Source organism: Mytilus edulis, chromosome 1, assembly GCF_963676685.1.
Source record: "Mytilus edulis chromosome 1, xbMytEdul2.2, whole genome shotgun sequence".
NCBI classification, from domain to species: Eukaryota; Metazoa; Mollusca; class Bivalvia; order Mytilida; family Mytilidae; genus Mytilus; species Mytilus edulis.
This window is the reverse complement of record NC_092344.1, coordinates 100,595,188-100,667,276: the sequence shown is the minus strand read 5'-3', so window position 1 is coordinate 100,667,276 and position 72,089 is coordinate 100,595,188. Positions and strand designations below refer to the sequence as shown.

General features: G+C 33.6%; 2 protein-coding genes across 2 annotated transcripts in view; one reads left to right on the top strand and one right to left on the bottom strand.

The window, feature by feature from the left end:
• Positions 1 to 5,335, top strand: part of LOC139498176 (GRB2-associated and regulator of MAPK protein-like) — a 7,402-nt gene extending 2,067 nt beyond the window's left edge. The window contains exon 2 of the mRNA XM_071286516.1: positions 1,426 to 5,335. Coding sequence (XP_071142617.1) covers positions 1,426 to 3,635 — 2,210 coding nt within the window. The 3' untranslated portion in view covers positions 3,636 to 5,335. The remainder of the gene's footprint in view (positions 1 to 1,425) is intronic.
• A 31,918-nt stretch (positions 5,336 to 37,253) lies between these two features.
• Positions 37,254 to 39,081, bottom strand: LOC139498168 (uncharacterized). Its single transcript, XM_071286504.1, has one exon. The coding sequence runs from the start codon at positions 38,727 to 38,729 to the stop codon at positions 37,578 to 37,580; it is 1,152 nt and encodes a 383-aa protein (XP_071142605.1). The 5' UTR covers positions 38,730 to 39,081; the 3' UTR covers positions 37,254 to 37,577.
• Between the last annotated feature and the right edge of the window lie 33,008 nt (positions 39,082 to 72,089).

Here is a 72,089-nt window from a genome sequence, read left to right as displayed (position 1 = left end):
TGACTAAGTGGTTGTGTGTGCAGTTCAGTAAATGTTATCCAAGTTGTTGGTAATATAGATATTATTACAAAATGTAAAACTGTCCTTTCCATTCTCTATTTGGACCAAGGACGCTTCAATATAATGTATACACATTTAGAAATAACGTAGTAAATCCTTCAGTAAGTATTAATTTATGGAAGCAATGATTTCATTTCTCGCTTTAATATCATTATCATGTTTTACATGCATGTATCACGAGTTAAGACATTACAATTACAATTCTTTATTAACCAAATGTTTTACAACATATAGGTACATGTATAATCAATATATACTAAATATATATTACAAAAATATACGATCATGACAAAACAGACAGAAGTTTTAAATACACAAAAAATAAATACATATAGATATAATTCCAAATAGCAAATATTTGTAACAAATGAATACATGATACATTAACTGTTTAAACACAGAACTGTTACCTACATGTATGTATGTATGTATGTATGTATAGTAAAGCGTAGGTATGTATGTGTAGTAAAGCAGAACACTAACAAGTTCAATAAATTATACAAAACGGTATTTGAACATATAATTAACCATGTAATTAACTTCATTTTGTCACTACTTATTTAAGTTTGTTTTACTCCATTGAAAAACGTAGTCTATTAGTATAAAGAACACAATTGTACATGTTGTAAGGTATCTAATGAAAACAAGTTTAGTTTCCTTTAAAATACTTCAGTACGCCATTAAGTTTTATTACATGATTTGCAACGCAGTTAAAAAGTACAAATGTACGTGTAAAAGATTGGTATATGTGATTAAAATCTTAGTTTTATCTCGTGATCATGTGGCATAAAATGTCATGTCAGATTTTGTCATCACATGACATTCGTCGTCGTCATTATAAACTTTTACAATCATTTTTTTCTGAACCAGACTTTTGTGGAATGATTCTTAAGGTATCTGAAGTTAAGTGTGTTTTTTCTACCTGTCTGTCCACACTCATGATCTCAATGGTTAAAAAAATGTTTGGTGCATCTAATAAGAAGGAGCTCACATTGCACAAATAAACTGTATGGGTTCGCCTTTATAGCCTGTCTTACATACGTGGCGAAGTACTGTGCTTTATTGTTCAATATTTTATTCTTTTATCATACTCGCGCTACATCGGGATATAACAAAATTGGGCCTTTCGTGACGCTCTGCATTTATTGTGTCGTAATGGTTCCTTAAGTCAAATGATTTTTTTCTCGAATTGAAGGCGAATGCATTGTTGATTGTTATCAAATCAAAATTGTAAATTTAGGTATTAGATTGTGCCGAATGATTCCATCCAATCATGTTGAAGATGTCAGATAATAACAATCTTTCCACCCAAAAGCTATTACGAATCTTAATATAAATCTGATTGTCTTTGGTGTTTACTTGTAGGCTGGTTTGAAGTGCTTCCAGAAGACGGAAGGGCGGTTGAATATTTCGATTCCATACAATCAATAGCAAACGTAAAACCCAAAAAGTTTTTGGTACGGACATCCATAGTTGGATATCACTTAACTAATGAAAATGGTCCAAGTAGCTGGCAGCCTTTAGAAGTGAAACCAGGAGATGTTTTAATCACTGGCATTGTCTACATGGACCAAAAGAAAGGAAAATCTTCAATGCGAACGTTTTTTAAACGAATTCTGAAATCTAGTAAACATCACAAAAAAGACCAAGAACTGAAATATCTGCAATGTTTTGATGATCAGGGTAAAGAAATTATGGTTCCGTTAATAATGACAGGTCTTTTTAGTCCAGTCGGTGATGTGTCGTCATGTAACTATGATGCAGTCTATGAACTTCACGATCTAGTCATGGCATTCAAATTACCAGTCAAAGCACAACTTGTACAGGATATCGAACAAGAAAATCAAACTATTGTACCAAATGGTATGATAATTCTTAAGGGGGTTCAAGATGAAGAAGTGGTTGGTGTTGCTAAATTTTCTACAACGGGCGACAGAAATGCAATGTATGAAATCCCAGCTGATGCTGACATCCGGTTAGTAAAGGGTATGACTAAGAGCAGGAAATCACAGCGATATCGCGAACGCATTGAACAGGATGATGTAGACTCACCGAACACCGAAATGATACCAGATCCATTATATATGAATGAGACCTCAGATCCTATGTTACCAATGCGAGTAAAAGTGAACAAAAAATCAAAAGGTAGTGGTATATTAGATAAACTGAGTGTCAGAGCAAAAAGTAAAAAAGAACGTGCTAGTTTAAAAGCTTTACAGACTGCGGGTGTATTTTCCTCTAGACTAAGTAAAAGTGATATGAATTTGGAAGATTTTTTTCAGGTAGGGGATGAAGATGAAAACAACGGTGGAACAACTGCAAAAACTGATTCCGCATCAAATAACCCTAAATTTATTTCTGAATTTGATTCCATAGATCAGTGTTCAAATAATTTTCAAGACAACTCAAAATCAGCATCATACGGCATGATGCGGCAATATCCTGTGCAAAATCGTGATCTTCCGCCTGTTCCAAATAGCACGTCTTCACCAAGAACGGGTCATTATAGCGATGCTGTTTACGAAGAACTACCTCCAGCACCTCAACCTCCGTCATCACAACATCATAATAAACTATATGGATCACACGGAGATGAAGAAGATGGTTATATGTGTCCAGCTCAGGTCAAACAAAAAATGCGGTCAGAAAATCCATATGGGACAAGTGGTGTTGTAAGAACAAAACCACCAGTTGCACCTAAAGAAAACGCCAAACAAATTCGTGCTCGTAAAGTACGTAGTGCAATTCCCGGTAACATACCAGATTATGATGAATTCGATAGTTATTCAAATAATGCAAACAGAAATCAAATATATTCGTCGCCATATAGAGCTACTGCACTAGCAGAAACAAAACGAAAAAGTTCATTTGACGAAAGAATATTTAACGATGATCAAAATTTAGAAACGCGATCAATGTCTGATTGGAACCGAACGAAATCGAGATCTCAGAAAAATTTAAATTTCCCAGCTAATGCAACTGTTCGAAGTCACAACTCTCGTCGTATTCGTAATGTGATGGATGTATTTAATTATCATGACTCGATCAATGATCTAAGACAAAGCAAGGAAGCACTCAATTCGGTAGTTCCAAACAATGTTGATGACTATACTGAAAATGAAGGACTTCGAGAGTCTCGTTCTTTTCCAACAGAATATGTTAGGTCTGCTTCATATGTGCTGTCAAGTGATCAGGATAATCGTCGGTATCCACGAGCGGCGTCCAATTCTGGTTTTAGTGATATCTATAGAGGAAACGACTCGGCAATATCTGGGGACTATGGATTTCATGGTGACAGTGAGTTTAGTTATAGTGAATACTCGGAATATATTGATGATGGATGGTTACCTCCGAATGATCTAGTTGGCTTAACTGTCAACGAAGTATCCAAATCAATGAGGTATATCGGAATGAAGGACCGTGTTGTTATCAGACTCGCAAACGAACAAATAGACGGAAACTTGCTTTGCTCATTGGACAAAAAATTATTAAGAGAAGGATTCCCTGAACTGAATGCTTTAGAAATCAAAAAAATAGTTGATTTTATCAATGGTTGGCGACCGAAGAAGAAGTAAATACCTGGTGCAAACGGGAAATGTCTCTGAAGAGTAAAGTGCGACCTGCTTAGTCATTTTTCGTATGACTAAGATAGACAAAGTTTCGGTTAAAGACATTTTTTGGATACTTAAGTGTTGAGATTGACATGTTAAAACTGACGGGTAATTTATAGCCTTCACGAAAAACTCATGATTTAGTTGTAAAGGCAGCAAAAATACAGGCAGCCTCAAGAAGTTTGACGTACGAAATTGCAAATTTACACAGGAGAGTGCGAGTCTAAACCAAAGGGTACATGTATCATCATTAATATATTGTCGTTTTTTTAATTTGATTAGTTCGAGGGTAAAGTATTACTAAGTAATGTATTCTGGAAACATGACTGCAATTTTTGTAAGACTTACTTTTTAAGTACAGATAAATTATGCACATATAACGCAATAACACAAATTTTATAATAGAAAATATATTTAATGATAGTTCTAGTCAGCTTTGTAATATGTGTAGATTTTCAAATTTTTAAGTCATAAGGCCAGTATGACATATTGCCACCATTTTTCCACAGTCACTTGCCTCAGAAATCTTTTCCCGTATATACCTTAATTGTATTAAGGTGAGTATATAGGAATTTTTTTCTGAGACAAGTGCCTGTGCATTTTTCGTCGGTTAAAATGGTTCTCATTGTTTTAATATTCACACTTTGCTTTATCAGTCTTGGTGATTATTTCGGAAAAGTCTACTAATAAGCCAACATAACTCCTGTTACTTATTTAAAAATGGAAATGAAATTTGCTGATTATATAAATTTTTTTTCGGTTTAACCGTCACTGGGAATAAACGTTCTGAGCCAATATTTTACATGGTCGCAGATGTACTACTTTAAAACACGGAGACACATGTGAAAAAGCGCGTTACAGAATGGCCAAAAACAATTCGGAGCAACTGTCTGAAGAGCAAAGATCTCTAGTATTCTATAACTAACCATACTAGTGTACGTGGTAAATATTTACAATGGTCTAAGCACCCTTCAAATAAAACTTACTGGAACTAAAAGTCCAGCATTGGCATCTACTTAGTGGAAGTAAATTTTAAAGGAATTTTGAAGAATTTTCTTCTTTTAATGATTAACAAGACTAATTCGTCAATTGTTTTCTTAGATTTCAGAATTTAAAATATAGCTGTATAAATCTGGTAAATGTTAATCACATAGCTCGGGTTGCTTCAGAATTACGGTTTTATCATAAAATGAAAACTACGAAAGGTTAGAAAAAAAATGCATAAACGATTCAATATAAAGTCGACTTCATTGAAAACTTTGATTTCGATCAACAAGATTTCGAATAAAGTATTTTCAAAGTTTACAATGATTTCGTAATCACAACCCGCATTTCTTCAACTATTTGAGCAATTGTTTGTATATGTTTGCATTTAGTTGTTATAAAATTTTGACTTATGTAAGAATCTTTTCTGCCATGAACGCGGGCATTCGTGTTATACTGATATATTTTGGTCTACTGTTAGTTTTAATGAATGTATCATTATTTATACTATTATGAATATGATTTATCACTTGTTAGATCATGCATACATGTATTGTTATATATTTTTTATAACTGTTATGTAACAAACCATGACATTTTTATGTTTTATTTTAAGTTATTATTAACACTGATTTTTTTTAAATATGAAATTAGTTGATTAAATTCTGACGTAATCTCGACTTTTCTATAGATGATATTCAATTGTACGTAAACCAGAGACACTCGAGTAAACTTCTTCAAGTTTTTGTGCTTTTACTCGTATATACCGTTTTTTTTTTAAGAAGCAGCTTGCTTGGAATGAAACTAAATGACTTACGAATGCACTTCACAACCCTATCCCGCAATACAAATAACAAAACGCCTCTGTAATTTTATAAAGTCAAGAACGGATTACTAGTATCATTGATCAAATATAAAAATTAATTCGGTAAAGATATTTCTCGGGGCAAATATCTATATAGTTTACTACAGGCGGCGGAATGGGGAGCAATTACCCCGATCTTATTGCAAAGATACGAGGGGAAACGGGTTCTACCTCACATTCAACCGAATTATATCCCTACTCATATGGACTTATTGCATCCACTGTTTCCATCTTTCTATAAGTCAAAATATTTTCGCCATACTTTTTTTCAAGTACTACAAAAATAAAGTGACTTCATATTTTGGCAGAAGCTTGAAAGTGATGGAATGTAACATCCTGTTTTCCAATGCATTGAATTTTCGTTACACCTTTATTGTATTACTGAATGAAATGATGTCATATTTGGTCGCAGTTTGATGGTGGTGAGTTGTAACATGTAAATTCTTTTGGATCCGTCTGACTTACTTTTAGCTGTATAGATGATGTTCTCTCACAAAACAATTCAAAATTGGTTGACTATGATCTATCCCATTAAACTTGGAATACATGATACAGATAAAGTTAAGGCTGCCTCATAGTATGAAATTCAAAACAGTGTAGCTGTGGCCATTGATTGACCCATCAAAATCATCCATTGACTGGGACAATTTACGTGAACGTTTGTCTGTAACAACCACTGTTCATGACGTACCTACGATAGACATTTAAACTGTGGAGTCAACAAAGGTTTCTTAACGCCTTTAATTATAAAATAATTCGAAAAATTAATCAGGAATAACCTTTGTGTTTTGATTTATATAATTGATATAAATCAAAATATCGTGTTATTTCTGATTAATTTTTCGAATTACTTTATTTAGGTGTTGAGAACCTTTGGTGACCCCATAGTTTAAGTGTCTTTAAAAAGTACATAGTGAGCATTGGTCGTTACATACAAACGTTCACCTAAATTGTCCCAGTCAATGAATGATTTTAATGTGTCAATCAATGGCCACAGCTACACTGTTTTGAATTTCATACTATCTTGACTTACATCTAGAAACTTTACGAACTAAGAGATGATTTCAGACATTTCGTCTTCTTTTCAATCTTATGTAGCAACATTCCAGCAATGTCGATTATTCGGAGTATATATCGCCCAGTTGATACGATATTTAAGAGCTTGCAATTTCTAACATGGATCCTTGATAGAGAGTTGCTGCTCATATTGAAGCTATCAAACCAAGAGTTTTAAGTGGTGAAGTTGAAATCATCCCTTAGTACAATTGACGGATGTCATCACGAGTTGGTTGATCGTTATGAAATATCCGTTTCACAGATGATAGCGGATATGTTCATAATGTCGTAAAATTAAATACAATGCAGTCTTCATTTCTCCAAATGTGACATAACGAATTATACTTTTTACCGGGTTTATTCTAAAACGAACAACACGACGGATGCCACATTGGAGCAGGGTCTTCTTACCCTTCCGGAGCACATGACATCGCCCTAGTCTTTTGTGGGGTTCGTGTTGCTCATTCTTTATTTTTGTCGTGCTTTCGACTTTTGTCGAAAAAGCGAGACATAGCGATCCTACATTCCGTCGTCGGCGGCGTGCACCAATATTCACTCTGTGGTTAAAGTTTTTGAAATTTTAATAACTTTCTTAAGCTATCCTGGATTTCTACCAAACTTGGACAGAAGCTCGTTTATGATCATAAGATAGAGTCTACATGTAGAAGAAAATTTTGTAAAAGGATATTTCCTGTTTTTCCGTATGTTACTTAAGTATTGACGTAGTTTTTCTTCCAGTTAACATTATATACAATCTACAGTTAAAGTTCCTAACACATTTATTAGCTTCATAAAGTAGGCGAGACACTGGGTTCCGCGGAAACCTTACAATATTTTCTTAAACCCTGCTGTTGTTTTGCTCTTATCTACACGTGGCTAAATATCAATCAGCGGGTGGCCAGTTCGGAAAAGTCGCAGGAATTGTAGTTACGACACATAAGATTCAGGTATTTCATACACTCACTAATTATTTCATGCGTTTTTATACGACCGCAAAAATTAAAAAAAATTTGGTCGTATATTGGTATCACGTCGTCGTCGTCAGCGTCGTCCGAAGACTGATTGTTTACGGATAATAATAACTTTTGAATAAGTAAAAAGAAATCAATATAATTTTAACACAATGTTTATAACCACTAAAGGGAGCTTGGGATTGATTATGGGGTTTTGGTCCCAAAGGTTTAGGAATTAGGGGCCCAAAGGGGCAAAAATCAGCATTTATATAGTTTCAGGACAAAAAGTTGTGTATTAGTATTTCAATTTTTCTGATACTGTACCACAATGTTTAATACCATAAATAGAAGGTTGGGATTTACTTTAAGGGGTTATTGGGCAAACAGTCTAGTTCAAATTGCCTTGCAAAATTGAATGGCATATACAAAATGCATTTTACAAAATGCCTGAAATTCATTTTATTGAATGAACTATTTACAAGTACTTAACAATTGAAAGTGTTGAACAACAGAACAGTATTACCTATCACAAGTACTGAATTTTAAGGCTTGCATTCGTTAAAGTTTCTACTGAATTATCCAAAATTTCCCACAAGGACCGAACAAGTCAATTATTTATTACTTCACATCATGTTTTGGTGGCAGGATCTGTTACACTTGTCCTGATTTTTTTCAAATTCATCGTTTAATGTAAAATCTGGTCTAAGCACAACAACCACGTTTTGTGAAACCTGAACTAGCACACTTTCAGCTTTGTCAATGTGTTTTGCAGAATGCACATCCACGGATATCTTGTTTTGCATGTGTTTCCCATGGATTCAAAGTCTTATAAGCACGATGACTGCGGCATCGGATTGGCTGATATCGTTTTTCTTAGCAGAGAAATTATCAAGCTGAAGCAGATATACACATGTCGGGTGATGCATGAATAGCAGGAGACGCTTACAATGTTGATGTACCATTATTGTCTCTTCTTGTTAGTTTTCAAGATTTCACAACGGTCAACTTCTGTTGATGTGCAATAAGACAACACTATTTGGTATTTAGAATTATTGTAAGGCGCATTATGTCTGTCTGGTTGGGGGTTATCTGACATTGGTCTCATTGTCATGGATCTTTGATAAGTTTTAGTTTATGTGATACTTTTGGTAAAATAATACCACTAAAAATTTATGCTTAAAATCAATCAGTTAAAAAGCAGGCGCGACATTTCAGCGTATGCACTCTTGTAATTACATAAGAATTCATATTTACCTTTTATGGACTGATGAAGATGTATCTTTGTCAATAATTTGGTAGTTTTGATTTCGTGGATTCCAATGAACCTTTTATTAATCATTTATTGTTCACCAATTGAATTATCGAGCCTGCGTCGCTCACATTTATTAATGTGCATTTACTTTTCTACATTGGCTAGAGGTATAGGGGGAGGGTTGAGATCTCAACATGTTTAACCCCGCCGCATTTTTGCGCCTGTCCCAAGTCAGGAGCCTCTGGACTTTGTTAGTCTTGTATTATTTTAATTTTAGTTTCTTGTGTACAATTTGGAAATTAGTATGGCGTTCATTATCACTGAACTAGTATATATTTGTTTAAAGGCCAGTTGAAGGACGCCTCCGGGTGCGGGAATTTCTCGCTACATTGAAGACCTGTTGGTGACCCTCTGCTGTTGTTTTTTTCTATGGTCGGGTTGTTGTCTCTTTGGCACATTCCCCATTTGCATTCTCAATTTTATCTTCTACAATGGTAACCTCATACATTTATACATTTCTAAATTAGGGTCCCATTTTAGAGCATTGACTTTCCGTCTCTTTTACGTATATGTGTGTTTCCTTATTTTTATATTAGACTAGAATATAGTTCATGACTAGAATCCATTTTTTTGGTGATCTTTTTTTCTGTTTATTATTTTATTTCTTTATCTTCTGTATACCGTTTGCCAAAATTACGAAGCAAAGTAAAACATTTAATAAGGGCAAACATTCCCACAAGGGCTATAATGGTAGAATTAGATATATATGATGGCTCGTTTCCACGTTGAGACATTTTCAAATAAGTGGTAAAATTTCGGGGTACGAAGTGAGATTCCTTTTTCCAAAACTTTTCATATACCAAGAAACCTTCTTGGTGGTGTGACCTTTCGAGGTAAAAACATGCCTTTTTCAGACAAATATTTTCTGGTAATTCAGTAATTTGTAAGTTTTATTAGGTATGGTTCAAATCAGCGGGGATCAGTCACGTGTTAAAAGAACCAACACGTCTTATTTCACTGCTTAGAGATTTTTTTTTACATAAAGATATATATTCACCTTAAAATTTCCAATCAATAAAATTTTATTTTCTTCTTTGTTATATATTTTCTTCCTCAATATACAAATGTTTCCGAATTGTTATGGTTTCAATCTCTCTCATTTATGTGTATGCAATAAAAAAATATTATCAATGTTTATATGCACTATGCGAAATAATCGACATTTTCTTATACACATTTTATTGCTACAAAGTCTTTCTTCTCAGCTTAATGTATAATTGTTAAAATTAGCCTATTTTCTATTTAATTATTGAATTTGAAATATGACATTTAGAAATTAGTTATTGCAGCACATGAAAACTTGCATTTAAAGCATTTTCATACAATCTGCAGTATAATGTTAAAATTTTAATGAGAAGTTTTTCTTCTTGTCGACTGGTTGATTTTATTCATTTGAGATTGACTTCATACATGCATTTTTTAGGAAACTATGATAATTCTTTTATCTATTTATTCCGTATTAAATATGACGTCCTCTCACTAATAAATAATTCATATTTGGTGAAGTTGAACGCATCTGTCCCTTTCAACAACAAATTCAGCTAAATATGCTTCATATTTTGACATTAATCCTGAAACTGACAATGAAGATCGGCTAAGAAATAAACTTGACAATAAAAAGGGAAGATTTCAGTATTCCTATATTGTAAGACTTTCCATTTCTAAGCAGCATCACTACTACAGTGCCTCCATACACTATATATATCTCCAATATGATACGATAATTTAGAGGGTACTTGTCTTAATATTATGTTATAGAGTATTACGTCTCACAGAGAACTTACAGTTGAGTCTGCCTGATATCTTGACTTACAAATAGAAATTGCCAATGAGGGTCGGTTGAAAACAAAACTTTACGACAAAAGAGATGATTTCGGCTTCCCAATTGTGAACTTTCCATTTCTATGTAGCAACATTCCAGCCGCGCCTGCATACGGAGTATAGAATTAATTGTATAACAGTGTGGTCGACAGTAAAACGTTTGTAGGTTGTAACTTGTTTGTCAACGGCTATGATTTTATGCTCACCCAGTCTGTCAGAGGCCTTCCAGTGGGGATTGAAATATTCACTTGTTACACATTCCGATACATAAAATGAAACTTTCTTTTTACAAAGCTTGAAAGGAATTTGTTTTAAATATTTATTATAATCATTACATACAACCGTGTCATTTATAAGAATAATAATGTTCAGAGATGATATTATTTAATAATAATAATAAAAAAAAAAATAGGTTTAACTATTAAGTTGATGGGGTTAATTCACAAAATATCTCATTGATTAAGAGCACAACTACTTCTACGGTGTGATCATTTAAGAATGGCCTACTATTTATTCAATGCGTATACATGTGGTTTTTGTTTGTGAAGAGTTCTGGATAATTAAAAAATCATTTGATTTCTTTGTTTAATACCATAAAACGATTCATTCTTTCAGATATTTGTCACTTTGCCTTATCTTCAAGTCCAACACAATTTCTCACGTTTCTTACAAAACTTATATTCTTGTGATGTATTCTTTTGTTGAAAAAAAATGTATAGATATAGATAGATATAGGAAGATGTGGTATGAGTGCCAATGAGACAACTCTCCTCCCAAGTAATAATTCATAAAAATAAACCATTATAGGTCAAGGTACGACCTGCAACACGGAGCCTTGGCTCACACCGAACAGCAAGTTATAGAGGGCCCCAAAACTACTAGTGTAAAACCATTCAAACGGGAAAACCAACGAGAAACGAAAAACACATATGAACTACATAAGCAGACGACATCATGCATTGTAACTTTTAAAGCCAATTAAGTAAAAAAAATAATCTGAAAGAACGTGCGATATCATATTAGGAAAATTGATGGTCAAACCATAACAAAAAATCAAGTAAAGAATTTTAAGTATTCAACCTTTATAGCTTGCTGTTCGGTGTGAGCCAAGACTCCATGTTGAAGGCCATTTTAATTTATTTTCAAATTACAAAGGTTATTCCTGATTAGTATTTTTAATTATTTTATTTAGGCGTTTAGAACCTTTGGTGACCTCACAGTTTAAATTTCTATGATATGTACGTCATGAGCAGTGGGCATTACAGACGAACGTTCACCTAATTTTCCCCAGTCAATGAATGGCCATAGCTACACTGTTATGAATTTCATTCTATATCTCCCAATTGATAGGATATTCTCGGCCTTGTATTTCCTATCACGAGTTTCTAAATAGAGTGTTGCTGCTCACAAGGAAGCATATTAAACCAAGAGATCCAAATGGTGAAGTTGAAATCATCCCTTCTTTTTTACGGACGCCATCACGATTTGGTTGACCGTTTTGGAATAACCGTTTTAAAGATGATATCGGATATGTTCATTATGTCGTAACTACAATTCTGTTCTTCACTTTTCATGAATGTGACCTACCGAATTAGACTATTTGCCGGGTTTGTAATAACATGAGCAACACGATGGGTTCAACATGTGGAGCAGGATCTGCTTACTATTCAAGAGCGCATGAGATCACCCCCAGTTTTTGTTGGGATTCATGTTGTTTAGTCTTTAGTTTTCTATGTTGTGTCTTGTGTACTATTATTTGTTTGTTTGTTTGTTTGTTTGTCTATCTTTTTCCTTTTTAACCATGGCGTTGTCAGTTTCTTTTCGATCTATGAGTTTGAATGTCCCTCTGGTATCTTTCGCCCCTCTTTTACAACGAAGCTATGCAACTAAGCCCCTCTTTTACAAGGAAGCTATGCAACTAAGGGTTCCTATTAGTTTAAAAGTTTTATGAACGCTATAACATGTATGTTTGGTTGACTATAACCGAGTTTCTGAATCACATATGACCACGGAAATGTTCAAATTGTCGTAGCCTAGCGCTCAATATCGTCATCAATCCTCGATTACAATTTCATCAAAGTTTTAATTGTCATGAGCAACACGGTTAGTATCACTCTAGTGGAGCAAGATCTGCTTTACCTTCCGGAGCATCTCAGATCATCCCCGGTTTTTGGCGGGGTTCATGTTGCTCAGTCCTTTGATTTCTGCGAAGTTTTTTTCTAGTTGCTTGCATATTATATGTGGTTTACGTTTGTAACGTATAAAATGCTTTGTCAAATCTTCGTAGATTTTTATAAAACATTTTCATGATTAAGAGATAATATCTAAAGCACACTTTTGAAAATATATTTTAATTTTCTTTTTCTGAAAAATGGACTTTTTTGACAATTATGATCATTTACTGACAGATCGTGACATTAACAGTACCTTCCTGGATTGTCATGAAACTTGGACAGAAGCTAATCTTCAAGTCCAAGAAATAGCATCTAAAAAGACCCCCCTACTTAGCGATGGCATTGTTGGTATTTCTTCACCCTACGATTTTAAACTATCCCCATGGTATACTAGGCCTTTTTATTCTTTTGAATATTTTTAATTGCAAAACTCTTTTTGTATCTTTTTACATATCGCTTCTTGGCTTCAGTCCAAAGTAGTGCGTACACTGTTTTCATTCTGTCTGTTCTTCCGGACAATAAAAACATGAGGAATGAAAAGAGCCATTAGTTGGTCCCTGAAGTTGCAATAATAGCTGTGTGTATCACCATAAATATTTCAAGTAGGCTTTAACCGGCGCATTAAAAAAAAAGAGAAATATAACAAACTCGAAGAAATGTGAGAACCGGATTCAATAACTGAATATATTAGGTCCCACGAAAACTTTGCGCAGTGTCTGACAACCATAAAGTTTTCTCTTGGCTATTTACATTTAAAACGTTCTCTATATATATCCAATTAATACTATGTACAGGATGCTACTGTCTAGGTTTTAGCAGAGCATGTCTTCAGGGCAGCTCTGAATCCTTCGACTGCGTCTGTTGCTTTTGCTGATCTTGGCAGTTGGTTCCTTTCTTGGTAGAAGCGGTTCTTACCTCTGGTCCGGCTATCGTTTGGCGTCAGATACTCGTGCTGATATATGTCTATTATATCATGTATTTTAAACAGCATGCATAGCCTATTATTTTTCCTGCAGATTTCAAGGCTTTCACATTTTGATGATTTTGCCATGTTTGTTACACAGCCAGGTGTGCGTTCTGTATAGCTGTTGTTTACAAATCTGGCTGCTCTGTTCTGCATGTGTTCAATTGCTTTTATTTTAGTCTGTTATGTTGTGTCCCATGCACCATATTCAACCGAAGGTCTTACTATTGTTGAATATGCTGCTGCTTTAACCGTTTTAGTGCAGTCTTTTAGGTTCCTTCTTATGAAGTCTAGCGTTTTGTTGCCTTTAACCACTGTGTTGCTAATATATCTGTCCCAGGTTAGGTTATAGCTGATTTTGATGGGTGCATTTTACATAGACAAATAAAATCGTATAATATAATCAAAATGAGGATGTTAATTTGATGTATGCCTTTTTGTGCTTCTTCGTTGCATTTGTTGTTTTTACAGTGATTAAGATGATAACACAATGTTGACTGCTGTACCCCTATTTTTGACATTTTTAACTATTGTGTCTGTTTGTTTTGTTCACGGATCGGTGATAATATAATGGAATGTGATACGACTGTCATACAAGTGAGAGGTTTAGCTAGCTATAAAACCAGGTTCAATCCACCATTTTCTACATTTGAAAATGCCTGTACCAAGTCAGGAATATGACAGTTCTTGTCCATTTGTTTTTGTTATTTGATTTTGCCATGTGATTATGGACTTTCCGAATTGATTTTCCTCTGAGTTCAGTATTTTTGTGATTTAACTTTTTGTTACTCCTAGGTATTTGCTGGCTTCAATGGTGTAATAAATAAATAATAAATACAATATTTATAGAGCGCATTATATAATAACAAAAATTACTCTAAGCGCTTAACATTTAAAAATATATAAAATACAAAAATACATAAAACATAGATTACAAAGCACTATCTTAAAAGAATCAAATAAGCATATAAAAATGTATAAGATACTTAAAAAAGAAAAAAGAAAGAAAAGAAATGAAAAATGCATGTACCCTAAAATATACAAAACTGTCTAGTGTGTGTCCATGTAGCTTGTAATTAGTTGGTATGAATGGCTGGTTCTTGTATTAGGATTACAATGCATTTTTGGCATTGTAGCTCATTTGCCATTTTTTCTCAGTCCCATAATGACGTTATGTAACTTTATTCTTGGTTGTTTATGGTTCTATAGAGGAGTCTGTCGACCGCAAATAGTTTGGTGATATTGGTATATCATCTGGTCCAGTTGCCTTATGTGGTTTTAAGTTCTTCAATAATTTGTGAACTCCTTTTAAAATAATTTGTATATCCGCCATGGTTTTATATGGACTTTTCCCTTTATTGGGGAAATTATTTAGGTTTTCTTTTGTGAATACGGACTGGTCTTTAAAGATGTGACTTTAATTTGCTTTTTTTTATTGCTTTGGAAGGAATACCATTTTGTTCTTTAATGGTGCTACTCCTGTCCGTTCCTGTCCTTTGCTTTTAATATCGGACCAGATTTTTTTAGAATTGTCCTTGTAATTGGAACTGACTTCTTCCATGTATTTCTTTTTGGCTTGTCTGACTTTCTGTTGTACTAATTGTCTTAGTCTCTTGTATCTGACTTGGTTTGTTTTCTATTTATAGTTTTCCTAGCTTTCTTGTGTGCCTTTTATTTTTTGTTGATCTTACGTCTTATTGTTTTGTTCATCCATGGGTGAGTGTGTCTACCTTGAATCGTTTTTTTTTTGTACTCACTTATCTAATTTTTTTTAATGTCTCATTAGAAGGTTTGCCACATGGATTCTATAGTTTTGCCGCTGATGTTTTTAAATGATGTCTTGAAGGTTGCCTGGTCTTCTTTTATGTTATATACTTCTTTTTTCCATAAGTATATCTTCCTTCTTACTGGTTTTGGTTTAAGCGGTTTACATGCCATATCAAGTAGGACGATGTCATGGTCGCTGTTTCCTATTGATGGTAAAGGTTTACATCTTAGTTTGAATGATAGATGGGAGGTAAGCATTAAATTCAATGTGTTTCCTTTGCGTGTTGGGAAGTCTACAATTTGTTCTTATCCATTATCAGCTACAGTGTCCTAAAAGCTTGACTGGTTCTTGTGGTGTACTGTCCATGTATGATGGTCTGTTCTTGTTAATTAACATTCTGTAGGTTGAAGTCGACTCCAATTAGGAAGATCTTTTGTATATGTTTATCTTTGATGGTAATTTTCGTCCTTCACTTTATGTAGGTAGGTGTCATCTGTGTTATCTAGAGGGCGATAAAATGCATCAATAAGCATTTCCTTTTTTCCTTCTAAGTTGATAGAACCAGTTAATAGATCTATCTCTGTGTTTCTTGGTATGCTCCCTAATTGTAATTATTGTTTGGCTGCTATCAGTACTCCTCCATGTGGGTCTTTGGAACGGTATCTTCAGTCGATGTCATATTCTAAGTAATCCTTTTTAAGAAAAATTTCACTTGACTTTAGGGTTGAATCTTACCTTGTGTCACTGCCTATTATTATGTCTGGATCAGTTGAATCTATAATTGCTTAGAGAAGGTTACCTTTTTTTCTTAGACATATATATAATTTTTTACTGTTCTTTATCCGATGGTAAGTTTGAGCTGTTCCTGTAATCGAGTTACTTCGACTTTAAGTTCAGTATATATTTACTCAATCGATGGTATTGTGCGAGTAAATAGAGTCCTGATGAGTATGTTGGTATTTATGGCTATGATTTAATTTTATCTGAAGGACAATGCAAGCCTGTTTTGTCCAGATAAAAAGTGTAAGAAGAAAGATAGTATTGTAGAACTGTTGTTATGAAATTTTATACTACTGGTACTTACTAGATGAAGGAAGCTTCCGACTGAGTCTTCGACTTCCAGATCAATCAATTATTATCCTCTCCTGGAAGAGAAAACACTAGTTTGAGTGTTGATGCTTGGTAGTGGTCCAATAGAAAAGGTAAGTAGTAAAACCTGATAAAATAAACTCACCTATATTTTACTACGCGTCTTATCTGTTCACTGGCACCCCTGTTCTCCAAAGCGGATGATGGTGTTGATTAGAATTTTGTGATCAGTTCTTATTTCACTCTGATTTGTAATAATTCAGATTTCTGATCTTTGAACATTCAATGTATGTGTCTAGTAGAATGATTTTGGTGTTAGCTAGACTTAGCAGGCGTCCTGGATGTAAACCGCACTTTTATTAATTGAAATGTTTACCGACTTGCGTATTTGTCTTTTCATTCTCTTTCGTCCTCTAAAAAAGTAATTACTGACTGTGACTGGTGTTTCATTGAGTTAACTGTTGATTTGAAGATTTTGTAAAGCAATTCATGCAATTGCTTAGTAACTAGGAAGTCTTTAACTTTATATGTCTCTGGAGTCTTGTGACATTTGTACTTGTTTCACTTGTTCCAGTTGGATATTGAGAGTAATGGGCAGTCAGTAAATTTTATTTCTGCATTTTAGTACCTTTCAATATTTGAAATTGCTCTATTGACTTTTTGCTGTGAGATTTGAGTTTGATATATCTCCCTTCTTTTATTGTGAGGTCGCATGTACCGGACCAAAGCTAAATAATAACGTGTTGATGTCTTTTGATGGATTTTTCAATTCTATTTTGGATAAGATCTACGAGAACTCCGGTGTTGACCCCCTGATTTGCACCAGGTTTCTAGGGGAATTCCTTTTCTATGCAGGCGTTCGAAATGTAAAGCCTTAACTGTCAATGACTAGGATTGGGGTTTTGTATTGCAACCCATCCAGATATTGAAGTTTTTTTGCAATGTTTTTATCAAGTTTTCTACTCATGTGTTCACTCTATAGTTGATTGTTTACATTGTGATTAACCAGACGTTGGACTGTCACATAGAGATATGTTCCAGCCGGTTGTCAAAATCATGAAATCATAATTGGATGATTATTTATCTGAAAATTTGTTTTAAATGTATGTAATGTTGTATTTTACACTTTGTGTATATATAGATATGCTCTAGAATGTGGGTCGCAAATGATGAATTTCTAGTAATTTTCAGTAGCCGTCGGAGAGATCAGATTTGTTGTCGGAGCATACACATCACTAGAAGTGTTTGATCATTAGATTTTCTTCTAAGTCACTTCCAATTTTCTCGAAGCACCCGTGCATCGCACAAAGACAGAACACACTATTCCTTACAAAAAATACTACTTACTAACAACACAACTGAAGACATGTTTTAAATTATCAGTTAATTCTAAATTTCTTAATTAGTTATTTCCTCCGTTCTTGGAGCACACGTACAGATCTGTACCACAAAGAACCAGAATTAACTTTACTCACACCTTTCGAAAATAGAAATACTTCAAACTAGCCCCTGATAAATGTTTTCATCATCAGTGTTCTAGTTAGTCTTCTCTGGGTTATTTCCTCTGTGTAACACAGAGACAGAAGCTACCAGGGGCGGATCCAGCCATTTTAAAAAGGGGAGGTTCCTAACCCAGGACAAATGGGGGGGGGGGGGGTTCCAATTACATGTCCCCATTCAAATGCATTGATCGTCCAAAAAAAGGGGGGTTCCAACTGTTGTTCTTCTAGTAGATATTGTTTTAATATTTTGTATAAATGTGTCGAGAGTATTTCGCCTTGTCCTACTCCTACCTTAATTTTGAGTATATATTGGATGTTTATTTTGATCAAGCGCCTTATCCATTAAAATGTTACATCAAGAACAGATATGAAAAACAATCAGTTTTTAATTTCATATCGTGCTTCTGATATGAGCAGACTTGACATAATTGGTGACAGTCCCTTTGTAAAACCAATTTGTAACTGTATTTTTTTATTTTAGAAGTTTTTCCCAAAAGGCATATTAAAAGGTGTTTTCCCCAACAGTAGGTGTAACTGTTATACCTAGGTAATAACTCTTAATACTTGAAGTTGATCTTTTTTTAGGACCCGAGTAAGAAAGCAATAAACTAATTGATGTTGGTACTGTTTTTTTTCGGTACATAAAATGTATTATGTTGTTAAATATTGAGCTAAGCATAGGAGCGACGGTTGATTTTGAAATTTGTAAATGTTCATCTGTTTTTTTCAGAATCATCTGCGCCTTTTTTTGTATCGATCTTTTCAATGGCTTTCATGACTTTAGTCTCTGTAAACTGTTCTGGGTCTTTGATTTTTTTTTGGTAATGGCTTATTCATAGTTGTTGCCTGATTTTGTAGAGAAAAAGATGGTCTGAGTACAAAGTTATCGTCTTTTGACGAATATAGTCCCTAGTGTGGACAGTGTGTTACTTGCCAATTTTTTATACACCTCTTCCAAATGTATTTCCTCATGTTTTATGCCTCACAAGACAAGTAGGGGGATGACAAAACATTGTAAAACAATTTAAGTCATGAATGTTAAAGTAAAGTAGTGATTTGGTCCAGCCTAAAAAGGTTAAAAATTAGCACTTCGGAAGCTGTCAAAAGATTGCAAGACCTTTTTAACATGAAACTGTCTATATTTTTAATTAGAGCCGATGAAGTTTTCTATAAAATTGATATAAAGTTGTTCAACACACTGTAAAAATATCATTGAGAACGCGCAGGTGGGATTTTTTTAATTTTCATTTATTGTCTAAAAGAAATGCACTACGAAACAACTGTGTACTCTGATCAGATAGTCATTTTCATTTATATAATCCTTTTTGGCACACTTTGGTCGTCATAATACGAGACACAACTTCTTCTTTTATCTTCTGGTACAAAATTATAAGCATCATCAATTTTCAGACGATTTGTTGAGATTTGTTGGTTGTTTCGATTCCTATTTAGTAGTCTATAGATAAAGGCAACAGTAGTATACCGCTGTTCAAAACTCATAAATCCATGGACAAAAAACAAAATCGGGATAACAAACTAAAACCGAGGGAAACGCATTAAATATAAGAGGAGAACAACGACATAACACTAAAATGTAACACACATAGACAAAATCCCACGAAAATAACAAATATAACATATATATATAACATCAAAACCAAATACATGAATTTGTGATAGACAAGTACCGTGACACGTCTTATCGCAATGTGAATTTACACTCAAAAATAAGAGAAAACAAACGACACAACGTTATAATGTAATACACACAGAAACGAACTATAATATAACAATGACCATATAGAATAACTATATATATAACTATAGAATAGTTAAAAATTTAGGTTGTCTAGTATCTTTTGGTATAGATTTTGCCGATAAATAGCTTGTTCCATTCTAATTTTTCTACGCAGTTTTCTTTTCTCGAGTCTAAGTGCAGTAGCCCGGGGTGATTTTTTCTGTTTACCTACTTCTTGCCACTGCTTGAATATATTTATGCATGATCTTAGCAGTATTTGTACCTCTGGAGATGCTTTCCATTTTGGTCCCTTCAGTAGTGTTTTTGGTATTGTATTATTCCCTGGTCTTATGAGGCTGGTTGTAATCATATTCATCTGTGTGTTGAATTATTTTCTACCATAATTGTTGTAGCATCCTTCTGAATGAGCTAGGTTATTGTATTGCTTTTTGTCTATTTGATCCCGTTGTAGTTTCTACTTTGCTTTTTTGTTCTTATTTGCAGGTTTTGTTCTTGCTAGTATATCAATTGCTATTTTTACTCTCACAGAAATATGTGCTGACTGATTGATACTTGATTTATATAATTTATGACAAAATATTTGTCATCATCCAGTACATAGTCGATCTGTGATGAAGATGGCCAAGAATGTCTTGTATCTTACTCTTTACCTGTAGATTCCCATTTCGGACACAAAGCTTTTTTAAAAGTAACTTATCATGTTTGTTGTTCCTTGTATCTAGTAGTGTTCCATTCAAATCTCCACGAAGTATAGTTTTATAGGTTTCTTGATACTTTTGTATAATATCGAAAAACATGTCTAGACATTCTCTATATTAAAATTGTGAGTCTGTTTTACATGTTGGCATGACTTTTTTGTTTACATTTATAATACAAATATCTTGTGAAGCTGTTACAAGTATTGCAATCACTCTTACATCACCATCCTTTAATTTATTAACACTATTAGTCCATGATTTTGGCCATAAAATGGAACCCCCCTTTTCCTTTAGGAAATTTAAAACTATCTCTTGGATCATTTGTATATGAACATCTCGTGTGATTTTCCATTTCTGCCAGATATTTTATTTCTCTAATTTTAAAGTCGCATAAAAAATGTTCCTGAAGACATACTATTTATTTTAAGAGATCTAATAAATGTAGGCATGCACTATTTGTTTTCAATTTTTCGATATTTCTTGTTACAATTTCTACTAGTTTATCATCATTTCGTTTCTTGTTATTTGTGTTTGATCTGGTGGGCGAAAAGTTCAAAATGTTTGTATGGTTCAGACCTCCGTGCTACACGTTTCATTCCTATGATGACTTGTACTTTCACTACAGCTACTGTGTTACTCTGGGGACTCTGTGTTTCTATAATTGTGAGATATCGGCTAGACTGACTTGTCACTTTTGGTATATTTTAAGTTAGATCATCTGTATGATTTACTTTCACATTGAGATTCCGACAATTACTATTAGAATGAGGTAGTAGCCCAGGTTTTGTATGTTGTTGGATAGCCTAGGTATTTAAAATTTGGCTTGACATATTACGTATTTTTAGGTCCTGTTGATATATATGATTTAGGGGCCAGTTAAAGGACGCCTCCGGGTGCGGGAATTTCTCGCTACATTGAAGACCTGTTAGTGACCTTCTGCTGTTGTTTTTTTTCTATGGTCGGGTTGTTGTCTCTTTGGCGCATTTCCCATTTCCATTCTCAATTTTATTATAGGCATTAGGCATGCAAGCCTTGATGACGTGTTCCTTGATAAACGTGCTGGTTTACTTTTCGTGTTGAGGAAATATTAGTTCCTGGCATCTGATGTTGATTCATATATGTTAGTGTTCCATAATGCTGATTCATTTTTGTTGGTGTTCTATAATAATGATTTATATATGTTAGTGTTCAATAATGTTGATTCATATATGTAGGTGTTCCATAATGTTGATTCATATATGTTGATGTTCCATAATACTGATTCATATATACCGGTGCTTCATTAGGTCTATGCGTTTTTGTAAGTATGTTTTGCACTGTGTTGTATGGGTTCATGTATACTGTATGTATATTACTTGGTGTTCCCTGATGCATAGTGTGTGGGTGTACTAGACCTTGTCCTGTGTAAATATATGGTAAATCAGGAGGTTTTGCGTATAGTGCAATTTGAGTTGTTAGAGCAGTTTGCATACTCATATTTTGCATCATTCAGGTTTCAATCGCTCTAAACCGATGGCCAAGAAGCATTTCTCTGATGTAGTTCTGTGCCATATTATATTGTTGGTAGTGGTATCTTCCATTTGCATTTTTATTTGTCGTCTGATTTGATTTGGTGTTTCATTTTCAGATTAAAATAGCATAAAAATGACAGTTTTCATATGCTTAATGTTATATTAGTGTCACTATTATTTTATCTTTATCAGATCTTTTTATTCCTGGATTGGATTTGGTACTTTTTCTCTTCTCAACTGATTGTAGTTATATTTTTCCTCAATTTTGAGTATTCTCATTTTGTTGCCCAGTTGTTTTATCCTCTAAGATTTTAATACTGTATTTTGTTATGTTTGGTTTCGATGCTGATTTTAGAAGCGTTTCTTATTCTGAAGTTTCTAATGGAGCTTATTGATTTGTATTTTTATTGTCCTCATTTAATGTGAAGTTTTCATCTTCACTTATCAATGTTTCAGTAATTTGTACTGTATCACCACTGTTTATGTTTGTATCTTTATTTTTCTTTATGCTCTCTGTATTTTGTGGATGGTCATTATCTGTATTTGAGTTGAAATACTCTTATGTTTGGAGTGCTGCATCATGCTTGGAGTGCTGCGTCATGCTTGGAGTGCTGCATCACTATTATTCAGCTTGGATTCATTATTAGCATCACATTCCAAATGATTTTTATTTTCATACAACATATCATCGTTGCAGAATTGGCGTATCTTTTTTCTATGTTTCATTTCCAATGGTATTTGTGATGTTTTTACAATAATAATGGTACTAAAAATCACACCTATCACAACCAATTCCATCATCTACATCTACATATTTCCTGCACCTAGGACAGATGTTTCTGTCTGATTCTCAATATTTTGTATCTAGGCTATGTTTTTTGGAGTCGTTGTTTTGGCTAATATTCAGATCATTGAAATGGACAGTCTGCTGGTATTCCAGATTAATTTCCATGTTGGTTTTAGAATTCTGTACCACTTTAGAAGTGTAATTTTTCATCTGTACAAGATAATATTGAATACTTTTGTTTAGAAAATCTATTTCGCCGTACTAATTTTTTACTTTTTCACATAATTCATCAAAGATATCATTAAAAAATCGGTCCACCCTTTAACCATTTACATTCATTACATTGCATTACATTCATTAAACAGCTGTGTGGTAGAGATTTATCGATATTGTTTCTTTTATTGTCGGCTCTGTAACAGGAATCAACGGGTAGCCCTGAAAAAGTACTAGAGTTGTATCCCATTGAATACAAATGTCATCACTTTAACACCAACATATCGACTTTTATTTAGAACGATCTTTCATCTACCTATACATTTGAATCAGGCATACATGATTCTTGTTTTCTTTAATTGATATTTTTTTTTAAGAATTAGCGCCTATAGCAAACAAATTACTCGTACTCTGTGACTATCTAATCATATTTGAAAACTATAAATGAACAAACAATTATCGTTATATTTTGAACAATATGCGAATATCAAGTTGTGAATATTCTGTTGTATTTCAAAAAAAAAATTTGGTTACCCTGCCATTTTACCACTAAAACTCTTGCCTTTTTATATTCAAACAGGAATCACTTAAAGATTGGTTAAAATGCTGTAAATAAAAATATTCTCTGCTAAATGATTCACCAAGATAAGACATAAAGGGAGTCAATATGTGTGCTATTGGCGTGGTACCGAATACTTTTAATATTTGAACTGTCTCATAGATTTGAATCCATAGATTCAGGACCACATTCCAAGGATTTTGTCATCTGAAAATTTACTTTTTTGAAAAATTTGAATTGTGATTCATTTTAAAAACATTAACAAATTTCAATTAAAAATAGCTTACTCTAACAATGCACAAATAAATTTCCAAGAAATAAGTTGAACCTAAATATTTTATACCACACCTTTGCATCGCTTTCTATTCTTAAGAAATGCTTTTGGCACAATTTTTGGGAACTTTTAGATTTATATGATCTCCATTTCGTTTTTCATTTTAAACTTTCCACTTTTTCGATCACTGATGTGTCTGATGAAGACAAAACGCACATGCTGCTAGTTGATTTCTAAAAGCGTTCAGTTTTTTGTATAGTGTTCGTTTAAGTACGCGAGTCCTATTTCCAAAATACATTGTTAAGAACCGAATAACTGTTCGCCGCATTTAAGTTTTTTTTCTTCCATCAAAATGTGATCCAAAAATAAAACTCTGATTAGGTATTGTATCACATAATAACGATTAATGACATGCATAGAGCATACATATATTTACTGTCGTCAATAATCTTAATGAATTTCTTCTACATTTATGCTATACTTGAGTTTTGACTAGTATTAAAAATTCATTTCCCGCTAATGAAAATAATGAAATAACAGAATAACGGGTTTTAGTCGTACATTTCTTTTTCAAGTTTTGTTGTAATTTGGTTAACAATATGTGTAAATATACATTACGCTTTCAACTTACTACTTGCTAACGAGTGTTAAGCCGTTTTTTTCAAAAATTCAAAATACTGTACACAAGAGGGGCGAAAGATATAAGAGGGACATTATAACTCATTGATAAAAAATAAACTGACCATGCATGGCTAAAAGACAAACCTTCAAACAATAGTACACAAGACACAACATAAACTAAAGACAACACGAACCCCACCAAAAACCTGAGAGTTATCGCAGGTGCTCCGTAAAGGTAAGCAGATCCTGCTCGACATGTAACACCCGTCGAGTTGCTCATGTTATTACAAACCCGATAAATAGTCTAATTCGGTAGATCACATTCGTAAAAAAAGAACGGGATTGTAGTTACGAAATTAGGTACATAAAACGTATATTCCATAACGGTGAACCAGCTCGTGATGATGTCCGTAAAATTTACGAAGCGAGGATTCCAATTTCACCAATTGAAACTCTTGGTTCATTAGTTTCAGCAACCCTCCACCAAAGAAATCATGATAGAAAATACAAGCCCAGTAATATCGTATCAATTTGGAGATATATACTCCGTATGCAGGCGCTGCCGGAATGTAACTACAAAGTAATGGGAAATTCATAATTGGGAAGTTATGGGATAGAAACGTCCAATATAGTAACCAAATTTAAATTGTTTAGTGATAGAACATCACTTATATAGCGGAAGGTTAGGTTAAAGGATTGCTAACTTCTTTTCTTTCTTCCTAAGAAGTTCCTGTATGAATTCAGCCTTATAACTATAAAGTAACAAGCCCGATAGACGAGGGGCACATTTAGTTCTGTGGGAACGCCGATAGTATGTTGAAAAACACGTCCTCCAATTGTGACATATATGTTGAGAAGTAATTAAGGGGTAATGAACAAAGCTTCGTGCGAATGTAATGAATACCTTCGGCTTTTTGTATAAATGGCAGCAAGTCATTGATAAAGAAATCATGGAGAGTTGGTGATGTATGATGACGATAGTGTAAATACATCATTTACAGTCATAGAAAAACATTCTCTAGTGAAATGTCAAATTACAAGTACCGACAGATTGTAGTGCCGTGAAAGTACATATGTGTATAACTATAATACTTAATATTACTTCAATTTAATGATAACGAAATCAATATTCAAATATTAAATAACAGTGTTGAATTGGTAACCTTTAAGAATAAGTTTAATTAAAGGATTGACGAGTTTAATCGGATGGTATCTATATTTCCGGGCTTAGTTAACAACCTACATCACCGTACATTGTAGGCTGTGTTTTGTCTGGCAGGTATTATCTGTTTTTGATCTCAATTTTATTTTTCCATTGTTCGATCCTCCTCTTATATACTATAATGTATAATACTGTATAATACTATAAACAATAGGTCAACTATTATATTTCGCACCCAGAATAATTGTAAGGTGTACATGTTTGACTGGCAGGGTTGAACCGTAACTTAATTTATCATATTACCGTTACCTCTGTATCATCTGACGTGACCTCATTTTCCTTTTTCCTTTGACAATGATAAGTTTAATAATTTTATGTTTCTTGAATATATAAAGAAAATAGGTCAACTATATTTGGTATAGGGAATGATTGTACGGTGTACATATTTGTCTGGCAGTGTTCAGCTGACCTTTACCTTATTATCATGGATCATTTATGATTTTAAGTTTATTTGACACTTGTAGTAAAACCGTATCTGTAAGACTTTTTACATTTGGTCTTAGATGTAGGATTTTTTCGTATTAGTTGTTATTGGTTTTGAACTAGCTGTCAGTGACTATGAGTAATCTCAAAGCTGTACTTGGTGTCTTTTTGTTGTTGGGATGTACAAATACCCGACCACGTCCACTCCGTATTTTGTTAGATGTATTTCTATTTGTATCCATCGGATGATTCAAACCTTTTTCAACTGATTTTTATAGATCGTTCTTATGTTGTACTGTTGCACCACTGATCCAGGTTAGCGGGAAGGGTTTAACATGTTTAACATGTTTAACCCCGCCACATTCTGCATGTATGTGCCTGTCCCAAGTCAGGAGCCTGCAATTCAGTGATTGTCGTTTGTTGATGTGTTACATATTTGTTTTTCGTTAATTTTATTGTACATAAATTAGGCCGTTAGTTCTCTCGTTTAAATTGATTTATATTTGTCATTTCGGGGCCTTTTGAAGCTGACTATGTGTATGGGCTTTGCTTATTGTTGAAGGCCGTGCGGTAACCTTTAGTTGTTAAAAATATAATATAAGATTTACATACTCGTATGTTGACCCCTCAACAGTATCAAATGACAAAAACCTTATAATTGAAACTCTATTTAAGTGCTACATGCATATATACACTTATGTTTGCAAGACCTGTAATTAATTGATGTATATTGTATAGGTTACTTTTCTCCAAATTAGAATCATTTTCATAATAGCGTGGACAAGACAATTTCGTGGCGCGCTCAGGTTATCAATTGACTGGCTCAGATTAGGTGAACGTTCGTCTGTAACACCCACTTGTCAAATCCTACATGTTACATTGGTTCGTGTTGCTTATTCTTTCGTTTTCTATGTTGTGTCATGTGTACTATTCTTTGTCTGTTTGTAATTTTCATTTTTAGTACTTTACTCTTTTATTCTATTTAACTCCACTTTGAAAGGACTCTATCAGCCTGAATGAGCGTAAAATCACTGTTATCGATAGCCGATGACAAATAAGTTAAAGGTAAATGATTCAGTATTATTACCAACAAAGGTATTGCGGTTGTTCACGTTGTTATAAAAATGATTACATAAGGACCAGTCTTGGTTCTACAATTGACCATATGCTGTGGTCTCATTATCTTCTTATACCTCCACTATTCAGAGTACAGATATTAAAATTTCGCCTTAGGAAAGCGGAGTACAAATTTATTTTTGCTGACGCTTGCTAATGAAATTATGAAATATTTCAAGGTATTACATTTAATTGGCCATTAAGTATATGCTGGGACTAAACAATACACACGATTTTGACTTTCACTGTTTGGCGTTACACAATAAACGGATTATTTTAAGTCACACCATGGATCTTAAAATTAAAAGCCTTTCCCGATGACGTAGATATCTAAAAGAATGACAGATGTTTTTGAATAAATTAATTCACGATTAAAACTGTTGTATATATAAATCATTTAATTTAGGACCAGTAAGTACAGGATTAAGGACAAACCGCACTGGCTAGTTATGAAAATCTCTTATTTAACTATTAGATTATGATCTACAGAAGTCCTTATAATGGTCACTCTGACGTTTGTTCGATAATACAAATACTTGTTTGGTTTAATCATTTAGTGCATTTTCTTTATAACTTTTGACACAACTTTAAAGTCTAATAAATATGCAAATACATGAAATACAAATCTTGTATAATCTTGAGGTCCAATGTGAATAAAAATGTTCAATAACGACTATAACATAGAAAAATACTTGTTCAAGTAAGAAAATAGTTGTGTACAATTTTCTCAAGATAGCAACATATTCATTTACCCAAAAAATTCAGTCGTTTTATTCAGCTGATCTACGAAGTACGAAGTAAGTCAAAATAAAATATCTACACTCGCTACGCAGCGACCAAGCATAATGCCCGCGTCACACTGTCCCGATTTTTATATACGATGGACACCCGAATGCGAAAATTGTAAGTTCGTACGAAGTTGGTCCCGATCTCGTTAAAATACCAAAAAGTGACCGAAGAAAGTACGATGAATAACGAAGTCTATACGATGGTGCCGAAATTATATATGATAGCAAAAGATGGACATACGAAGGTTAACCGAAGACGGGTATTTAAGCTTCTTATCTCAGCCGAAGCCTACACGATGGATCACGAAGGCTACACGATGGATTACGAAGGCTACATGATGGATTACGATGATGGCGCGAGGGCCATACGATGTCTAAAAGATACGAACAGAATTTCGACAACATATCGTTTCTGTACAAGTCTGCCATGCATGGCGGGAAATCGATCTTTTTGTCTAATTCTTATAAAACTTAGTTCATTATCCCCTCGCCTACTACATGTAAGTTGCGTGTATATAAAATTGTTATTGACATTCTAGACCCAAAATGCTCAAAACTTGGTATGGTGTTACTCGTTAAGAATATCTTAAGCGCTATTGACTTTAAAGTTCAAAGGTCGAGGTCACAGTGGCAGTTGTAATACAAGGCAATATCACCCTTGTGGACACTCTAAAACCAATATGCTTCAAAAGATTTTAACCACATTTGGTATATTATTCCTCCTTGTAATGATCTGACATTTTTTACGTTCAAGGCCAAAGGTCAAGGTCATGCAGATGGACTTGTTTTTTTCTCCTTGAAATAGCATAATACACAGGAATTGGTTGCTCATTTTTTTACCTGCTGGTTCTAAAGACAATATTAAAGGTATTTCCAGTTACTGAATGTTTTGGTTGATTTCTAGAAAAATAGTTTATGTATCAAATATGCATATTCAATTTACCATTTTCTGCATGTGTATATACAAATATAGTGTCCATATTTGTCCCCAATATGTTACATACGAGGGGATGCCACGCTCGGCATTGCCTTGTTTGAACTGTAAAATGTGTGCACTAGTCTGAATAATCACCCATAATTATGCCCATGTTTACTGATCTATCTTAAAGGTAAGGTAATGGATTCGTTGATCCCTTTTATTCAAAAAGAGCTCTTTCCAGGAGAATATCATAATAATATAGACAAAAGGAAGGATGTGGGGAAAGCAACAAATGCGGCAAAATATGACATATAGAAAACAAAATGGTTATGGAGTAAACATTCGTGTGGCAACAACTCAGACGATACATAAAAAAATCAGAATAATGAAGAAAAAGTTGGTTTCCTTATATACGTGTACCTGCAGTGTTGGTGTACGAGGCGCGTTTATGATTTTCATTATGTTACTTGATATGGAAAATTGACATAAAATAATATTTTATTTGTAAAAGTAAATCCTGAGCCTGTAATACCTGCTCTTCTTGTTCCATTTGAATTAATAGAAACAACGCTGTCGCCTTTCTTGTTCTCATAGAATCATATGATATGAGCTCCATGTTTTGTGAACGTCTTTCTTAACTGTCATATAAGACTGACCAGTGCATATCGCGCATGGCACTTTAAATGTATTTTAACGCGAAAATTAACTTACATTTAGCTGGATTTATTGCCGTCGTAGTTCCATCTTGTCGCCTTCGTACTCTTATTCGATGGCAACACGACGGGATTACGAGGTCTTCACGAAGTCGTGTTGCCATCGTAAGACCTTCGGGTATCTTCGTGATTCATTCGTGTAGACATCGTAATGTCAAAACTGCCAATGGAAACGATGGAAACACGAATGCAATACGATGTGCAAAGATGCATTCCCGGTGACATTACGATAGTGAGGATGGTGATACGAACTCAATACGAACCCTCAACATCGGACCCACCTTCGGGGATTTTTTAACATGTTAAAAAATTTAGAACCCTTCCCGAAGTTGTCCCCGAAGGCTAGAAAAAGTGACCGATGGTTCTACGATGGTTAAAGATGGCACTACGAATAGCCCGATCTGGATACGATCAGTCCCGATTTTGAAAATTTCCATTATCGTGTTGCCATCGGCGTAAAAATCGGGACAGTGTGACGCGGGCATAAAAAAATTACCGAGTGCGGAGATTTAATTTTAATAAGATTGGAAGTAAGAGATCGATTACGTGGGAAAAGGGAGGGGCTGATTTATTTGGGATACATATTCAAACATACACATGACAAGTGGCAACGAGTTATATTCTGAAAGACTTTTACAATAGTAACATTTTCTTTATATTTCCATATATTTAGTATATTTGAATGAAACATGACCATGATCATGCAGCACATGAACAAACACATGTATGTTGTAGTCGGTTTTGAACATTTTGATAAATATTGAACACAATGATTATCTTAAAGAGTACTTCATATACTTGCATATCTACAATACTAAAAGTTTGGAATTAAACATTATTGGTACCAGTTTTATCGAACCAGTAAACCTCAAACCTATTATTTTTTATATTTCATGATTCAACTTTCAATCAAAAATCCGTTCAAGCTGATATAAATGTACTTCTGTTCATTGTTACAGTAACTCATATAGACATTAATATGCCTCTTCAGAGAAGATAATCGACATTCATTCTCACGATTAAGGAACATCAAATCCTACGACGTCATTAGTCGAGAAAACTTTGTTATATTCTAAGTCATGTAAATCTGCTCAACATTACAGTATTTTTTTTACAATTAAGCCTATTGTCAGCGAGTTCAAATAGCCAACCAATTATTTTGAATGATTAACAAGTAACAACTATTAATCAGAAGTATTTAAATCATGAAAAATCAAAAAAAATCGCATGTAGTATACTGTACTGAAATTTCCATTCAGATATCATTTGTGCTAGTTTTTAAAAAGTTCTATTCATTAATGTATTTATGAGATTATAGTATACGTTACTGTAGTAAAATTTGAAGGACACAAATAATGAAGTCAACGGATTTAGGGCTTACATTTATTTATAAGTCGTAGAGATTAAATTTTACAATCCTTGAAAAAAAAAAGACATGCTAGAGTATATTAAAGGAAATGTTGCTTATCCCAATAGAAAGTTCAGCTACCCATTGTGTATTTAATTCTCCTTAAATATAAGCTAATCGGATTTTTTTTCTTTGTTTCTTGTGAAAGTAAAATGTTGAGTTGGATTTTTGCATAATCTAGACATAATTGGATTTGTGTATGATAGACGAATCTTGATCTAAACTGAGATAAAATTACAACAGCACCTTCATATGGAGAAAACATATATCTCGTGTAGTTGATACGATATTTAACGGCTTGCGTTTTTATTTCCTTGATAGAAGATTACAGTGGCGGATCCAGAAATTTTCATAAGTTGGGGCCCACTGACTGCCTAAGAGGTGACCCGCTCCAGTCACGTCTCAGTGATTCCATATAGAATGAAATTCAAAACAGTGTAGCTGTGGCCATTGATTGACACATTAAAATCGTCCATTGACTGGGACAATTTACGTGAACGTTTGTACCTGCGATAGACATTTAAACTGTGGGGTCACCAAAGGTTTCTTAACGCATTTAATTATAAAATAATTCGAAAAATTAATCAGGAATAACCTTTGTGTTTTGATTTATATAATTGATATAAATCAAAATATCGTGTTATTTCTGATTAATTTTTCGAATTACTTTATTTAGGTGTTGAGAACCTTTGGTGACCCCATAGTTTAAGTGTCTTTAAAAAGTACATAGTGAGCATTGGTCGTTACATACAAACGTTCACCTAAATTGTCCCAGTCAATGGATGATTTTAATGTGTCAATCAATGGCCACAGCTACACTGTTTTGAATTTCATTCTATAAGCAACCAATTTTTTTCCAAAAAAGGGGGACCCGGGCCCCCTGCCCCCGCCCCCCCCTAAATCCGCCTCTGGATTACTGTTACAAAGAAATTCGAAGTTATTGTTAAGGTCGTTATATTAGCGCCATTCTATTTTTAATATTTTACAGACGCCTCTATGAGTTGGTTGACCATTTGATATGGAATATCTGTATCAAATACGATTACGGATATCATATGTCTATTTGTCGAAGCCACAATTCCTTACCTTTTTGAAATCACACAGTGCAGTTTAATACCAGATTTTCTTGCAAAAACATAACGACGAATGACAGTTTTCACTTCGATATCTAAGTCTTCTTCATTTTGTCCAAACGTTGATAACCAAAAACACAGCTGTTTAAAGTAAACAATATTGGTAAACCGTAAACAACGGTTTTTATTAAATATTTGTTAATACTAAACTTATTCCCTTTTTAAGCTTGAAGTTTTAACATAAATGTTTTTTGATACACTCATTAATTTAAAGTAATGAACAAAATACGCAGTTACAACATAGCTCATGCAACATAGGAAAACAAACCAGAAGAGTTTAGTCAGAAATTAATACAGACAATATAAAAAAGGAAGTGTTATGATTGCCAATGAGACAACTCTCCACAAGAGACCAAAGACACAGAAATTAACAACTATAGGTCACCGTAAACATTTTTCCCGTTTTGTATTAAACATATATAATCTATAAAATGGCGAAGTATTCTAAGGACAGGTGCATTCAAGTTAAAGCAAAATCGATGTACAAAAGTTTGATGTGTTAGTTAATAGTCAGTTACTCAAGCTTTCAAATGAATCTTAAACTTTATTACATTGTTTAATTATTTACATTCGTTTAAATTCACTTAAATTATAGAAGATTTATTTCAACATCTGACTATGAAACTTTAGTAAAAATTAGAAAAGATATATTAAGCAAGGTTTTAACTTTGACATTAAGTGATAAAAAAAGTGTCTCACTTTTATCATAAGAAAATACTCAGGTTTTAATAAAATCAAGATTTTAATTGAGATTAGATATATCAAGATTATTATTTGTTTTGTGTCAGTGGGAGCCCACTTGTACATTGAAAGTATAAAACACTTATTTGACAAATAAAACGATTTTTCTGTTTCAATAGTACTTGTGATTTAAACATGTTAAAAGCTGTAATATCTCCGGAGATATTATTTTCACAAAATAGTATTGTAACTATATGTATTGTTACTGTCAACAATATCAACCGATTTCAAATTATTGCTAAGAAGTTTAAAGTGTTATATATATAGATGTTAATAATTGCCTCGTTTGGTGTATAAAAGGTGATGTATCAAAAGATTGCAAAGTTAATTTAGTGACTCACAGTCAGACAAAACTATATTAGCTTTAATAAATTGTAAAGATAGACTTCTTTCATTGGACATTTCTTTATGGCGCTGCAACATATGCATATGTTCCTCAAGTTTCTCGAGAAGTTTCTTTGTTCCTATAGTTGTATGACAGTAATGTTATAACCTGGGAGAATAACCAGGTGACTCAGTTAAGAACCATACGATTCCAACTATAGAAGGACGATACACTGTCATCCATTACTAATTTAAAAACATCATAATCCTCTGGCTGTTGGTAAGGAAAAGTGGAAATACCCATATTATTTCCTGTATAAGATCCAGGAAAAGGTATAGGATCAAGTCGTCGCAATTACAGTATTGCTATATTCATTTCAAATTATAATAATAACAGATTGGAGAAAATCGTAATACCAGAACATAATTTGCATAACTTTGAAATGTCCTTGTAGTTTGTAGCTTGTTAAAACATCCAGTGGCAAACATTACATGCATATTCAAGACGAAAAGATATTGAAAGGTATAGTCTGCCTGGGATGAAAGATGGATACATTTGGTCTGATGATAGATGGGAGTTTGTACCATTTATATAGGGACATACAATGTATTGCCTCGGGTTTGTTGTCCCCATTAACGAATGGAGAAGTCCGGCGATCATGAAACTTCATATATAAGGTTCAATTATTGGGATGATACACAGAATCAATTTATAATGTTACATAGTATTTTAATCGAGAATGGATTTATTGTGATGAATTAAACTATCTTTCAAGATGCAATAGATACAACTGGATTATTTGGTTTATTACATCGTCATTAATATGAATGAAATATTTGGCACAAACAACATCATAGCTTAATGAAATATTTACATTAGAATGGCACTTGTATATGTTTTAGTATTTAAGCTAATGATATTTTACTAGTCTCTCATAATTCTTAATAGAATGGCACTTGTATATGTTTTAGTATTTAAGCTAATGATATTTTTACTGTTAGTTTTAATATACAATATGTTTCATAAATGTTATCCAATATTTCATGTTATACGCAATGTTTTATATGTTTATTGGAATGTATAATGTTATACAAGTGGTGAGACTTTAATAAAATATTGAATCTGAATCTGAATCTGTCTTTATACCCCTACAGGTAATTATGTTAAAAGGAATGAATACTTAAAAAGCTCAATCCAAATGAAATGATACAATTCAAATAATTGTAGAGAAGACATAGCCAAGGCCAATTAGAAATTATATCCAAAGTCACTTTAAATGAAAATCCGTTTTTAAAATACTTGAGAATTTTCTCACTATCAAGGACATCGTGAGTGGTAATTACAATATATAAACACATAAACGATACATATAGGCACCATGACAACAAAACATTAAAATCGGGAAGAAACTTGTATTTTGCAGTCGAATATTTTAAGTTTTTAATTATCACGTCCTTTGACAAAGGATTATTTTCAGCGTAAGTGCACTAATCCTTGGTTTGTAATCAGGGGAAAAGTAATCTAGTATTTGACAGTACACATTTTTGGTGCCGATAGCAAATATTGTCCTGGAACTTAGTCTGTTTTACTGTAATTATAAAAACGGGAGTTTCATTTAAAAAAGCATCTTGAGATAGCGCTTATCCTGTAGATTCCCAATTTTCATGGCTTTTATTCATAAAAATTAAAATTGAAAACTTCTATACCGACTGAACATGCGTTCGAAATTGAATGAAGAATTAGTCGTTTTGTACTAAAATCCCTTTCTTTAACTAGAAAAGTCACTTGAAAACACCTATAGAGGATGTTCATAAGTCTGAAGAACATATTAAAACGCATTCTATTGACTTCGGTGTTTAACTCGTCACCCTTTTGTTAATTTCAAGCATACACATTTAAGACCTCTTGAACAGCTTGAAAATATGTCTCAAATCCAACTATGTTCATGTGCAAGTTACATCCAATGGTCACGTTATCGACTCAAATTTCCCGTGTTTCCGTGAATCATATCATAATTATTCACGATTATTTTTTTGTCTCACGCAGAAAACATTTTTTTGCTGCTGGTGTACAGAGACATTCATCCATGTATGTGTATACTTACCTATTGGAATATTATAGTAAACACTTCAGTAGGTATACATAACAGAAAATATGATTATAGATAAACTCATCTACCATAGAACAAGTAAGAAACAATTAAAAAATGAAAAAAAATAAAAATGCAAACGATGGATTTGATCAGGATTCCATTTGTATTGTCTGTATATTTCTCCTTACTCTTAAAAAAAATAAGGCTATTTTCCGACCTTGATGGATCACCGTAAATACTATTTTATTTTTTAGTATAGTAACTACCGTATATAAAAGGGCATTTATATCATGGTTGATCATTTTGATAAGGCTAAATTGGTATCCATTTCAGGAGATACGTTTTTCTATCTATATATACTATCCATGTTATTAGAAGGATGCATCATAGTAAACCATTTAAGACATAATAAAATGGCCAGGTTAGGGGGAAGGTTGGGATCCCGCTAATATGTTTAACCACGCCACATTCTGAATGTATGTGTCTGTACCAAGTCGAGAGCCTGTAATTCAATGGTTGTCGTTAGTTGGTATGTTACAAATAAGTAGTCCTATAATATAAGGCGTTGCAGGTTCATATCATTTACATTCAACTTTTTTTATCGGATATTTTTTTTTACTATCAATGTTGAACATCATTTACATTCAACGTTTTTTATCGGATATTTTTTTTTACTATCAATGCAGGTTCAACATTGATAGTAAAAAAAACATCCGATAAAAAACGTTGAATGTAAATGATATGAACCTGCAACGTCTTATATTATAGGACTAACAAATAAGGTGTTCGTTCGTTTTTTGTGTGTATATAAATTAGGCTGTTAGATTTCTAGTTTGAATTGTTTTACATTTGGCATTTCGGGACCTTTTATAGCTGACTATGTTATATATGGGTTTTTTTCATTGTTGCAGGCCGTACGGTGACCTATAGTTGTTATTTTTTGTGGCATATGGTCTCTATTGGAGATTTGTCTCATTGGCAATCATACCACATTTTCTTTTTTATATTTATACATTTATGTTGATTGTATACTTGACAATAGTCCAACGCCTCGTAAAAACACATAAGTTAGGTCTTTCGGATACAACTATTAATTAAAATAAATTTCGTCAAAATTCTAAATGCAATTTATATTGTTTAGCAAATCCTAAACACACATAAAATTAAAAATCATAGTTAAAGCTATGTAGTTCGATTTTTTGGTCCTCTTTGTTATATGTTTTTTTTGTTAATTGTTAACCATTATTTAAATAAAAAAAAAATAGTATCTGTTTTAGTATCAAAGTAATCTTTGTTTTACGGTACATTGTTTTTAACTTGTGACATAATCATTTTGATCAATATCACTAGTCGTGGTTTCTTTCAATTATCTTCAAATGTATTATGCAATTTAACTGAAGTATAATTGTTTTAAAATGTAGTTCAAGTCAACCAATCATTTGAATAGAATGATTACACAGAATGAGTTTTCATCAGAGTTAGGCGTGATTTTTATTGAAGAACGAGCGAACTCCCGTTTCGATAGTCCTATGTAGAAGTTGATATTTGGAGGTTTGTGTCGCAAAACGGATTGTAATATCGGTAGCAGAACATTAGATATATATGACAAGTCTATCGGTATATCGTACGAACCTACATAGTATTCTGTTCAAATGATAGCCAATTATCTATAATTAACTTAATTTTATAATTTATCAAGGAGATTAGGATCAAATTGGTGTTAAATTTTTGCAAGGTAATAGTCTAAATTACAGTTTGTGACGTCAACGTGCAAGCACAAATACAACTATCGTAGGATTTTGGTCTTTTTAATTGCATAACAAGGTATGACCGACTATTTGTGAAAACACAATGAACTAATAAATTAATCTTATAATATTAATAAATAAGCACTGTATAAATAGTTCATTAATAATAAATCAATGATAAAAACATTACAATTAAATTAAAAAAACTTAAATGCCTTTTTAGTTTTGCTATACATTATAGATCATTATAAGGATACTAGATGTACGTGTACATTAAAATCATGATAAATGCAGGTTAATGTGTATTGCATAAATTGTAAAAGTAAGAAATGATATACATGTAATTTTAAAATAACAAGTAAAATATATTATGATTGTGGAGGTTTCACTGATGACGGTCGCAAACGAGATCGTGTAATTTTTTCTGACATAGGTCGAATTCTAACTTTAGAAACATCTGAAATCTTACTAGAAGCTGGTCTAGAATATCCATTTGAAAAACTGCTACCGGACAAACTTCTATATCTATCTGAATTTTGATTCGTAAAAGGTCTTGCACTTTGAGCTCTTAGTTTGCCTCTTATCAAATTGTCATTCTGATTTTCCATTATTCCAGCACGTGTGCGATTTAGCCACATAACATTTTTACATACTTTCGATCCGTCCTCTTGGACAGTAGGTAAAAATCCATATCGTTGATACAAGTCTTTTCGTGCTTTGTCTAAATCTGTAATTCCAGAAACATGGTGCCTTATAGCCTCCCAATTCATTTTAACACTCGTTGTTCGATGCTCTACTGCGTTTTCTTTCACGTGAGTTTTCAAAACGCGCCAAGATCTCTTTGCACCACCTATCGACGATACTAATTCTTTTTCCCGCGTTTCTCTAGTTATTTCTTCTTGTAATTCATCTTCACTTTCACTTTCATTAGTCTTACTGTCTGTTTCGTCCTGTTCACTGTCTTGTTTTGTTGCCTGGAGTAAAGCTAATGCTGTTATAGACGAAACATTAGTTAGTCGACTGATTTTGTCTTTCAACAATGTATACCCCTTAGATACCCCGTATTCAGTATTTCCCGACATTTCTGTCATAACATCTTTGAAATCACCACTTGATTTAAAGTTAGGACGAGGTTTGAATGCAAATTTATCACTGTCATCATTAATCCGTTTTATTGAATCATCCAAACTTGACCAGTAATTGTCGGCTTTGTTTCCAAATTTGTTGTCAACATAATTGTCCTCTTCTGAATCTGAACCCGATGTATACTCATCAGAATAAATTTGAGAACAGACACTTTCACGCCGTCCGTCTTGTAATAATTTTTGCCTCTCTTTATATCCTAGTCTTGATGATGTATCTCGAGGCGATTGAAATTCAGACGAAACCCTTGAAAGCGAACGACCAACTGGTTCCTTTCTACTTCTACTACTGTTAACAGTTCCCGGTCTTGATTGTTTTGAATGTGCCGTTTTTGGACGTTCTTTAACAAAATTATTTAATAACAGAGAATTTTTCATTTTTAACTCCTAAAAAAAGATCAATTCCTAGTACAAAACTCAGTATGACCTCCTGGTATACTTTCAATAATTCTCCTCTCCAAAAAATCGCCTTATCGTATTCGTATTGATTCCATCAGTAAAGCAATCATCATGTCTTATTCAAGCACCTTGTTGTAGAAACGATTGCTGTTTGTTTTCGTTCGAATCACTTAAATTGACAATAGCATTGTTAGTATTACTATCACACAGAATTGTTCATTATATTGATTCCAAGGAACAATAAATTTCCAGATATAAATACTAATGCAATACAAACATTAGTACACAGTATATATTTTACTGTATCTGATCGTATAAATTTCTTCTACTGTTTGACGAGAATTTAAGGTTTTATGCTTTTGTCATTAAAGAACAGAAGTCCAACCCTCTGAAAAGTTTAAATGCCAATCATTATTTCGTCAATTGAAATATTTTCTACCCATTGTCGTACATCGATTACAGGAGTTTTTGATAAGGTATTACGTTACTTTTCAAAGTATGGTCAATAAAACTTTAACATTTTTTGATTGACATAGCATTGTCAAAATCTTTTAAATGGCAAGATCTATTAGTTTTAACATGTCGAATACCAATTAAAGTGGACTTGTTTGAAGGTTTTCCACACCAAGTCGTGAATAAAATAGAAATATATACATGTCAATACGGTATTAAGATACTTATTTAAAATTATGACAATGTTAAATAATTTTCTTTAAAAACCAATAAGTATATTTATTGTATTTGTATACAAAACATATAATGATGTGATAATCCTGTTTTTATCCAAATTCTGTTTTATATGGGTTTTACTGTACTTTATCTGTTATTTTTTATTCGAACTTGTTTTAGTGGAAACACAAATATCAAAACAAATGAAATTCTGTGTGAAAACCATCGAATCGATACCCGGGCTTTTGATCCTTACTTAAGTATTGAACATATAAAGGATGAAACATGTTAGACTTGTCCTCACTGTAGCTCCCGTGTGCTACTCAATGTTACATACGCGTCATATTGATATTGATATCTTCACCTTAGATTTCTTCCATCCGACAGTAAAACCCACGGTAAAAAGGGTGTCCGTTTCAGATGTGCGGAATGTTTAAATAAAATAAAAGTGCATCAAAATCCGATCAAATGGGAACGCTAATTCATTGTCATGTGCAAGAAGAGTGCCATGCTTTCTAAATGAACACCTGCACAAACCATTTGAGAAATCCGTGTATGGCCTGTTGTAAGGCAAAATAAATAAAACCTGCCCTGTCGATCCAATCGTCATTTTCGGTTACAGTCACAAATTCTAAACCTCTATCTTTTCGACCTCCATTATTTGATATATTGTTTAATAACTGTTGTTTTCGTCCTTCCTTAATATGCATGAAATATTAGTAAATGAACAGTAAACAAGCAAAAATCTATCAATATCAGGAAGAATCATTGTGTATAAACTGTTTCCTCATGATTCGTGGATCATGACGGCATTATCGTTTTTTTTTTATTATTTAAGAAATCCAAGACGACCCTCTCCTTTTATTTTTGGGTAATTGATTACAAATGACCTAATCAAGGAGGAAAAATTTATCAAAATGTAAAAGTGAAAGGATGAAAAATGTAAAGGATTACATCTTGATTAAAAGAGATGAGGGTACGCGTCTGTGAGACAATATTTGGAATGGGTCGTAGGCAGCAAACATTTGAAGTTGCATTTTGTAATATTAAGGCTATCTCAATTAGTCTCCTCCTTTTTACGAAGATAGACGCAAAGCATTCAAAGACTCTGTTAAAAGAGCCCTTATTTCACCCCAAAAATTGCAAAAAGTAGTTTTAAATTCTTTAGTCTTCCAAAATCAACGTCAGTTTTACTAACAAATGAATCCGTTTCCAGGATATAATCTAGAAACATCTGTGTAGAATATTCAGCTTATAATTAAATTGACGTATTTCATATAAAAGGAGCATCTTAGTATAAGGGCTTACAGCAAATAACTGCATGGCTGGAGGCATTGGGTTATGCAAATATAAATGACAAGATCTTATAAATACGTCTTTTTTTACATAGTCTACAATTTTGCATGAAATGCAAGAAGTTTGAAGTCCTAAAGCAAATGCGTAAGACACAGTGGGTGATCCAAGGGGTTGTTCCAGGGATTATAACTCCCCCTTTTCTATGACAACTAATGCTTTTGTATTGGGGCGTATGACTTGCATGTGTTTGGGATCACTTTTTAAAAATGACAGGATTTGCCTAAATCAATAATTATGACCTTGATTCCGTGCCATAAGATAGCCATGGAATATGTGCTATTGCATATTATAGAAACGAATAACAAATCTGTATGGGGTCGGCATTCTGGTCTTTTATAGGAGAAAAACTAGAAGTATATTCCTTAACTACACAATAATAAACAATTCAAAATTAGTTTATTCTGAAATATTGTGTTAATATTTATTTAACGAATAAGACATAATACGCATCTAGGTATAGTTGTATATAACGAAGTCTTTAGAAAATGTAAACAAATGTTTTTATAACCTCTAGTTTAAATTTTCTGTTTATGTTAATTCTTTTACTTTGGGACGAGTATACCGGATATTCTTCTTTTCATAATGAACTTCATTGTATTTTTAATGGAAAAAACTATTTTTACCAGTGCATTGCAAACTATATCCCAAAACTTGTACAACGGTTGACTTTTCAAAAAGAAATTAACTGAACTAAGAAGAAACATATTGTAGAACGAGCTTAAGATAAAGGATAGAAGGCAAAGCATTTAAATACCTGATTGGAGGGCAAAGCTTAAGCAAGTTAATTATCTTTTCAAAAGAAATTTAAATAGCAGTAATTTTGACCCTGAAAGATTATTTCAAGTTGTTAACGATCGAAAAGTAAATACGGTTTGTCAATTATGTTCAAAATATATAATACTTTCCTCGGACTTAATACTAAACGTAAATACCTGAAAAAGCTTCCAGGTGTATAACGATAAGAAAACTAGTTCATTTTGAGCTGGCGGGAAAATAGGAATGCACTAAACACGGAAGTTATTGTTTCTATACCCAGAAACCATCATTTTGAAATTTCAAGACAAATGACAATGAAAGAATAAATTAAGACGGTCAAGTATTGCGATCGGAACGAAAATTCAATTAAATACAATCTGTTAAATAAAATCCGTTGTGTTATTAATAGGCAGAACATATCAGGAAAAACAAAAGTTTGTCATAGTGATAAGTATTGCTCTATAATATAGCGAAACCAACATAACGTAAAAAAACAGTGATTTTTTTTTTATGAAAACATAAAAATGGAACGCAGATTATAATTATGGAAAAAATACATTTTAGATTAATTTAATTTGAATGTAACACTTCTTCTGATTTGCCTAAAGTTTTGTCTCATGAGCTCATAGACATAATTTAGCCTGGCATCCTGACTCAATTTTATACTTCGTCGACTGTCGAGCAGTGAGCCAGGATTTTAGACTAAAACATACTTTTGTCATGTGAACGTAACGTCATCGACGTTTATTTCATGATTTACTGTGTGAAAATGGAATTTATGATGTAATTACACCTTATGTAAGAATCCGGGGTTTTGATTGGTTAATAGCCAGTGTATTTTTCACCAATTTACTGTTATCAAATGAATATCGTTCATTTTTAACGCCGCCGGGGTATTTGCTAAAAGGATATGCCTTTTTTACCCTCTCTGCCGTGGTATTTGCGAGGGCCCTCATGGGGTTTTTGATTATGTGATTACTTGGCCGTTTTTTTAATGATTATTTGATTATTAAGCCAAATATTTCATGATTATTTGATTACCTAGGACTGTATTTTTAGTTTATGATTATTTGATTACTAAAGATAAGCAAATATTTAATGATTATGTGATTATATTGGCAAAAAAATGGTGATTATGTGATTACTAGGACCCCCCCATGAGGGGCCTCATTTGCCAAAAAATACTCTATCCGACTGGACGCTTGTAACGTCACGATCATCAATGCGTTTAAGTACATTAACATTCGGTGTAATTAATGATGAAAATGACTGCAGTATTTTTCTTCAAATTTTGAATAAGACCAGAAATCAGATTTAAAAATGATTTAAATATGTTTTCTGTCTATACAAAATAACATAAAAAATGTAGTGCTCCTCGTTTTCTTTTAGGTTGCATCACATTTCTTGTTGTTATTTCTTCATAGACAAAAAATGTTAAAGCCATTCCTTAAATTAATCTGCTTTCTTGTCATATTTCAATGCACAGATTGACAAGATGATTATATTATACACCCCATAAATTACATTCAACTCTCATCTGAAATATGCATTTACTTTTCTATGTTTGGAGTTACAATTGACCTCACTGTGTTGATCATGTTGAATTCAGACATAACCTTTTCCAAAGAACGAATTTATTCATACTTAACCCCTGAATGTTTTATTCAATCGTAGCTGTTTGCAGGCAACACACATTTCCTCGGAAGAACCTCACATAAATATACTTTTAATGTAAACTAATCTTTACTTACACAATCCCCACCAACATCGATCAATCGAACTGATACCAATTTAACCAGTCATAAATATTTAAAAAGTGTCCATATTTAAATAAGATAAAAGTGCACAACTTTTCTATTTTATCTCATAAATCGATGCATATTGACACATTCATTAATAATGGAAACCTTCAAATATTGATACAAAAGGTTACACTATCTGTTATCGATAATGACCTTGTGTCAACCAAACAACTGAAAGCAGAATGATAGGTGGAAACAATATCTTTATAATGGTAAATGTTTTACCAGCAATATCTCTTCTATACGGAAGTACGGTATTGTAAACGTAATTACATTTGTTCCGCCTTACAAAAGTTCCCCTGGAAACTTTGTTATAAACTATGCCATAATCATTATATCTGTAAAAAAAAAAAAAAAATTCTAGTAAAAGTTGAAATTCCGCTTTAAATTAGCCTTCAGTAACTGCTCATAGATCACTACTTTTTTCGTTTTTGTTGTTATTCGTTTCTGTTCTAATCTGAGATCTGATGAGCAAAGCCCTTTACACCTTATTTTTAGTTTGTTCTTATGTTGTTTTCTTCCATTCATGTCCTATATTAGAGGTAGATTTAAGTGCCCATAAACACGATAAGCCAACCATCTTCTTTACGTGTCTGTTCCAAGTAGGGAAAATGTAATTCAATGTATTATATGTTTCATATTTTGTCATCACAGGGCCTTTATACACGTACTTCTAATAAAAATAATATTATATGGATTTTGATCATCATTGTTGAAGGCCGTACGATGACATCATTGTTCTTTGGTTTTTATGTTTTTTTTGTCTCATTGGCAATCGTACCACATCTCTGCATATTTTTAAAAACGCAATAAGGATTTCAAGAAAAGCACGACATTGATTAATGCCACAATATTCTTATTGACAGGATGTAGGAGCATAAAGGGTTAAAATAATTTCCTTTATAGCAATATAAGTTTAGATATATCGATGTGATATTGAGGTTTGATTTATTATTATTCAACTTAAAAAAGAAAATGAAAACCCCCATCACCAAACCAAAAAGTTAAAGTTGACCTAAGATGGTTTATGTTATTATTTATTGTTCTTTTTGGTCATATAGGTCTTCAACTTTTCGGTATCTATACATCCTTGGCTTTGAATATTTGGCTCTGAGCGTAGCCGATAATATATATGTACATTGTCGGAAAATATAAAAAAAACATTTTATTAGATTTAGAAACAGAACGATAAGCGAGTCTTGTTTCTAAGGCGAGACAAAGACAGTTATTTGATAACATACTCCTGAAAAAGAAACAATATTTAAGCAATACCTGCAATAATGAGTAGACCCGACAGTTTCGATCATCCTGACTTGTTTGTAGTTGTTGACTTGCTTAAGATAAGTATAGGCAAAATCAAATCAAGAAAAAGCATCGCCATTTAAATGCAATATAACTCTTAAAAGAAGTCGTCTGACAGTTTTGATGTCGATTTCAATTGTGCAGAATTTATCCTTTGAATTTTTGTTTGCCCCATCAATTTGTATGGCGGTTTTCTAGATAATAGTCAAGAATTGCATTTTATCCCAATGTTTTATTTATAGCCATGTCGGCGTTCTTTATTGACGACAGGAAGGGTCATCGGATACATTTTTGAAACTAGATATGCTATTGATCCTGATGATTGGCAAAGTTTGGTAGTTTTAGAGGAGGTAATCGTTGTTTACAGACAACATACACATTAGCTAAAAATGAGCAGCAATGGATTTAAAGCATGCATTTCAACAATATGCTCTTATTTTCATCGTACACCCAAACAATAGATGTTGTTTATCTGACACGAAGGAATAAACCAGTGTATTGGTGGGCTTTTAAAACTAAACAAGTCAAGAAGGTGTACGTAGAGGTCGACGAGCCTTTAATCTCTCATAGACCTTTGGAGTTTGCATTCAATCGTTAGTCATTTCCTATCATGTATACAACTGAACTGTCAATCCAATCTATGAGGCCGTATTTGAAAAACACGTAAACATAATCCCTTTTAAGGCATTCGCTTAAAATAAAGGCAACAGTAATAAAGTACCGCGGTTCAAAAGTCATCAATCGATTAAGAGAAACAAATCTGGGTTACAAATAAAACCAAGGGAAATACATCAACTATAACAGGAAAGTAATCGAACAACAGAAACTCTAAACTGCAACAAAAACAAACGTCAAAATACATAGAAACGAACTTTTGATATTAACTTTTATATTCCTGACTTGGTATAGGACATTTTGAGGAAAATGTTTGGTTTAACCTGGAACTTAAAACCGTATCTTGATATATTTGATTTGAAATCCGTTTCACAAATAGACTTGTGAAAGCCCTCCATGGGAATTTCCTCATCCAGGAAATGATCTCCGTAAATACAAAACTACCGAAACAAACCCTTTTGTTGTTCAGCAACATTATCTGGAAATTAAATATCTAACCGTTTATACTTATGGATCGGAGAATTCCAACTCTCCGTTTACCTTCTGTTGTATCAGTTCTAACTGCTGAATACTGTTTAACTTTATTGGTGCTTCTGATAACTTGATATTTATCAAAGGTATCAGGATTATAATACACCGGACGCGCGTTTCGTCTACATAAGACTCATCAGTGACGCTCAGATAAAAATAGTTATAAAGCCAAACAAGTACAAAGCTGAGGAGCATTTATGACCACAAATTCCAAAAACTTGTACCAAATACCGCGAAGGTAATCTATTTCTGGGATAAGAAAATATTTAGTTTTTCGAAAAAAATTAAGTTTTGTCAACCAGAAATTTATTAAAATGACAAAACATTACATTTTTTACTTACTTTCTTGTCTGCAAGCTATATGAAATGACAAAATAGAAAACCCTTTGCCATTAAAATCTTTAATCGCTAACAGAAATATAAAGAAACTTGTAAAGATAAATGTTTTTCTCTGGCAGCCAAGTAATATTGGTATTCATATAAACACAGGTACGGACCAGAAGGCACCAATGATTTGCACGATCCGGTGTCCGAATGTCTTGCACCGTAAGCGGAATTAAAGCCTGTCAGTAGATAATAGTTTATAAAAACATATTGAAATATTGGTGTAAACTTTTTACAGATACATTACATGAAATAAAACCATAAATAGGAAAAACTTTAAATATTTAAAATAATAGAAAACTGTAATGATCACCATGTTATTTCCATGTGCATGAATAACAAGAATAACATGAATATGTTGAGAAATAGTTCACAACCAGAATGTATACTTTGCAATTGCTACAATACTATTTAACACTTGATATAATGTATTTATTCTATTGACATTCGAAAGAAATGTTTCAAACTTGTTTTTAAATACTCCAATTCCAAAATAAAAGGTAACTATCATTAAAAAAACCAAGTGAAACTGCAAGTATCAATATTGGCTTGTAGTTATTTATGTAACACTCTGTATAGTATGACAGCTTTGTGAAAAATTGTGCACATACTGCTACAAGCATGGAATTTGGCATAGACCTTTCTCAACTATTACTCTTTTATTTCAGATAGGAAGGCATTTGAAAAAAATATCTCACTTCCGGTAAAATCCAAAATGACGGACATCAAACTTGAATCAGCCCAATATCAGAGGCTAGTGTGTTAAAAGGTGTTTTATATCATGCTGCTATAATAATATTTGGTACAAACCTTTGTTATGTACTACTTTTGGATATATTATATAGATAAGATGTCTTGAAAAACGCTACTTCCGGTAAAATCCAACATGGCGGACATTGTACTAAAATAAGCTTATTTTTTAGGGAGGGTGATTGAAATGTGTTTTGACGTATTGCTACTAACATTAAATTGTGCAGGAACCTATCGTTGATGCTGCTAATGGATAAAGTATATAAGACATATGTCTTTAAAACCCTTACTTCCGGTAATATGCAAAAGGGCGGACATAGAATTATCATTATTTTATTTTGATATTCAACTTTTTTTCAAAATGTAAAGAAAGTTTTTTTTTATGCTGGTCATTTAACTTTTGGCTTTAAGTTATCCTCTGAACCAATTATTCTATTCTATAGTTAATGTTTAAATACAAAGTTAACACTTCCGGTAAATAAAACCAATATGGCGTAAATTTCAAAGATGAGTCCTCAGTCCATAATTCGATGTACAGTTTTGGATAGATTGATTAAACTAAAATAAAATCACTTAAGTACTAACTCATCTTTAAAATTACTGATTTATGGCCGCAAATACATGTTGATTCACAATCGGAGAGACGATTTTCCTCATTTACGAAGACCGTGGTATTGTTTCTTACATCAATAATGTACAAGCTCCTGATAAGGTGAAGAGGCCTCACAAAGAGTTGTCCAAAAGGGTTCCAATTGATCATATTTTTCCTTTCGCCATTCATTAGCTTCTAGAGTAGTAAGTATAGGAACCAATTCCAAGCTTGTTACTCATCCACACCCGCCATGGTATATTGCACTTTTTACATGCTGAAACAAATAGACCGAGTCGTTCAAATATCCTCATAAGCGTCTGGACTAGTTAGCATAGGAAAAAAATACAAGCTTGTTACCCATCCATACCCGCCATGGTATATTGCTCGTTTTACATTCTGAAAAAAACACTAGACCGAGTCGTTCAAATAGCATCAATATGTCTTTCCTCTTCCAAAAACATGTTTTTTTGCTTCGTAAACTTCATCTGATAAGTTTGTTCGATATTACTACAAAACCACGTTTCGTTTTATCAATGACATTATCAAATCCATATCTGGTGATGTTGGCTGATCAATCAGCATTCTAAATCATAAACTCACATCTTCAAACGCCATCCATGTCAACAACGAAGTTCCCTTTCAAGTAAACGTGCATTTGAAAGGTCATGGATATATATATATCTATCTAAAGCTTTTCCCACTTCCAAATGCAAGCCAAAGTTCTTCTGACGCTATGTCACGGAATAAAGAAACAGGAATGACAGCAACATCAGTATCGACTGTTCGAGTCACGACTCAGTTAGGTCTGTGTATCACTGCATCAGACACATGTATCTTGATTCTAGTATAAGCCTCTCCATGTTAAAATGGGGCTAAACTGAGGTATGTTTTGTCACATGATTTTGTAGAACTGAGCATGCCCAGTTTTACAATTGTCTGTTGAACTGGGCATGCATTGATTTACAGGTCCATCATACAATTGAAAAAATGTGCATTCGTTTATAATATGGAATGCACAGTTTTACCTAAGTTTGTTGAAATGGGCGTGCATTGTTTAACAATTTTCATACGATCTGTACATCATGCACGATTCCCCAGAAAATTGTGCAAACGAGCAGTTCATATATATGCATGTAAAACAATGAAGCCTAGATCATCAAACAATTGTAAAACTGTGCATGCTGATGCACGTTAAGGCATGCAACCAGGTCCATCATACAATTGTAACACTGTGCATTCGTTTATAATATAGAATGCACAGTTTTACCTAAGTTTGTTGAAATGGGCGTGCATTGTTTAACAATTTTCATACGATCTGTACATCATGCACGATTCCCCAGAAAATTGTACAAGTGAGCAGTTCATACATGCATATAAAACAATGACTCCTAGATCTTCAAACAATTGTTAAACTATGCGTGCGTTTATTATTATGGAATGCACGATTTTACCAAAGTTTGTTGAACTGGGCATGCATTGTTTTACAATTTTCATATGATCTATACATTTAATATGCACTATTCCCCAGGAAATTGTACAAGTGAGCAGTTCATACATGCATATAAAACAATGAAGCCTAGATCATCAAACAATTGTTAAACTGTGCATTCGTTTATTATTATGGAATGCGCAGTTTTACCTAAGTTTGTTGAAATGGGCGTGCATTGTTTTACAATTTTCATATGATCTGTACATCATGCACAATTCCCCAGGAAATTGTACAAGTGAGCAGTTCATACATGCATATAAAACAATGAAGCCTAGATCATCAGATAATTGTTAAACTGTGCATTCGTTTATTATTATGGTATGCACAGTTTTACCTAAGGTTGTTTAAGTGGGCGTGCATTGTTTTACAATTTTCATACGATCTGTACATCATGCACAATTCCCCAGGAAATTGTACAAGTGAGCAGTTCATACATGCATATAAAACAATGAAGCCTAGATCTTCAAACAATTGTAAACTGTACATTCGTTTATTATTATGGAATGCCCAGTTCATGTCAATATATTCAAATTGAGACACTATCAAAATCTTGAAAGTATATACAATTTAAGCGGACATCACAGACGCTGGTATAACTTTAAAATTTCCAAACACGGCGCAAACATTACAATGATATGCCAAATAAAAATGGTTATTTGCGATGTGAACAGGCACAACTCTAAATTGCCAAAGGTTGTGTTGTAACTGCATGGCGGGCAGTCCTCAAACAAAAACATCAAAAATGCCCTAACCAATCCAAGTTGGTATAATATCTCAAATTTGAAAACGGTAGGGCAATTGCAACAGAAACTACATATTTAAACCTACCAAACTAATAGCAGTTTAATAATGGTTAGAAAAATAAGTTTTATCTAATAAGGTAAAATAATTGAACGTGGCTACGTACTTATACATCCATCCCAAATGAATGGAGCTCTGTAATTTTGTGTTACATTTAATATTTTTTAATAAATTTTATTCCAAAGTCTTGTTTCGTTTCTTTTGTTGACTAGTATATAATATAAAATGTTGTGCTAATATATGATATGTGAATTTCATTTTTTGATTATCAACTGCATGTCTCCTGTTATTTTAGAATATGAGTAACCTAATATATAACTATTTCTACAAATTAAAAAATTTCAATCTAGGTTTAAATTGTCAATGAAGTTTTTAGCAAGATTCACTGTCAGCTTATCAATCTCAGTCTCTCTATTTTTCAAACTCAAAAATAAAGATATATGGAACATGAAATTGTCAGCATTCATGTATGTTAGTTGACTTTGCAACCGCTTGAGTCCTGCATTTGCTTGCTCGTTTATCTGTGAATTTATAGTCTGTGTATCTACACATGCTGTATATCTTTCCATGTTATATCCTTCCGAACAAGCAGTATGGCATTTCCAGTGAAACTTGTCAACGAGAAATCTTGTGTTCTTAAAATAATCCGGTTCTCTTGAAAGACAATACTTGTGCAGATTGCAAGCGTTGTCGTATATAATAACATCTGGTGTTTTGGGGAATCTCGTTTTGAATATAGCGAAAGGAACCTTTGGAGATTCGCATTCAGTCATTGCTTCGAATCCGTAACAAATTCCATGCGGGCAGTAGACTGTAAAAATGCCTGGTGTCAGTGTTGGGTGCCTATATCCTTCTTTTCGGCAATTGTCCTTGTCTTGCTGTCCATCTGCCTTATATTTGCCTTTTCCATGAACTGTCGGTAGAGTAGGGAAAAAAGATAGTTGGTTTGACTGGATGAACGCATTAAGACTTGTAATCTCAAGTTGTCTGTCTCATCATGGGTTTACACCAGAGACACATTATATTGGTGCTCCGTTCATCCCCACAAGAAGATTGAGTGAAAGTGCATCCAGTGAATCAACATCCATTCAAACCTCTCCGGAATGTAGTTTGAACAAATCAAGTTCGTTTAAGGAATCAGATTCATCTTCAGATTTTAAAGCAAAGGAAAATAATTCCGAATTATCACTGGGTTCACCAATCTTTTCGTCCTCCCCAGAGATCAACATACCAGGCTCACCAAACCACAAGGAGGACAGTTCCACAACAGACTCGTCAAGCTCCAAGGAAACCAGTTTAATTTCGCCTGAATCCCCTCCACCTTCATTATTGTTGCGGAAAAGAGTAGCCCACACCCCCGTTGGAAGAGGAAAAAGGTTGAAAAGGAGAAAAATACCTTTTACTCCAAATAAATGACTTAAAATTGACTGAAAGTTATATAATCATTCTTTAAATGCAAGATTTTTTTTCTATAAGAGCAATATACATAATACATGCACATATCACTTTATTTTTCGTTGTTCATGTTTATCTTCGTTCAGGATTCATTAACATATGGTAAAAACTTTCATTAAATTAGGAAAAGATATAACTGACAAATAAAGATTCTTTTGCCTTCTAATAGTTGTTTTTTTCTAGAAATAGACATGTATATAAAAGTCAAACATCTGTTTGTTCGTTTGTTGATGTGTTACATATTTGATTTTCATTCATCTTTTTGTACGTTAATTAGGCCGTTATTTTTCTCGTTCGAATTGTTTCATATTTGTTATTACCGGGCCTTTTATAGCTGACTATGCGGTATGGGCTTTTCTTACTGATGAAGGTCGTGAGGTGACTTGTAGTTGTTAATTTCTGTGTCATTTGGTCTCTTGTGTAGAGTTGTATAATTGGCAATCATGCCACATCTTCTTTTCTATATGTCTGGAGCTGGCATGTCAGTTAACTGCTAGTAGTCCTTTGTTAATTTATGTATTATTGTCATTTGGTTTAGTTTCTTATGTTACCGTTTTTGACATCAGACTCGACCTTCTCTTAAACTGAGTTTTACTGTGCGTATTGTTGTGTGTATGCTTTTTCTGCTTTGACTAGAGGTATGGGGAGGGCTCAGATCTAAAATAAACATGTTTAACCCAGTCGCATTTTTGCGCCTGTCCCAAGCCAGGAGCCTCTGGCCTTTGTTAGTCTTGCATGATTTTTAATTTTAGTTTCTTATGTATAATGCGGAGTTTGGTATGACGTCCATTGTCACTTAACCCGTGTACTTATTTGTTTGGGGGCCAGCTGATGGATTCCACGGGTTGCGGGAGTTTCTCGCTGCATTGAAGACCCATTGTAGGCCTTCGGCTGTTGTAAGCTCTATGGTTGGGTTGTTGTCTCGTTGACATATTCCCAATTTCAATTCTCAATTTTATTGACTACTCACTTCAAATTTTATTATACATGCAACATACAAGAAAACAAACAAACGCAACAATGGACAAAGACTACAATTAACATATAAAAAGATATGTTCATGTATATATACTTAGAATTACTAGGCTAACACATGTTTAGGTACGTTCCTCGTGAACGTAAATACAGAAAATCGCTTCAGACACCACAAGCGTATTAACATGATTAAGTTTTATCTTTCATTTTTCTATATATGCCCCGATTGACACCATGTTAAGCAATACAAAAAGAGATACATACTACTGCAATGAACAAAAACATACTATATATGGCAGACAGTCACATCTACAATCACGTAATAGCAGACATGTGACAGTCACACATATGAAGAAAGCTCTTCAGAAGTGGTGTTAGATATTTGTGTTTAAAAAAAAAAGTCTTTTTAGTATGGATATTGATGTAACAAAACGAAACAAAAAAAGTAAAAAAAAAAAACAGTTGTAAATCTATGCACTTAAATTAAAGCCATGCATAATCATGCAAGAAGTTGTAAAACTGTGCACTTGAATTAAAGCCATGCATAATCATGCAAGAAGTTGTAAAACTGTGCACTTGAATTTAAGCCTTGAATAATCGTGACCATGAATAATCATGCAAGAAGTTGTAAAACTGTGCACTTGAATTAAAGCCATGCATAATCATGCAAGAAGTTGTAAAACTGTGCACTTGAATTTAAGCCTTGAATAATCGGGACCATGAATAATCATGCAAGAAGTTGTAAAACTGTGCACTTGAATTAAAGCCATGCATAATCATGCAAGAAGTTGTAAAACTGTGCACTTGAATTTAGCCTTGAATAATCGTGACCATGAATAATCATGCAAGAAGTTGTAAAACTATTCACTTAAATTAAAGCCATGCATAATCATGCAAGAATTTGTAAAACTGTGCACTTAAATTCAAGCCATGCATAATCATGCAAGAAGTTGTAAAACTATGCACTAGAATTTAGGCCATGAGTAATCATGCAAGAAATTGTAAAACTGTACACTTGAATTAAAGCCATGCATAATCATGCAAGAAGTTGTAAAACTGTGCACTTGAATTTAAACCTTGAATTATTATGCAAGCAGTTGTAAAACTGTGCACTTGAATTAAAGCCATGCATAATCATGCAAGAAGTTGTAAAACTGTGCACTTGAAATAAAGCCATGCATAATCATGCAAGAAGTTGTAAAACTGTGCACTTGAATTTAAACCTTGAATAATTATGCAAGCAGTTGTAAAACTGTGCACTTGAATTAAAGCCATGCATAATCATGCAAGAAGTTGTTTTTTCTAAAATAAATCTTGTAATACTATGCATGCAGCATTTTTCTAATAGTGCTCGGAACATATAAAACTTCCTGAATTGTGCATGCCCGATTGTTCTGATCTTTGTCTTTTTGGGCATGCCCAGTTCTACAATTATCTGTACCCATTCATACCTGCTAAACTTGCAATTGAAACTACCTTTTCCTCAAAATCTATTGAGCAAGCTTCTGTGAATAAAAACTAAAAAGTTCCTTCTTAATGTCGTCATCTCTCAGAAAACTTTGCCAATGTTGAGAAATTTATTTTGACCCTGGATTCGTCTTTGTATTCCCTTTCCCCTAAATGTAGCTCTTGTTTCTTGTAGCAGCCTTCAAACTACCGGTATTGTTTATGTACGCATCCGAGACTACATCCACTGTTGTTACAGTGTCAAGGTGTTTCATAACAAGTATGCTGATAGGGTATCATGCCCTTACCTTAAAAAAACGTGAAACTGTTACAAGAGTGGATGAAGTCTTGGATGCATATGGTAGTTGTAGCGACACATGTTCAGGATATTCTATCTTATCCAACCGTTTTTATCCACCACGTGATGTATTTCAAGTTAAGCACCATGTTCACATTAAAAGGCTGACACTAGAATCATGGTGCATGTGTCTGATGCAGTGAAACACGAACTTAAACGAGTCATTATTCGAACAGTCGTTACTGATGATGATGTCATTACTGTTTCGTTATTCCGTGACATAGGGGTAGACGAACTACGGATTGTGTTCAGGAGGGGGAAAAGCTTTAGATAAGTATACATCAATGACCTTTCAAATGCACTAGCGATGACTGATCACACACACATATTGTGATCCATGTATTAACCGGTTGTGATACGGTACTCTGTTTGCTTGAAAAGGGGAAAAAAGACTGCGTTGGAGACATTGATGGCATTTGAAAATGTGACTTTAACATACAGAATGATAATTGATCCGCCTAAATCACCAGTGTTTACTGTAAGATCGCACAAACTTATCAGATGGGGTAAGCATGGTTAACAAACCAGAAATAACTATTTACGCAAAAGGGAAGGCTAATTGAGGTTATTCCCTCAACTTAGTATAGTCTTTTCCAGCATGCAAAACGTACAATACACTAAGACACGCGTTTAGGGAACAGCTTGAAATTGGCTCTTATGGCACCAAGTCCAGGCGCTAATGGACGACGAAGGGACAAAGAGGATCACTTTTAAAAAAACTTTTTCTGAGGCCTAATCATTTTGTCAGAAGCTTGCACGTTGTTGATGTAAGAAAGGTTGCCGCGGTTGTTGTTAATGTGGAAAATCAAGTCGCCCGTGCCCTGCATCGTGTGCAGGTTGTGGTGACTGGGAATTGGCATGTTTTTTGGGCCAAATAGTGGTATTTTTTAAAATGTTTTTAGTATTTAAGTGATTTTATTTTGTTTTAATCAATCTATCCAAAACTCTACATCGACGATATGGATTGAGGACTCATCTTTGACATTTACGCCATATGTTTTTTTTATCGGAAGTGTTAACTTTATAGATATAGGAAGATGTGGTGTGAGTGCCAATGAGACAACTCTCCATACAAATAACAATTTAAAAAGTAAACCATTATAGGTTAAAGTACGGCCTTCAACACGGAGCCTTGGCTCACACCGAACAACAAGCTTGGCTCACACCGAACAACAAGCTATAAAGGGCCCCAAAATTACTAGTGTAAAACCATTCAAACGGGAAAACCAACGGTCTAATCTATATAAACAAAACGAGAAACGAGAAACACGTATATATTACATAAACAAAATATCAACTACAGAATATGATTAGTGGTTTAGAGGATAACTTAAAGCCAAATATTTAATGACCAGCACGAAAAAACCCCACTTTTTTCACATTTTGAAAAGAAGTTGAATATCAAAATAAAAAAATGATATTTCTATGTCCGCCATTTTGAATATTACCGGAATGTCTTATACATTGTATCCCTAAAAAGCATCAAAGAAAGGTTCCTGCACAATTTAATAATAGTAGTAATACGTTAAAACACAATTTTCAAACACACTCCCTAAAAAATAAGTTTATTTTAGTAAAATGTCCGCCATGTTGGATTTTACCGGAAGTAGGGTTTTAAAGACATTTCATCTATATGATATATCCAAAAGTAGTACATAACAAAGGTTTGTACCAAATATTAATATAGCAGCATGATAATAATACCTTTTCACATACAAGCCTTCGATATTGGGCCGATTTAAGTATGATGCCCGCCATTTTTGATTTTACCTGAATTGAGACATTTTTTTCGAATGCTTCCCTATCTGAAATAAAAGAGTAATAGTTGAGGAAGGTCGATGCTAAATTTCATGCTTGTAGCAGGATGTGCACAATTCGTCTGAAGTATGCTTGTAGCCGCTGGACTAGTAATGTTATGCTTCAGCAGTCTGCAGGCCGACCATGTTTTGTCTTTATCCACTGCAAAGCTTTTACATATAATTGTTGAGGAATTGTAGCTCTTCAAGTAAAGACTGAAGTGTGATGTCTGAATCATCTGGTTTTTCATGCACTGAAGTTAAAATTGCACTGTAAATTGTTTTATTTGTTTTGTTTGTTTCTTCATTGGGGGATGGAAGACACAGGTTTCTTGTAAAGGTTGTCATTTTGTTCCAATGTCGATCACACCGAATAGATTTTTTAAAGTGTGGCTAAATCAATGTCGTATGGCAAAAAAGATAAAATAAATAATCAATAAAAGCTGAAACCTCATCTGTTACATTGTGTGATAACGATGGTGCATGTTTTAGCCATAATAACATGTGGGAATGGGGAACACCCTTTGCTATAATTCAATTCTATATTGGTAATGCTGGACACCTCCAATATGTTTTGATGTTCATAAAACAAGGGCAGCATTGAGAGCTGAAGGCGACGATCAACAGGTCGAGTCGATGTTACAGGATTTAACAGTAGCCATGTATAGTTAAGTTTACCACCTGCTCATCTATAAGTCTAACTCCGTTTTGTGCTGCAATGACTTGAAATGTGTCTTTCCAATTCATATCAGCTTCTGACAATGTTAATAATCATAAACAGCTACATAATTGTCCAATCATTCATAATAGTTCACAAAGCATTTGATTAAAGTATGCTTGTAAGCCTCTTACATTCCAAAGAAAGTGGGAACTGAGATCTCTCCATGTAAGTTTCCTCACCTCTTTCTGATCCTTAATTTCACTCGCTGTCGATATTCTCCTGTACGTTTTCTTAAAGCAATGCTGAGACAGTATGCTACTAGCGTGCCTAACAATGGTAATGGGCATAAACAGGTACAAGTACTCGGCAAATCGTGTGTAACAGTTCAGTTTATGTTGACTGAAGTATTTTTTTAGGGATGGCAGCGAGTACTCGAGTACTCGCTCGGAAGGCCGAGTACTCGAGTACAGTTTTAGTACTCGGATACTCGTTTGCCTGTTATACATCTTGAGATATTTCTCTTCACATTTCACTCACTTTTCCGTTGAAATATCCCCTTCGTAAAACTAAATAAAATCAATTAATAACATAAATATGTTTACCCTGGGGATACTATTTGTTATAGTAGTACCAGCAACCTCCTTTCCTCCCGAGGGAATGTTTTCATGTGCACTACTTGTAACAAAACATAGAAAGTCAAACAATCTTTCTTCTGAACTTGTTGACCAGCTCATATTTCTAAACAAGAACAAAATCAAAGTGACCTGCAGTGAACCCTTCGCAACTGATTAAAGACATGTTTAACGGTGTTTGTACAAGGATCAACACTTTTATGGATTAATAATTAACTCATCACAAGCCTTAAAAATTGACCTTTGTTTGTTAGTCAAGACTTCTATGTAAACGTGATTGATATGAGATGTACATTTGAATTAATTTAATTACTCTGTATTTGAAACTTAACTATAATTGTTATATTTACAATTTAAAGATTGGCGAAAGTACGAGAGTGGCATTCAAATCAAAAAGTCCAAAATAAACTGACTACGTCATGGCTAAAAAAAAAAAGAGGGGCAAACGAGAGTGCAAAAAAAAAGAGAAAAAGTAAGAGTGAGCAGCACGAAAAAAGCCCAATAGTATTGTTGGCAAATTAATGGACAAGTCGTATTATAATAATATATAAATACCAACTCATCAGAAACAGATGATACATATATTGTCTACTTTGTCGAACTTTATAAGCAAATATTTATGATTTAATTGGAACTTGGTTCATGAACACGTGCACAAACAATAATTGCTACTATGATAGGTTATTTGTAGAAACGGCGGTCGGTAGTTCATTGTTTAAATGATAAAAAAAAACCAGAGGATCAAGCTACTTTTGTAGTACTCTGTATTTTGTTAATATGTTAATGAAAGGTAATAACAACAACACTGCATCCCACCTAAAATCTCAACTTTTCAGTAGACGTTTAAGATTCATCCGAGTACTCGCGAGTACTCGAGTATCACGACCGAGTATCCGAGTATTAATTTCGAAATCTTTTGACATCCCTGTATTTTTTCGTTGAAATTTTTCTTTCCCGCTAACAGTCAAAACCAAAAGGTCCCGAAGAAAACATGCCGGCAATACCATTTTTCATTATGTTTATCAACACACATGCCAGGTGGGTTCTTTCCTTCTCCTGGTGCTGTATTTTGACAAAAAGTCTTTGTTTGCACTCATATCTTTTGGTTGCAAACAGGTGTCGTATGGTAATCCAGTAAGTTTTGATCTATCTTCCAGCTCACCATTGTCTGTATCATCATCTTTAGGGTTGTCATCATCTCTACTTTCTGTTAAACTTGGTAGTACATTAACAACTTAGATAGATGGTGCATTTAATGACAATGCTTCCCAGAGTTAACCATTGTCATTAGAAGACTCATTGCTAGTTCTCATTTATCATAATTTATAATGTGGAACAGGATCTGCTTACCCTTCCGGAGTACCTGAGATCACCCCAAGTTTTTGGTGGGGTTCGTGTTGCTTAGTTTTTAGTCTTCTATGTTGTGTCAGGTGTGCTGTTATTTATCTGTTTATCATTTTAAGTTTTAGCCATAGCGTTGTCAGTTTATTTTCGATTTATGAGTTTGATTGTCCCTCTGGTATCTTTCACCCCTATTTTAAACCATCATAACGTGGATTCTAACTAATTGATTTTAATACTATAACGCCTGCAATACTTTCCGTGGTCAAATATATGGTAACTTTTATTAATTTCGTGTCTACAAAAGTATGATGTTTTCGAAATACTAAGGATTTTCTTATCCCAGGAATAGATCACCTTAGCTGGGTCGATGCCTCTGCTGGTGGACTATTAGTCCCCGAGGGTATCACCAGCCCAGTAGCCAGTACTTCGGTACTGGCATGAAAATACGGATTTCTTTTTTGTGTTATTAAAATTTGCTGTTACAAAATGATAGAAATTATTATAAATTAAGGAATGTATCTCCCTCATGCAAAGCTCTGATTCCTTTCACGGATTTGGCTATACTTTTAGGACCTTTTGGATTAAAGCTCTTCATCTTTTATATAAGCTTTGGATTTCAAATATTTTGGCCACGAGCATCACTGAAGAGACATGTATTGTCGAAATGCGCATCTGGTGCAAGAAAATTGATACCGTTAATTTTATTAGCCGTATTTGGCACAACTTTTTGATCTGAGTGTCACTGATGATCGAGTCTTATGAAAACAAAACGCTCGTATGGCGTATTAAATTATAAGCCTGGTACCTTTGTTAACTTAGTCCAACTGATTTCTTTATTACCTGCTCTTATACTAAATTTACTTTGTTAGTTTAAAAGTTAAATGGGATGATGAAAATGGTAAATGTGGCAGTACAAAGAAGGTTTCTTCGGGATTGACAGGAACATTTACAACACGGCCATGTATTGCCTTTTGTTTACCCCGTGGTGTTTTGTTGGATTGTTGTTTTTTGACACATTCCCCATTTCCATACTCAATTGTATCAGCGTGACGTGTTAACTGATATATTTAAACACCATAAGATTCAAAAGGTGTGATACTGATGAGATATCGAAGTTGACAAAAAAAATCATTTGACTTGATGAGGTTGTTGTCGTTTGGCTGTTTTATCCGACATTCTGTTAGAAGAAACAGATTGAACTACCTTTCTGACTATGTAACCCGTACTATATTTTACGCATAGTGCTGAGTTTGAAATTTTCAAGCAATATTTATTGAAGAAATTTACATAAGAAATCAACTTTGGCAATTTAACTGCGACTGATATGCCTGGATTTGTAGAGAGAATACTATACTTTGCAGTTGGCTCTCCTGTTCGCAATTCTGTAAGTAACATGGCTTCGCATTATGGAATAAAAGAGCGGCGAAGGATACCAGGGGGACAGTCAAACTTATAAATCGAAAATAAACTGACAACGTCATGGCTAAAAACGTAAAAGACAAACAGAGTTTCTATGAATATAAAGGACTTTTACAGTTGATTTTATTTGGGGATACATTGCTGCAATTTTTTTATTCCTACTATAAATAAGGATATCTTTTAAAACAGAATACGATCTTAATATATTAACAATTAGCAATTAAATGGCGTAAATATTGAAAAAAAAATTCACAAGGTATCTTTATCCTATTGCGTAAATTGAGAATTCAAAGCGCCTTTTATAACATTCCCATCTATAAAGGTTTACATTTAATCCTTCTTTATATGAGCAAACTAAATTTCTTCCAATAGTAACCCTCTCAGTGTGAATATCGTTTTGAGGATATATTTATACTACATATTTGGATGTGATTACAAAAAACAAAACGTTTGGGGCATAATATCCTGTTGGGTGATTCAACATGATAAACCTTTTATGTATTTTAAGGTTTATGGAAGGTTAAACATTCACGATAAATGAGAGAAGCTTAACATATAAGGAATTTTATTTTATTTCCCCTACCTTGTGATATTGATTCCTTATTTCCTTTTTGTCTTGACCAAACACACTGCTTACTCAGTTTATAGAGGTTTGTCATCAACATGAGTATCATTAACTGACATTGAAAAAAAGGTATGTTCCAAACCGCCAACACATGAAGAAATGTAGCAGAGTTTTATAGTTTAGTCGAACTTCTCAATCTTTAATTTGTATAGTCGTTTTACGAAAATAAAGATTGAGTTGTCGTTCTTTGCTTACAATATGAAAACGAAGATGTGGAAATAGGACAACTTCCAATAAATAACATGAGGTAAAGGAGTAGGTCAGTAAAGAATCTCCTATTGAATTTAATGCAAACCTATGTCTTGATTCAATTTTAACCTGATTTTTCTTTAGAAACAGAAGCTTTAATATATCATTCAAATCAAGTACAAATGTAGCCCAATCTTTTGAATCGCTCACCTGTAATTTCCGGTTAAATCTTTCATCAATGATTATTTTTGTTTTTCAATAATAATTAATGAGGGGCTTAAAAAGTCCATTTAAATGTTCTTTGTATCTGTCATTTTTCTTCAAAAGCAATATAAATAAAAATGCATTTTACCCCTATGTTCTATTTTAACCATAGTAACTATGTTTCTTGATGTACAAGGAAATAAAATAAAACAAGAATGTGTCCTCAGTACACGAATGCCCCACTCGCACTATCATTTTCTATGTTCAGTGGACCGTGAAATTGGGGTAAAATCTCTTAACTGGCATTAAAATTAGAAAGATCATATCATAGGGAACATGTGTACCAAGTTTGAAGTCGATTGGACTTCAACTTCATCAAAAACTACCTCGACCAAAAACTTTAACCTGAAGCGGGACAGACGGACGAACGGACGGACGAACGGACGCACAGACCAGAAAACATAATGCCCCTCTACTATCGTAGGTGGGGCATAAAAAATCATACTAGATACTCTGAAACTCATCCAGCCATAGTTTGGCTATAATCGATTCAGCAGTTTCAAAGGAGAAGGTTTTTATTAGTAAGCAAACTAGATGAACACATTGTGGAAAATTTCTTCAAAGGGCAATAACTCCTTAAGGGGTCACTGACAATTTTGGTCAAGTAAACGTATTTGTCGATCTTACTTTGCTGAACATTTTTGCTGTTTACAGTTTATCTTTGTCTGTAATAACATTCAAGATTATAACCAAAAACTGATAAATTTCCTTAAAATTATCAATTTAGCGACAACAACCCAAAAATGGTTGATAGAACTAGACTGAATAAATATTTTTACCTCACATCAAGGGGCAATGTTTTTGACGAAACAGAAAATAAAACACAAACCCAATTTAAGATACCCTAAGAATCATTCAGTTTAAGCTGGTGTAAAATTGTCCTTAAAGGACGAGAACTCACTAAGGGGTCAATTGACAATTTTAGTCATATAAACATATTTGTAGATCTTACTTTGCAAAAAAATTTTGCAGTTTACTCTTTAGTAATATTCAAAATAATAACCCAAAACTGCAAAATGGGTTGATAGATTCATTTGAAAATTTCAGGGCTGATAGAACTAGACCTAATGAACACTGTGACCCCATGTTAAATTTGCTCTTAATGCTTTGGTTATTGAGATATAAGCCAATAACTGCATTTTACCCCTATGTTATAATTTTAGCCATGGCGGCAATATTTTTATGACAAAACAGAAAATAAAACACAAATTTTATTCTAGATAACCTAAAGATCATTCAGCTCAAGTTTGGGTAGAATTGGTTCAGTAGCTCCAGAGAAAATGTTTGAAAAAGTTTAAACTGGACGGACGACGACGGACGCCAAATTTTTACTTACACTAGATTCGCACTTACTTCCTATGCTGACCCGAATTACTTTTCTTCAAACCTGTAGTAAAAATAATAAGTGCATTCATTACCTACCAATCAAAAGAGCGAAGGACTTCAATGTTATAAAAAACTCATCATAGATACCAGGATTGTAATTTTATATTTGACCCAGACGCGAGTTTTGTCTAAAAAAAACAACTCATGAGTGACGCTCGAATAAAAAATGTTAAAAAGGCTAAATAAAGCAGTATTGAAGAGAACTGAGAAACAAAATTCCTAAAAATATTGTTAAGATAATCTTTTCCCGAGGAAGAAAAGCCTTAATATTTCAAAAATTTTAAGTTTTGTTAACAGTTAATTTATAATTATAACCATATCAATGATAATTCATGTCTAACACAAAGTGCTGACTACTGGGGTGGTGATACCCTCGGCGAATAAAAACTCCATTTGCAGTGGCATCGACAAAGTGGTGGTAAATAAACTCAGCATCTATACCAGGATTGAAATTTGATATTGCGCCAGCCGCGCTTGTTGTCTACAAAACGCTCGAACCAAAAAATGTTGAAGGCCAAAGGAAGTATGAAGTTGAAGAGATTTGAGTGCAAAAAATCCTACAAATAATTGCGAAATATTGCTCAGGTAATATTCCTGAGGTAGAAAAGCCTTAGCATTTAAACATTTAATGATTTGTTACAGTTAATTAATAATTATGACCATACCAACGATAAATCATATCAACACAAAGTGCTGACTACTGAACTGGGAAACCCTCGGGGAATAAAAACTCCTATATAACAAGCTCCCGCGTTAGAATTATAATACATATTCGGTAAACATGAAAAAATGAAAATAACACATAAGTTTTTTGCGCCCGAAGGTCACACTGTAAAGTTATTTTGCCATTGCGAATTGAAACGGTATGCTAGGGTTGGTGGTAAGGGTAACCCTTTTCCTTTTTTAATTTTTCAAAACTATATGCATAGCTGTGGGTCAATATAACGTACCAAACTTCTATTGTCTATAAGTTGTCCCCTTACAGTTATTGCCCGTTTAGTTCTTATATTAAAGTCCCAAAATGTGTGTGTATCACACTCTACTATGTCTGCATTTCTATATTTTTAGTGTCATTTAGATTAAATAAATGCAACTGTAGTATACCCCTGGCCAATCGTCATAAATCGATTCAGCGAAAACAAATCCAGGTAGAAATTGACCGAAGAACAGGTCTCTGTTAACGTGGTTATAAATTAAATAAGGGGCGGAATTTAACTTGCAGAGCTCCAAAGACCGTTACATATATGCTGTTTATGGCGCCGTAAAGAAGGAGTTTAACAGTAATTTAATGTGATTAGCGTGAATCTTGGTAAATAACTGCTAAAAGAAATACATAATGACAAAACAGTGAACATTTTAAAGTGTCAAGTATCAGATAACGGATATCGAATGTAATAAACAGTTCGATAAAGGTTTACTTTTTTAAAATTGTTATTTGGATGGAGAGTTGTCTCATTGGCACTCACACCACATCTTCCTATATCTAGGTAACAATATTGTCAAATTTAACACTATTGATAACATACAATGAGTTGAAAACAGTTACGTTTTATTGAAATTTCGAAATTCTTCAATATTTTGTACATAATGTAAGGTACTCTAACCCTACATGTAATCAAATATAAGACAGAAACTAAAATAAATTAATTTTGGTAATTAATAACTCGAATACTACGTCAGAGATGGTGTGACGTCAGCGTGGGTCAATAGTCAGTAGTTCCGTTCATATACGTTGTAGCCAAGTGTTGCATTTAATAAAATAAATGCAAACAATCGGCATTATAAGATAAAATCGTCAGTGGATTATATATCTAATTACGTACATCGTGGATAATATCAAAATTCAATTTTCACTGGGAACAACGGTACCACAAAAGAATTACTTCGGGGAAATAGGAAGCAACATCCGGGGCTAAGTGCTTTTTAACAACGTGTCATGATCATAAGCCTGTCGAGATACGAAAAGTATACTAAGTCAGGGATAAATATTTATATATATATGAATCCCGGCGAGGGAAGAACCAAAAATTTGCGAAAGCAAATTTACAGATCTAACATTGTTGGGTTGATGTTTAGACGAGTTGTATATACATTATGTACACAGCCATGTATCACCATCATTGATGGCGATCCGATGGATACATCTGTTGTAGGGTTGTCACTGACTCAGACGTACTTATGTATACATCTGTTGTAGGGTTGTCACTGACTCAGACGTACTTATGTATATATATGGGTACAAAGGTGGCACCAACATATGCCACTCTGGTTATGGGTTACATAGAAAAACAACTATACGAAAAGATACCTTCCGAATTCGATGAAAACTTCAGACTTTACATTGAAGAAAATTGGAAGCGATATCTTGATGATTGTTTTATTTTCTGGACAAAAAGTGAAGTTGAACTAAATAAATTTCATTCAATGCTGAATGCCTTAAATGAATCAATACAATTCACTTACGATTCCAGCTCTTCAAAACTCCCATTCCTAGACATCAATATTATCAAGGAAGAAGAACAAATAATAACGGACTTATACTGTAAACCCACTGATACCCATCAGTATTTGGATTTTAGGTCATGTCACCCGTCACATACCAAACGAAATATTCCTTTTAATTTAGCCCGACGTATATGCACAATAGTAATAAATTTGGAGTTACGTGATAAGAGACTACAGGAATTGAAAAATTATCTAAAAAGACAAAACTACCCAGTCAGATTAATTGAAAATGGAATTAAAAATGCATTGAAAATTCCAATCGCTGAACTAAGAAAAACAGTATCAAGGGAAGACAAAAAAGATAAACAACAATCAATTCCTTTTGTTATAACTCATAATCCACGTAATCACCAGATCTTAAATTCTGCTAAAGGGTTTTTACCTATTCTTCACAAATCAGAGAAAATGAAAGATCTTGTCGACAAATCACAGCTTATTGGGAGCCGTCGACAAGCACCAAATCTGAAGAAACTTCTCACACGAGCACAATTCAGTACACAGAAGGTAGCAGAAATACAAAAATGCGGGGATCCCAGATGTGGAACGTGCGAAATGCTAGAAGTGGGACAAAGTAAAACTCTGAAATCCGGCACAGTAATCAAACCGAATAAAAGCATGAACTGCAAATCGGAAAATGTCATTTATTGTGCAACCTGTCCCACTTGTAATAAAAACTACATAGGTCAAACAAATAGACTAATTGATAGAGTGAGAGTTCATAAACAGCAGATAAAAGACCCGTCAATTCGAAATTCTCCCTGTTCTGAACACTTTGACCGATGTGGAAAGGGAAAATTTAAAATATATCCCTTTTTTAAGATGTGGACCGAAGATAAAATTCCGCGTGAAGCCAAGGAACAATATTTTATTGAACTTTATAAGCCCACACTAAATAGGAAGTGAAATTCGATCCGTTAATAAAATTCCGTAAGATATATACAATTACCGCATGACGTTACTATAACGTAACGTCACAAGTCGTTACTATAACGTAACGTCACAAGTCGTTACTATTAACGATAACAATTCTGTCTGATGAACCGCTGGAGATGCGGTGAAAGCGCTAATAGAAACAATGTTCGATTTATGATGTGATTTTTTGTGTTTTTTACTTTTAAATTATATTTTCTGTACCAAGGACTTTTTATTTATCAAAATATATATATATATATATATATATATATATACAACTCGTCTAAACATCAACCCAACAATGTTAGATCTGTAAATTTGCTTTCGCAAATTTTTGGTTCTTCCCTCGCCGGGATTCGAACCCATGCTACTGTGATATCGTGACACCAAATCGCCTGCACTGCAGCCGTCCCGCTAGACCACACGACCACCTAGGCTCTCAAAAAAGAGCTTTCGCTGGCCGTGTGTTACCTTTCCACGTCAGTTTTAATCTAGCGGCGTACTGCAGTACATGATATATAAGGCATGAAGATGTTATTGTTACAGATCAGCTAAATTATCTATAGTAAAGGATCCTACAAATGAATGTAAGATACAGTCACAGAAAATATATATATCGCCATCTTGAACTTTTTTTTTATTCTTGAAAATGATGAATTTTTTCAGGGGTCAATATACAGATCGGTGAAGCATTTGAATAAACCTATTTTATATAATCGGTTAAAATTTATTATGCTAACAATATTCTGAAACAGCTGTTCAGGAATTAAAAGCTGATTTTAACTTGAATGCTTGTTTAATCAGTTGAAACATTTGTTACAAATATCAAACACTTATTTACTAATGAAACTCAACGACATTTACAATATATGTGTACTTAGAAGTTTTATAGCCCAATGAAACAATTAGACCAGCCACGTATCTTCATGTTGCAGTACAGTGGAATTTAAGATTACCAGAACATGTTTTGGATTTGATATATATTGGTCAACATCCGGCAAGTTGTGGATCAGTAATGTACCAAATGCTTTTAATCTACGAATTTAAACAGAAGGTTGTGAAGGGTCTCAAGACCCGAAAGCCCACACACAATATCAATCCTGGTAATCATGTATCTTTGATTAGTTTACTTACAACCAATCGGTCGATGTCACTAATGGTGGAGCTTTTCTACCCGAAGGTATTACTCGCCCAATAGTCGACAATACTGTAATAATATTTATAATCATAAACTGATTGATAATAAAATTATGGATTTTTCGAAATACTAATGATTTTCTAACCAAGAAAAAAGATTACCCGTCAAGCTTTACTTGGTTTAACTTTTAGGAATTTAGAGTCCTCAATGGTTTTCATCTTCGTTCTTCATTTTAAACTTTTGATTTGAGCTTAATTGATGAGTTTTTTGTAGACTAAAGATGCGTCTGGCGTACATAATATCAATCCTGCTATCTATGATAAGTTCATTTACTTAAGTTTGGAGGATGTCCTCGTGGAATACAGAAATCAAAGTCACTATATCTTACATTTAAATTCCTTTCACAGGTCACCTCAAAAGCTACCCCTCTGTCGCCATGAGAAAAACTGAACTGAAAGGTGGCCTGATTAATTGAGCAGCATTCTAGTGTAAGTCACAGGATTAGCTTCTGTTTCAAGTTTCTGGGAAGTACAGACAGAAACATGGTACGTGTCATGCAAGACCCCAACCACATCAGTTACAAAGCAGCCTGGTATCACAGGTTAGGAGGCCGGAAAGGTCTTCGATGAATTTAAGAAAAGTGTTAAAGACAATATTGTCACCAGACTATTTTCTATGAAGACCTTAGATAAGATTTAACAGTGATCAAGCCTGACCCAATCGGTCCATGGTGTTGGGCACATAAATGCAACCTACGCTCCGTTAGATAACCGTTATTGTGACCAACCACCGCAGTGGACCCAGCTTTGTGTCTGTGGGGACACATAAATTAGTTCATCATTGACATCTGATAGTGATGATCTAGAACAACTCAGCTATGGATTTGGCTCGCATGTGAAACTTCCATCAGGGTTGAGGAGCCAGTAAAAATAAACCAAAAAGTATTTGTTAAAGAATGACCAACACTGGACATGGCACACGCTATTCCAGTACTATGCCTGTTCGATGTCTGGTTTTGGATCACTTGACCAGCACAACGGTAACGGGTGTCAGCTCAGAGTGACGTCCTATCGGGGACAGTAGTCATGTATTTAGATGGCACCCAATTTACTGTTAACAATAATAATCTTATTCAATAAATGTTATTCTTGTTCGAACTTGCATGGTACTGTTGTTAAACATAATGCAAATGTAATTATAAATGTGCGGTTCTTGTACAGGTACGTCTTCGGACGCAAGAGTCACCATTGATTAGAACGCCCAAGGTAGCCATATTTATATACCTTCATGATTTGCATTCTGATTCACAAAGAGCACAAGATATTTATACATTTTTACAAAATCGACCAGTGACTCTATTGTTGCTATAAATAAATAAAGGCAACAGTAGTAAAGCGCTGTTCAAACGTCATAAATTGATTGAGAGAAAAACAAATCCGGGGTACAAACTAAAACCAATGGAAACACGTGAACTTTAAGACGGGAAAAAACGGAAACGCCAATGAAACATACATTTAAATTAAATTTTTGTAACTGCCATATTCCTGACTTTGTAAAGGACATTTTGAGAAAAAATGGTGGGTTGAACCTGGTTTTATAACTAGCCAAATCTCGCGCTTAATGACCATGTTACAAATACTGCTAAAATGACAATATTGACATTGAATAACAGGGATACAGTACAAACAAATGCAAGAACACTAAGGACAGAGAAATACACAAATAATTAATAATATAACATTTTGACATGTTCATCACATTATAACAACGAACACCTTAAAATTATTTACGACAGTACACACAATCGCAAAAAAAGGACGAACTTTGCTAAGTCAACTTTTGACATTACTCTGAATTGTCCGATATACTAGTACTAGGATTTGATTACTTCAGAAATAGATACTACAGATTTATTAGGAAAAATCTTTAGGAATATTAGGTCCTTTTTGTTATTTATTCAGTGCATTATTGGAACAGTTTTGATTCGAGTGTCACTGACGAGTCTTTACAGACGAAACGCGCGTATAGTGTAAAATTTTCTGTACTTTAGTCTTGCTCAAGGTTGAAAAATATTATATCATTGGATCGATGACCAGTTAGTTAGTTTTGATACATGAGAATTAAATATGATGTAATCCGACTGTGTTATACAACAGTTCTTATGATTCATGTAAACTCAAGCTGGCATTCTTATATAACTACGTAAAACTGGCCTAATTGAATTCTTTGAACGATTGTAAAATAAAAGTACATTCGTTATTAAATGAATTGGAAAGGTGATATACATTTCTATTGTAACAGCAGGCATTCCAGTGGGTTTACATCAACATAAATGTAACTAATTAATTATCAGATGTATTGTAAAATAGCAGAAGGAAAATAAAAACAGACTGTTAAAAATATATAAAACGAGTTTCCTGTAATGATAAATTAAATGTTATCGAAATTAATGAATTAATCCATGCACATTAAACTAAGTGGACAATGTACGATTGTTCACATTTATTACGCATCTGTAAAGTATTAACAACAAAAATCGGTGATTGTTGATGAAAGTTAATAAACTTGCGAGTTTGATTCCGAAGTTTAGCGGAACGTGACATTGATAAACAATCGACGTAGAGCACGTGGAGCACTTGAAAAATAAATGAGGCATAATATTTTTTCATATACTAGTATCTATTTTCCATGCGTTCACAATTATTAATCAGAATTCTTTGCTTGACATAGTTAAATAATTTGGTGTATTTTATCTGTTCTTTACAAATCAACTATAACGTTCTACTTGCCAGTGTCCGTTTGTTTGCATTCTTCCATCATGGTTCTACCTTCGTATTTGCGATGTGTGGAGGCCGAAGTTCTTACGAGGGGTTTCGCAGTTACTGCATACGGTAAAATAACATCGAATAAGTGTACAGGAAGTTCAATAGCATACATTGATGATGATTTTGATAAAATTGTAATAACTAGAGTTACAGATGTTTATTTGTCTAAAAAAACACCTGGAATTTACAATTTCAACTGAACAGAGAGAACACAACAACACATAGATATAAACACTTTTATGTTTTAATCTATAATGTTCAATTTCTCGTTTCTCCATTTTACCAATTATGTTATCGCAAGGGAAATATTTTTTGTCATGCGAAGACATAATAACTTTAAATATCTAAAATAGGGATCAAGAGAAAGAGAAATTAAGTCATTGTTTAATAGAAAGCTTCAAAGTTTATACCTGGAAAAGAAAAGTCAAAAGGAACTATATTTGTAACCACTGTTTTACCGCTGTAATGTAATATCAGTATTTGCGTCATCTGATGGAACATGGAAACAAGTCTAATAATAAAGTGTTACTCTAACTTTTTATAAAGTTTATTTAAGTCCCTTCTACTAGATAATTAATTGACAAGCATTGTAATGTCCATTTTATCATAACTGTTTTAATGTACCGTTCATACATGTTCCTATTTTGTCCTACATTTGCCCCTCAGGAATCCAAGAAAAGAGCCCTTATTTTCTTTATCAGATTTCAGAAATCGCAAAATAGTATAAACAAGTGAAACTGTGAGCTACTGCTCACTCATGATACCCCGCCGCAAAATGATAATATTAATAGTGTTAAAATATGCAAGTGTTCGGTTAACAGTAAGTTGTCGAGGGATGACTCTGAAAACGCATCTCACGGTATAGCTGATTTATATAAATCCTGAAACCAAATTTCAGAAACCCTTGTATTGTAGTTCCTGAGAGAAATGTGACGAAAATTGTCAACTTGGCTATCATGTGTAAAATCATAAAAGTGTTCGGTAACCATGAAGTTGTCGAGTGATGAATCTGAAAACGCATCACACAGTATAGCTGACTTATATAAACCCTGAAACTAAATTTCAGAAATCCTTGTATTGTAGTTCCTGAGAAAAATGTGACGAAAATTGTCAACTTGGCTATCATGTGTTAAATCATACACGTGTTCGGTAAACACGAAGTTGTCGAGTGATGAATGATCTGAAAACGCATCACACAGTATAGCTGACTAATATCAACCCTGAAACCAAATTTCAGAAATCCTTGTATTGTAGTTCCTGAGAAAAATGTGACGAAAATTTTCAACTAGGCTATCATGTGTAAAATCATACAAGTGTTCGGTAAGCATGAAGTTGTCGAGTGATGAATCTGAAAACGCATCACACAGTATAGCTGACTTATATAAACCCTGAAATCAAATTTCAGAAATCCTTGTATTGTAGTTCCTGAGAAAAATGTGATGAAAATTTTCAACTTGGCTATCATGTGTTAAATCATACAAGTATTCGGTTAACATGACGAGTGATGAATCTGAAAACGCATCACACAGTATAGCTGACTAATATAAACCCTGAAACCAAATTTCAGAAATCTTTGTATTGTAGTTCCTGAGAAAAATGCGACTTTAAAAATATTCATGGGACGGACGGACTGACGGACTTACGGAAGGATGAATGAATGGACAGACAGAGGTAAAACAGTATACCCCCCCTCTTTTTTTTAGGCGGGGGTATAATTAGACTATACTTAAAGAAATAACAATAGAATTAAACTGTGTTTCAAGTCTAATATATAAGATGTTCCTGTATTACAAGACTGTGTGTATGAAATTAAGAAGATCGCAACGAATAATGGCGTCCCACAGTAAAAAAAAATCGGACACAATCGTTATGAAGAACATGGTTTCGTCTGAAGAAAGAATGTGTCCTTTATCACTAGAAACGACAATGCATGAAAATAAGAAGATCGCAACAAATAGGATCGGCCGTTGTCCTGATTAAACAAAACGACATTGATCTAATCAAGGATATAATGTCGTCTGAAATGGCAGATGTCCTTATCATCGGACATAAGTCCATGAAACTAATAAAATTGCAACATTCAGGTTCAACGCCCCGAGTAAAAAAACAAGGCCCGATACAAACGTTATTAGGTACACGGTGTCATTTGCTATACCAAGTGTTCCTTTGTTACCATAAATGACAATGTATGCAATTTAAAAGATCGCAACGATTCAGGCTAGGTCATCGCCGTGATACAAAATAGGACACATACCTAATCACAGACACAGCATCGTCTTATATAGATGTATATTTATCACCAGACATGAAAAACAACTATAGTAATATTAGATCATTCTTCTAATCTTCGAACATAACCGTG

Excerpts from the sequence above, each read along its gene's own strand:
- LOC139498168 (XM_071286504.1), bottom strand. The coding sequence starts at position 38,729 with ATGAAAAATTCTCTGTTATTAAATAATTTTGTTAAAGAACGTCCAAAA.